General features: G+C 30.7%; 1 protein-coding gene across 2 annotated transcripts; it reads left to right on the forward strand.

The window, feature by feature from the left end:
* The first annotated feature begins 3,160 nt into the window (after window positions 1–3,160).
* LOC112277654 (uncharacterized) lies at window positions 3,161–6,424 on the forward strand. Of its 2 annotated transcripts, XM_090248040.1 has the most exons (12): window positions 3,161–3,177; window positions 3,266–3,510; window positions 3,619–3,796; window positions 3,969–4,036; window positions 4,163–4,233; window positions 4,423–4,614; window positions 4,890–5,044; window positions 5,144–5,199; window positions 5,357–5,409; window positions 5,622–5,778; window positions 5,898–5,995; window positions 6,222–6,424. In XM_090248040.1, the coding sequence occupies exons 2-12, from the start codon at window positions 3,345–3,347 to the stop codon at window positions 6,339–6,341; spliced, it is 1,314 nt and encodes a 437-aa protein (XP_090104166.1). In that variant the 5' UTR covers window positions 3,161–3,177; window positions 3,266–3,344; the 3' UTR covers window positions 6,342–6,424. The 2 variants fall into 2 exon arrangements, with proteins under 2 accessions (XP_090104166.1, XP_024365990.1); XM_024510222.3 differs by lacking the exon at window positions 3,161–3,177 and having other exon boundaries at window positions 3,183–3,393.
* The last annotated feature ends 46,813 nt before the right edge of the window (window positions 6,425–53,237 follow it).

Consider the following 53,237-nt stretch of genomic DNA (forward strand, 5'->3'; position numbering starts at 1 on the left):
CTGGGAAGGACGACGGAGGGCACCTTCGGTCCGAGCTTTTTCACAACTGACGATTCTGGCGATTGGCATTGGCTTGGTTTCAACAGAGACCTGAACAAATGGGTCACACTGCCGTCGCTGAACTTTGCGAGGAATCTATTGCCGTCGCTAGATCCCGACATCTTCAAAGACCACATGGTGGCAGCGGCAGACGGCCTCTTGTGCATAAACGTCGCGAATTCTCCGAGTCCACAGAAGCTGGTCATCTGCAACCCACTAACCCAGAAGGTAAAAGCACTTCCACCGATGAATTTCCCTAGACAGCCAGTACTCATGCACCTCCAATCAGTCGACAAAGTCCACTACAAAGTCGTGGTAGCCGGAAGCGCTGCAATTGGAACCGAGGAGCTCTCCCTCATAACAGAGGAGTACTCATCCCGAACCGGAACATGGACTCGTCCAAGCAACTCTGATCTCCGCTGCGCTCGTTTTGGCCTGAACGAATACCACAACGGCGCAACCTACAAAGCCGGGGACAAAGAGTATCTGTTGTGCGTGGCCATTCTGAGCTCGGGCATGAGAGGCATCCTGGTGTATGATCTTGAGCTGCACACATGGTTCCAAGACGCAAGCTCGCAATCCGAGATACCACTGGTGATGGTCGGCGACACTGAAACTGACGCAGCAGTGAATCTGGCCACCACCCAGCTTGTGGAATGTGCAGGTAAAGTGTATGTGTTTACTGAGCAAGAGGTGGGTCGAGACGTTTTCTTGTGCATTCATGAGTTTCAATGGACAGGGTCGATGGCGCTGTGGAGCGAGGTGATGAAGAGGAAGAGGCTGGCAGGGCGGGGATTGTCTTCATACCCGGAGAACACATGCGTGGCTCTGAGTGAGCATGAACTGTGTCTTTTCAACACAGTGGAGCACACAATGGAGCTTGTGGATGTGAGGAATTCTCCTGCTCGCCTGCTGCCCCTTAACGTCCCTTCTCCTTTATTTGCTTCACCCAGCTCCTCCTCCTCATTCTGCTTCCCCACTGGACGATGCCGCTTTCACACCCTCAACCCCATTAACTTCACTTTCCAGCCTACCTTTGGACGCCACGTGTGAATACTTTGCCTACGTGGAGCAATAAAAATTAAATGGGCACTGGAAAAATTAGAGCTTTATGCTTCTCAATTGTTCATACTTGAATTTTTTGTGAAACATAAGAGAGAGAGAGAGAGAGAGAGAGTGGTAATTCTTTGGGCTATTCATTTTTCTTTTAGTACTAGCATCGTGAGGGCCACTATCGGCATTTTGTTGTTGGATTTTAGTTGACAACTTGCCATCGTTTAGTAGTTTGAGGTTGTAGTTTGCTCATCATTAGCTTCAATTGATTATAAATTAATTTGTCTCTGGGTATATATATATATATATATATGTATATGGTTGGTGTTCTTTTAGTTAGCAATAGTTGACAAAATGTAAATATACTGTTTATTGGTAAAAAGTGTGAAGTTATATATAACAACTTCTGTTTTATTCTATTGATTGTGTATGTGTACATGTGCATACATATGTATATGACTTTGGTCTTGCATTGGTCTATCAAGTTGTTTATGTTTACTTATTATCATAAACGGAATTTATCTACAATATGGATAGAATAATTAAGCGACAAACTTTGGAAGCTCCATTACTTGCATTGGGTAGATTTACAAGAAAATAGTGATTATTATGAAGGGTGTAAGAATGTGATTAAAGTCTTTTAACATAGTCACTATTTTATCTTTGAGTACTTTCAAGTCTTTAGATAATAAAATATTGGATGTGTTTGATATAAAAAAGATGCATCTTTTTACTTTTCAGTTTAAAAATACGTATAATCATGTTTCAACAATTTAAACATTGTTTAATCTCACACAACTAATCTTTTAAAACTGTAATCACAAAAAATTTGATTGATGTAGAAATGCTATTCTAAATTAAAATTTATTTAAAAAAATTGAAAAACATTATATTTTAATATTGGAATTATACTAATATTTTCTTAATACAAAACATAATAAAAATTAGAAACGCACAAGGTGTTGCAAGGAAAGTTGAAATGACAACAAAAGTTACATCTTATGTATAAATAATAAAAGAATGAAATAATAGAGTTATTGTAACCCCAAAGGAAAATTGCACAAATAGTTATACTGTTTGTAAATATAAAAAACGATTCAATTTTCATAACTTCCAAGTTGCAGTCAAACAATTCACACCTTATTGGAATCCAACAAAAATGATTGTTGTTCACAAACTATTTACTTCACACGAATCGTTGTTAAATTCAACCCAATAATGCTGAAAACACTATTAAAACCACATTTTCATGTCTTTATATTTATAAAATAATGAAAACTCTTGAACGTATTCCTGTAACACATATTCGGCATGTAACACATTTATTGAGGAGACGGAATAATTTCTGGACGAGTCTACTTCTTTTTCAAGTGAGGAAATTCCTTCAACCACTCGTATTCATATGCGAATACTAGCAGTCTGTATTAAGTCGGTACCCTCGGGGACCGAATCTTAGTTCATTAACCTGATCCAAAAGAAATATGCTTAACCAGTTGTTGCATAAGTTACGTGGATATCCACGAGGGGCAGGGCTCAGGGTGATTCAGCTATTAAGCTACTAAGATTTGGCGGTGAAGCACTGTGTAGCCAACACGTCGTCGGATTCAAGCTTTTTCACTTAATGTGCCGCTACCGAGGAGCCCCATTATCTTAGTAAAACTGGAGTATCTCAGTTGACTTACCGATGATTCCACTGCAACTGTGGAGGGATTCTGAGACACTATTGAGAGAGAGAGAACCATGCTCATGCATATGCCCTGCACGTAAAACGAGGAAGTAAGTCTGGGGGAGTCGATGGCACTTGTGGTGCTTGGGGTGCGTGTTGGTACTTTGGCGAACAAACAGTAGCGTGAAAACCTCGCCAGCCACGATGAATACACATGTCTCACGTCAGAAGACACTAATGAAAAGTGGGTCACTCTCAAAAAAGGAATATTCAGTGAGGTTAAGCCGCAAGGATAGGGTGCTTTGGACCTTTATGTTTTGCTTGGCTCCACAAGGAAGGCGTGGAGTGCGAGCAAGCACAAGTTGAGATATGGGGAATGATAAAAATCCGTGAAGGGAAATCGCTTGCTTCTAAACAAGGCAATGCTCATCATGTTTTTGTTTTTGTTTTTTTTTTACGCTTGACCAGCACATCATGTTGATGCAGACTCGGGAACCGTATTTGCAGGAATAGCGGTTTCTGATCACAATTCATGTACAGTGAGTGCTCGGGTGTAGCGCAGACAGTGGCACGGTGAGCTCGTCTAATGGCTTTGCACGCTGCGACCGTACTCCTGTATCCAGTTTCCAGCACCAGTTGCGTTTCACATTCACCTCGTTTTAGGTTTGGTGTTTCTGATCACTTGTCAGTGTGTAACCGGCCACGACGGTGGCGTCTGTTTGTGACGTGCGCACAATCCTCCAAGATTCGAGGTGATCAGCCTTTCCCGATTGTTTCGTATGGATTGGCAACCTGACGTATTGCGAAACTTCCATGTGTTGGTTGACTGTGTGACTGTGCGATTGTCTTCCTTTTCACAGTTCAGTATGTGAATCTCGGTGCGCCTGGGACGACACCGAGTGGGGAAACCTTGGGGAGTCTTGATGACAACAATCGATTTCCCAGCGCATCGGTCAGAAACAAACGGGATGATAGAGAGAGGCAACGAATTGCGCTGGCAGACCATCTCCTTGTTCTCGTTCATGGCATCAATGCAGGGTTTGTGTTTCGAAATTCTTTCCGATGTGGGTGTAAATTTGAACATCACCAATTTGTCAGTATAATTCTTGTGTCGCCCATGACGGGCTAGGCACCGTTTCAAGAACTTCAAGCACATCCAATTCATACCTTGTAGTTCTTTTTTTTTTTTTTTTTTTTTTTTTTTTCGCAGGCCCAGGGATTGGGATGACGTGAAAGAAGTCTTGCAAAGTGAACTCGGGAGCAAATTTTTGATCCATGGTTGGTTCTTCTTCCGCTTCTTCTAGTCGTAGAGTTTCTAGTAGAGCATAGAGCTTTTGGACTGTGGTTGATTGGAAGCAGTTGTCACCGATCACTCTAACATGATTCTTTGCTTTAGCAATGCAGCAAGCAGCTCCAACCCTACATTTCAGACATTCGTTGGAGTAGATTTAGCTGGCAAGCGCTTGGCGGATGAGGTAAACTGCCACGGACTCGAGTTCTTTTAGAACCCTAAATCGATATGCACATTTGGATTCTTTGGAAACATTAAGTAGCACCGTAGATCGGTTACGCAGCAGTCTTATAAATGGATGGAAGTGGAACATTTACACCAGTAAGACTGTAAGACCTAATTAGTTTTTCTACATTGCTCGTTTGCTCTGCAGGTTCGGCAGATCGTATGGACGAATCCAGGATTGAAACGGATTTCCTTTGTGGCTCACTCGCTGGGAGGTCTATTCCAACGATATGCTATTGCGAATCTCTACAACGCTAGAGACTCAACAATCGCTGGTCTGGAGCCCGTGCAATTTGTAACAATCGCTACTCCGCACCTGGGTATGCGAGGGAGCAAGTCGGTACGTTGCTGTCTCTTATTTCCGCGTTAGTATCTAATTCAGAGCAGGAAGCCAAAAAATAATTGTTTCGCCAACCTGGGTGAAGTGTTTGATCGGATTGCACGCTCATGTTTAGTTCACTTCAAATGGTTGTCCTAAACCCTAAACCCTAAACCTGGCCGATGAGCCATATTAGGTTATTTGTGAGCACTTTAGGTTTCAGTAGTGAATGGCGCAATTTCCCCTCTTCAAACCCATTGTGTGCAGCGTGATTGTAACCCAGCAGACTGCCACAGCTACCGATGGCTTTTGGGGTGACTGTTCTCGAGGAGCTTGCAGCAATTTTCACTGTTGGTAGGACAGCGCGTCAGCTCTTTCTCTCGGACGGAGAGCTGAATGAGCCCCCGCTTTTATTACGGATGGCTACTGATTGCAGCGACGGTTGTTTCATGTAAGCCTCGTGATCATCTCATGTCGCCAACAGATGGCTATGGACGAATGGTACACACTCTTGATTGTCTGATTGTGCTCAAATCTATGCAAATTGCAGATCGGCACTTCGAGCTTTCAAAATGCGAGTGGCATATGCGAATGTCGATTACGATCGTATCCTTTTTCGTCTAACAAGATCTGGCGACTATTCCAGAGCGCTCTGCACTTTATTTGAAGAAATCAGTCTCCTTGTCACCTGATACTTATGATTTAAATTTTAAGTTTTGCAATTCAAACAAACTTTGGCCGTTTGCTTAACTGGTTTCTTCAGAGATGGTGGGTTGGCGGACATCGTCTATACGAAGAGAGACTGAGCTTACAACTGTAGATTTTTTACCCTCTGCTTCTGTGTTCAATGTTCTTGGGAAATTATTCTGCGACACAAAGTATTTGAATTTTCAAGTGTTGAATCGACAGAAACACACAGTGACCACTCATGACTAGTATCTTGATTCGTTCGCGATCTTTCTGTAAAAGTGAGCAAGGCAGATTGTATCCTAAACACGCCTATTTTTCTCCTTTGATTGATTATGCAGCCACCCAATAGATCGTTAGACGGCTACCAACACATCGTAAGTGAAACACTCTGCCCTGCAGTGGAGATCTCGAAAACAAGGTTGCAGTCGCACAATGTAAAGAAGGACGCCGTTCTTCAACTCTCACTGCCCCTCTCTTACCAGAAAACTGTTGAAGGTAAGTCAGTCACTCTCCTGTGTTGCACTCCTTTCGCTTCAAAACCAATGCAGTTTGTGGAGTTGTTCCCTCTTCATGTTGATTTCGCTGATAGAAGCAAGTTTGCTCTTCTGGAGCAGAGGAGATGATTCGAGGCCTGCAGCAAATGTCGTGGAAGAAGGTCGACATGAACTTCCACTCGGCCACAATTCCATTTCTCGCCCACAACCATTTCCATGTATGTCATTTCTCACCTTCCGTTGCAGGTTTCGTTTCCGTCTACAGACGATGTTGCGAAGCCTTCTCATAGATGGCAAATGAATACCTCTTCCTTCACAACAAATACAAGAGCAATCTGGTGGTCTGAAATTGTTGGTTTAGGCACTGCAACTCTGTTGGTGGCAGTCTACAGGTGAGAACTTGCAAGCATTAAGTGATGGTTTTGCTGTGGTTGTTGGTACCAGGTGAAGTATGTGTGGCCTGTGCAATTTGAGGGAGCTGGTTTGATTGCACATATCAAGGATTCGATCAAGCGACTTGATCTTGGACATGTTGTGGATATGGCCCTGGAGAATGGCATCTAGAAAATTGTACACTATATGGACCCACAAACTCATGTAACAATGGCTTTCTTCAATGAATCCTTTAGTTGGGTCTTTTAATGCTTCATGGCTTGTTTTCTGAGCCCTGAATGTATTTTAAGTGCTGGTATTGTGTGCTCTAGGTTTATGTGGAGTTAATGGAGTGTTCAATATTGTGGATAAGAAAGTAGAAAAAATAGGCCATTGATCTCATTAATTGTCAGTTTTAATATTTGTGTTTAACAAGGTGCTTGGTATAGTTTCTTTGGTGTAATATTTTACCTTTCTAGGTTTGTTTGATTTAATTGATTTTTTTAACCAATCCTGTTTTGTACATACTTGGGACATTCCAACCATCAAAGAGTGTTTTAGTTTTACATCAAACGGAAGCTAATTGAATATGTGGAAAACCTCAAATTCTGTTCACAAACATTGCAAGTATTAATATTAAGAATTTTGGGCAGATATCACACATGGCCCTGAACTTTCTCGAAATATCAAGAATACCCCTCAAGTTTTGATAATTGCAAAAATGCCCCTCGGAGTGATAACCTGTCTTCTTCCTGTTTATTTTTAGTCTGAACTGGGACCCGTCTGGGCCCCGCGCGAACAGGACGCCCCCTCCCGCGCTGCAGTCGCAGAGTTCTCCCAAACCACGTCCAACTACATTTGAAACAAATCCAAACACCAGAGTCCCCTGTCAGGCTTCCACACGATCAAGCAAGGCAGGCAAGAGTGGCGCCGCTGCTCTGAGCATATAAACTTGAGCGTAGAGATCAAATTTGTTCACAGCAAAAACAATCAGTGCTAGGATTAGCGCGAACGAGATGACGACGACACCCGCTGGTCCCTTTGCTCGAGTCTCCTCAGCTGCGATCTTGTGTCTGCATCCTGCTTACAACAAAGTCCAAAAATGGGTTATAATTAATGCGATTGTGCAACGCTTCACTTCGTGGGCACCCAATCGGAGCATATTGAATGAGTCTGGATCTCCGCCCACCCCCACGTATGCTCATTGGGACCCCCACGGTCATGAATAGCAAAGTATATTGTTACCACTCCTATCCTAAAATAGTAGGTAGGTCCCTGCATTGATCCAGAGTTGTGTTATTACTTCCACTACTTAGGACACAATTCCCATATGTAAACATTTGCCTACATGTGTCTATGATCTTGCCATACACCAAACCCAACACCCATGTCTTGCCGTACAACAACCCAACACACAAATGCTCTAGAATTGATTTATATTATTCTTGTTTTCCACATGAGCATATTCAAACTTAGAATTGTTTTCCGAGTCTCCAGAAGTATTCCTGAGCAAAAAAGAATATGCAATTCCGGGAACAGTGGTGTACAAAGAAATACCAGAATTGTCAATACCAGAATTTTATTATTCAAGATCAGGAATAATCTGGGCACAGATGGGCCTAAAAGGGCACGGTTCCATTGGCGATTCACTTCAACAATATGCTGCGTTTCAAGAGCCCTCTTCCTCGGTCTCTATCTCTGTCTCATGGCTCCTTTCTCTGGTTTGGGCTTCTCTCTGTTTGCTCCAATTAACTGCTCCATTGATTTATTGTACGCCACTACCATGAGAAGTGTAGAGTTTTCGCCTCGAGCCTTTTCTTGCGAATGGGACATCGACGGAGGCTTGGGAGATCCTCTGACCATTGGTCAGCCTATGGACATCCATCATATTCCAGATCAACAATGACGGAGTGATTTCTATTTACCTTGCTGGCGCTGCGATTATGAAAGTCTTGTTCCTGCTGTTCAACGGCTTCAACTCTGGTATCGAAAATCGTCTACTTATTGTAGTTGACCCGTTTGTAACAAATCCACCTGGCTAATCAATTTGCTCGTGCAAACACAGGTAGACTAGAACGCTGTTTAGTGTTACCGGTGATCCTGGCAGTGTGAGCATAGCCAGATTACGGTGTGTTGCATGACAGTAACTGTATTCCGAACTTTGCAAATAAACAAGCAGCGATTTACTCGAAGAAGAGTATTTGATGGCGACAGAGATTGTGTGTTGTTCTGAGCTCAATTATCATCAAAGTATGGTGCTAACTTTGTCCTTGTATCAGTTTCATGGTGGCATTTCACTGCCAGTGACGCCCCTTTTGTCTTCTGTAAGCATTGTTGATTACGTGTCTTTCCTCGCTCTGTGTAGCCCTTTAAGTTGAATGAAAATGAAGTTAGATTGTAAACAATACTACCATTGATATTCAATGAATTGGGTTAATGGCATAATTTCATGCAAGATCTTTTCACTTTAGTTTATCTTGGTCTTTGAATTTGAATAAATTGTTTGAGATTACTCTCCAAATTTTTAAGATAATTTTTTATGGACTTTTATCCCAAGGTGTTGAGGTATTTTGATGTAAGTAAATGCAAATTTTATTTTTCCAATTTTTTTAATTGATTATTACTTCTCCAAATAATTTGATAAAAAAAAAATGCTTTGATGTTGAAAAATAAATAAGCTGTCAAATAATAGATATATATATATATATATATATATACACACATACATACATAGATGATTAATTTTTTAAAAACTTTATGCTACTTTTATTGATTAAATGATAAAAATCATCTACCTTCACCAATATCTATAATTTTATAATTAAATAAATAAAAGTATAGAAAAGATGTGGTTAAGGAGAATGTATAGTAAAAAAATAAAAAATAAAAAATAAAAACATCTACACTAAAAAAACTTTAAAAAACATATGGTTTACCAATTAAATTATAAAGACCAAATTATATAAGAAACTTCACAATACAAAGAATCTTACATAAAACATTAAGGTATAGGATCCTTTATATCATAAATCTATCTTTTATTTATCTCAATTCTTTCTTTTTGTGATATAAGTTTTTGTATTGCACAGTATCTATATATCACAAGATACCATTTATATTGCATGTAATGCAAATGGTATCTATATAGAAAAATAATATCTTTTTGCAAATGATATCCAAATTTTTATTAAAGTGATCCATGCATTATCTAAATTTTGCACATAGATAGTACAAATCTTCTTCATTATTAAGACCATAATCTATATTTTAATAAAGAGAATCATCATTTTAGATATAGTTCTCAATGGTTTTTAAGAATTTTAAATGACTAGTAATAATGTCTTTCTATTGCTCTTCTTCTACTTGTCCTATAATTATATGTATATTTAATTTATTTCTTCAATTTATTTTAATATATACTCCTTTTTAGATTATGTATAGTAGATAAAAGAGAAGAAATTATATATTCTATAATTTTTTTGCATTTTTCAATAGAAAGTAAGGAATATATGTGTGCACCACTAGAAGGATATTTTGAAAGTATAGAAGAAATAAAACGTATTGTTGATAAATTTATGCACAATCAAGGCTATATTGTATACAAACAATGCTTTAAGAAGTGTATGGAGAAATTCAATCCATTTGTATAGATGTTGATAGGGATTTAGCATTAATACATGCCATTGAATTAATATTTTCTACTTCAAACATATTACTTTGCATTTGGCATATACAAAAAAATATATTAGCAAATTATAAAAACACTTTTCAAATAAAGTAGAATTAAGATGGTCTTCATTCCTTGTAGATTGGACCACTATGATTAGTGCATGTTTTGTAGAGCTTTTTGATTTGGAGTGAAATAATCTTTGCAAAAAGTACATTCTTATTGTTGCTCATGAAACTATTGAGTACTTAAAGAATACTTAGATACCACACAAGAAGAGATTTGTTAAAGCTTAAATAAAGAATCTACTTCACCTCCAAAGTATTATTACATCATAAGTAGAGGATCAACATTCAATATTAAAGTCCTATTTAAAAATTTCCACCAAAGATCTTAGATAAGTTCAAATTTCTATCTCTTACTTTTTTGAGAATACAACAAGAGAATTGAAGGCTCAAGAAAATTTTAAATAAATCCATATTGTTCATCAATATAATATTATTTTTTTTTACCAATTTTCTAAAATATGTATCTTTACATGCTCTTAATCTTATCTTTCAAAAATATAAAGAAGCAAGAACAAAAATTGATGAATACAATTTTTCTTGCACAAGGACAATGATAAATAAATTAGATCTACTACATAAGTATCAAATAAGAATTTTATTGAAAAGAAGAGATGTTTTGTCAATTAGTGATTTTTATCATCAATACTAACTAGTAAATAATCTTAAACAATTTATTTTATTACTACCTATAATTTCATTCTCTCTTAAAAGTTTATGTCTACTTTATATTGCTATTAGTCAAATTTTCAATGTTTTACATCTTTACTAATAAGAAAATATATGTAAAAAAATTGGTTGAGCTTTCAACAATAACTATGTAATTGAAAAATCCACAAGTGATTTGTCTAAAGAAAAGATCACAAGGAGCAAGAAATAAAATCAAAAGTGACATCTATGAAAAAACATCAATATAATGATTTACATTATAGTTCAAATCTATAGAAGCAAGAACAAGAAGGCACTTTTGTAGCAACTATAAGTGAATGGAATATATAAGCTTTAAGTCAATGTCTTGCTTCAACTTGGTCCTATTTCTATTGTAATACCTAATATTATATGAATTGCCTTACGTCTTCTATTTGCACATATCCTACAAGGATAATGTTTTCCTTGCAATTGTCTACAAATAATGTACAAACAAAGTAGAGTTTAATAGTATGCTAGCAAAATTATTTTGGAAAAGTATTACATATAGTCATTTAAAAAATTATAGATGATTATTACTTCAAGTGATATTAATTATCAATTTATTTGATACTAATAAAGTAAAAATGATATATCTAATTTTATTTTTTAATTAATATTTATTACCATTTTAAAACAATGTGTATATCCAAATTTTATTTAAGTGACACTCAAATTTTGTTTAAGAAAAAAATAAATATAAATGAATTTGGCTACACAGAAACAACATCCAATTTGGATTGCATTTGTAATGAATGTGAAAAAACGGCCTATTAAAAAGCACAATCTGATCTTTAATCAGCTTTGCAACATCATCTAATACATAATGCCTTTTGATGAACAAGACACAGACACACATGTTGACAGCAAAGCTAACTTCTGCGTCTGCAAAAAAAACCTCTATTGCTCTTCATCACATACCATCCAAAATCTCACATCTTAATATCCTCAACAATAGAAAGATCCCACCTCCATCCATGTATTTTCTACCCAGAAAATGCATGGATTCAAAACCTCAGATTTATAGCCTTAAAATCTGAGAACAAGGTCCTTTTTGTACCTTCGAATGAGCACATGGATTAATTTATAAACACATTCAAAATTAAACTTCCTTCTCTAAAAAAATAAATACCTATATATATATATATATATAATTTTACTTAAGATATATATATATATATATATATATATATATATTCAATTTTTGAACCAAAAATATACAAATAAAAGAATGCAATCAATGAATAAACAACATTGATGAAAGTTATGAAATAAGTCTTCTATTCTATGTAGGAGACGTAAGGCAATTCATAAAACATTAGGTATTGCAATAGAAATAGGATCAAGTTGAAGCAAGATATCCACTTAAAGCTATTGATTCTTTTTCAAAAGAAATATACTACAATTTGAAAATACCAAATATTATAATTACTTAACTCCAAAACCTTGGATTCAAATATATATATATATATATATGAAAAAAAGAGAAAAATCATGTTAAAGTTTTTGCTTCATAAGGATAACTGACTAAATGAATTCATTTTATATAAGGTTATGAAGTCCAAACTTCTCACATATATAGGATAAAAAAGCTATAAATTACATTCTTTTGTTTTGTAGATGCCATGAAACTAAAGGCAATGATGTTGAGAATGAACTCCAAGACCCGTAGTCCTAAGCTAAGACTCAACATATAATTGATATTCTTCTTCACAGCCTATAATATAAGGCTTGTTGAATAGGAGTACACATGGGAATACACATGTCTTTCTGGTGATACTGCCACTCTATTGGCAACATTATCCCTAGGCTCCATTACATTTGGAGATCTTAGATTCACTCCAATTTTTTTTGGCCGATGATCCAAATGTAATATGTATATTATTCAACATTAAAAAATAAAAAATAAAAAAATAATCCAACTCAAATTCCTATTCAAAATCTCCCAAAAAATACACAAGTTTTGACGTACTTAACACCAAACATCAAAATCCAAGCAACTATTCTATAAATCCACAAGAAAATCTCAAATCCAACACTACAAACTCTTAAATCTCAAGAAAATCTCTACATGGTATTGCTTTAGGACTTTTCCACTAGTCAACAAGCTTGAAATCTCTTCAATAAAAAATATCTCCTACAAATAAAATGCTCATAGAAATGCACATGATTCACATTGAAATGCTTGCAATGATGTTTTTAGTACCAAAGACTACAAACAAGCAAGCAAATATGGTAGAGAAAAAATGTGGACAGAAGAAGGTAGTAGAGAAGCAATGTAGAGAGAAGAGGGTCATAGGAAAGGGATGCAAAAAAAAGAGGGGGGGATGGTAGAAAATTCATGCGGAGTGAGGAGGGTAGAAACGAAGCAATGCAAAGATAAGAGAGTGGCATAGAAGCAATACAGAGAGAGGAGGATAGCAGGAAAGTGATGCAAAGAGAGGAGGATAGCAAAAAAGCAATGTAGAGAGATGAAGGTGATAGGGACGGAATATAGAGAGGTGAGGATAGCAAAGAAGCAATGTAGAGAAATGAGAGTGGTAGAGATATAATATGGAGAGAAGAGGGTGGCAAAGAAGTAATGCAAAGAAATGAAGGTAGTAGGGATGCAATGCGGAGAGAAGAAGGTGGCAAGGAAGGAAAGGCCAACCTAGCCCTTATCCCAATGGTGAGCGAGACAATGAAATAAATCTGTGGCAAATCTCTCCTTCTTTTAAACAAATAATTAGAATTCTATAATTAAAGACTACTGTAGCTATCATTATGGATATCGACAATGAAGATTAGATTATCATGATAATCTAATCTTCATTTCTCAACCATATTTTCTTACTTGTTTATCGACAATGAAGATTAGATTATCGACAATGAATATTAGATTATCATGATTGTAGATGAATGTGCTTTCTTTTTATTGGTTGTAGATCTAGTAGTAGAAAAATGAATCTAGGAGTAATTGTTTTTTTCATGATTGTGATGATGGACAGACGCTTTAGTAAAAATTTGGAGTACTTTATTATTTTCCTATACATAACATGATATTTTATGTATTGATGTATTTTTAAAATAATTGTGTAATTTATTTTATATTAATTTTAAAGTTTACTTGAATAAAGATTTATTTGAACTAAGCTTGTCAAAAAGTAAGCTCATAAGTCCAACAATTTTTTTAAAATTCTTTTAGCCATTGAAATGTTTAAGCAAATAAAAAAAGGTATAAAATTCATATATTAGATGTTGAATTATAATAAATTATTAAATGTGTATAAATTTTTTTTAAATAATTTTAAAAATATATTTTAGATTTTTATACAAATTTAATAAAAGATTTTTGTTTTATCATGAAATATGTATATTTTATTATTACAAAAATAGATTTTATAAAAAATAAAATAATTAATAATTATTTTAAGATATAAATTTAATATTATAAAATCAATATGTATTATATGTAATATTATAAAAACTCAAGATTAATCCTTATTTAAAAATAAATTTATTTTTGCAAAATATATGAATAATAAGACATTTAAAATCTTTCTTATTATTTTTAATCTGTATTATTATTCATGTAATTAAGCCCCAATTTAAACTTTGATAATTTTATATTAGCAATAAATTAAAACTTAACTATTTATAAGTTCTTTTTTAATAAAAATTTATAGTATTTTTTTAATCATTTATTTTATCTAATAATAATTAAAATAGTTTTTTCTACACTATGTTATATATATATATATATATATATATATATGTATGTATGTATATATGTATTTATCTAAAAATATATATATTAATTTTAATTTATTTATATATCTAGAAAACAAAAAATTACAAAATAAAATAATGCAATAATAAGTGGTTTGTATACATTGTGATTTATATGTTGTAATTACTTGGATCTAAAAAAAATAAATTCTTATATCTCTTTTTTCTAAAATTAATAACTAATTTTTAATTGGATATAAAAGACCTAATTCTAAATTCTTGAAATTAAGTTATGCATCAAAACAAAAATTAAATCAAATTTTGTAGGTATAGAATATAAATATAATTAATATCAATATATATATATATATATATATATATATATATATATATACTTTCAATGCACTTTTTGCAAAAGCTTTGTGCCAAATAAACCATATAATTGATATTTTAATTATATAATACAAAATCAAATTATAAGTTATTTCATTTGATTTAATTAATATTACATGGTTTTGTTTTTTTTTCATGATAGTAATATCTAATTCTTTTAATTATATTTTTATCTTTTACTTATTTTTTATATTTGTTTGGTTGTACAAAACCATTCTTTTCAATATTTTATTCATATTCTCATAGATTAAATGTTAATAAATTATTTATTAAATATTTTTATTATTGTTTGAAATAGTTTAAAAAATTAATTAGTATCCTCTTTGTTATTGATTAATAGTATCATTCTTACTATTTGTATATAATAAAAAATATTTTATATTTTATATTTTATATATATTTTTAAATTTTGAATTTTAACATAAGTTATATATTTTTTGAAAAACTTTCTTTTTCTAATACAAGACACATGTTTAATTTCTTAGTTAATACATATGTAAATTCATCTACTAAAAAAGAATAAAAGTAAAGTATTTAATAAATAAATAATTAACCAAATGTAAGGATAAAATCCACCCCAAAATTATAAGATGGCCTCAATTTAAAGTTGCTTGTAATTGGTAGTGTAAAGTAAAACAAACAATCAACAAGAACAAAAGAAGAACAAATAAAAAACAAGTGAAAGGAATGTATTCAAAGAAATATATACTCAAAAACTTAGTTACAATTTATTCAATATATTTTTATCTAATAAAAAATAAAAATAAAAAATAATTTATATTTTTAGATATTTACTTTTATTATCTTTTCAATAACTTAGAATTCATTTTATTATGAGTAAATTATGAAGGTTTAAAGATATCAAATAAATAATTAAAAAATTAAGTGGGAATATTTTTTTAATTTGTATTCCCACTTAGATTAAGGATCACCCCAGCATATGAGTACAAACGAGCTTCCTCGATCCACGCATGTGATCCCTTCTACGTTGCAAAATCCAGACTCATTCAATATGCTCCGATTGGGTGCCCACGAAGTGAAGCGTTGCACAATCGCATTAATTATAACCCATTTTTGGACTTTGTTGTAAGCAGGATGCAGACACAAGATCGCAGCTGAGGAGACTCGAGCAAAGGGACCAGCGGGTGTCGTCGTCATCTCGTTCGCGCTAATCCTAGCACTGATTGTTTTTGCTGTGAACAAATTTGATCTCTACGCTCAAGTTTATATGCTCAGAGCAGCGGCGCCACTCTTGCCTGCCTTGCTTGATCGTGTGGAAGCCTGACAGGGGACTCTGGTGTTTGGATTTGTTTCAAATGTAGTTGGACGTGGTTTGGGAGAACTCTGCGACTGCAGCGCGGGAGGGGGCGTCCTGTTCGCGCGGGGCCCAGACGGGTCCCAGTTCAGACTAAAAATAAACAGGAAGAAGACAGGTTATCACTCCGAGGGGCATTTTTGCAATTATCAAAACTTGAGGGGTATTCTTGATATTTCGAGAAAGTTCAGGGCCATGTGTGATATCTGCCCCAGAATTTTATACACACAAAATCAGTATTTGATGTAAATATAATTCATTTTTCAAAATCTCTCTCTCTCTCTCTCTCTCTCTCTCTATATATATATATATATATATATACATATATGAACTTTTAGAACATCTATTCCAGAGCGCTCTCCTTTTCATTTGTGGCATTCTAATATTTAACTACCAATACAAGAAATTCACATTTATTACAAGAAAATTATAATATTCAAAGGCGAATGTCATTAAAAAATGGATAATATACGTTTTGACTCCAAATTTTTAGTGTATAGACCTAAACTATGATAAAAATTTTCCTCTGGGTATATTTATATAATTATAAAAGCACATTTTTCTGGTTTTTCTTTTATTTCTTTTTTCTCCTTTATTTCTATTTTGCCCCAGATAGAAAAGGAATAAAAGAAAAACTATACAAGAAAAGCTATTCAAAAGTCACAAGCTTGCTTTCTTTTTGTCCTTTCTTTTAAACCACAAATTTCCTTACAACTTGTATAAAGGACTAGAAACATGCATTAGTAATACTCCTTGTGACTTTTACTTATGACAACTTTAAATACTTATTATTTCTTATTTATCATTGAATTTATCCAACTAGTTGAATATATATATATATATATATATATATATGTATATATATATACACTATTCAATCATAATATATGTTATTCAACCAATTCCTTTATGTCTTGTATATGTTATGGACATTTCAAGGTTGTATACCTATATTCTTATTGGGTATCTTACATGACTTGGGCTTAAACTTCTACTTTTGTTCTAACTTATGCTACAACACCACTCCATTAAAACGACATATCCACATTCAAACTACTTTATCCACTCAAGGTTGAGAACACTATACCAATCTGTGTTACTTTGTAATTTATAAGAATCAACTAATTTACCTTTGTTCAAGATCATCAAATAAATTCACATATTAGTGAGAGATTGTGCAATTCAGCTTTAAGGTTTGTTGGCTCCATAACATGTAGGTATACAAGGATTGAAGGTGCAACAAAAATGATGACATGATTTCTATATTTCAGTTTAAAATTAAGTATTTGATACTTCATAAGCAATGAATAAAACAAAAAGAGATTGATAAAACTATTCCTTTTAGTTTTATCTAACCTTTACTGTATTTTATTACATTTCATCCATAACATAGCTTTTTCAACTGAAAATATTTGAAAATACAATTAGGTTACTCTAATGTGATGGATTTGGATGGATTGATTTAGTTTGAGACTTATGATTGTCATGTGATCACACATTCAAGCTTCAAATAATTTTATTCCAACTTAGCTATGAGTGTTAAGTGATTTTGAAGATTTTATAGTTTATTTTTATTTTTATTTTTATTTATTTATTTATTTTTGATTATAGTTTTAAACACATAAATTAGATAATAAAAAGAAGGATAATAAAAAGAAGGTTTATATAAATTTTCTTTTAGATGAATTTTTTGTCATGATAATTTGTGAATGTATTCTTTTTTTATAAAGTATATATCTTTCATTAGTTGGTTTTTGATGTGTTTTGATGAAAAGTTTGAAGTTTTTGCTCACAGATCTCAGAAATATGTGCTATGAAATTTAACAATACATGTGAATCTATAATCAAGTGCAAGTATAAAAATTAATTTTTCCTGTATGTAATGCCTCAGACGATTTGGCAGGAAATGTACATTTTAATAACCATAAATACTAACTAAGGTATTAATTTATTTAAATAATTTTAAAATTTGAAAACCTAATTTTTTACATTGTTGTGTGAATGTAATATTAGAAAATTTATATTGAATAAATATAATATTTATTTGATTTTATTTGTACTATAAGAATTTGTATAATTTTTAATTAACACTCAGTCTTGAATAATCATAATAATAATAAAAAAAGATTAACAAGTTGTCAACATTTAAAAGTAGAAGGTAACAATCTAAATGAATATGTAAATAATCAAATATTTCAAATAGAAATATAAATTATTTTACTGAAATATTTAGGTATATTGAAATTTCTCATGTGTAGGTATATAAAATCATACAATAGAAATCTTTGACTCAGAAAGAAAGAAATATAATATATGTAAGAGAGTTGTTAAAGCTTCATTTTGCTAAAGCTTCATGTTGTTAATGCAACATTCCATTTAAGTTCTCATGATTAGTTTATATGGTTGTTATATTAGATCTAGCTGTGCCACAAAAATATTATGATTAATTTGTATGGTAGATAATGTTTATTTCAAAAAGTTAATAGTCATGAATGCACTCTTTTTACAAAAATTCTATATCCTAGGCTGCATTATAGCAATATCAATGTTATGTTGCAATTTTCTATTCTATAGCATTAGTTTTAATATTCTTTATTATTATTGTGAGAGTTGAAGTTTTTATACAATCACTTTCATAAGCTTTTGTGCTTGAGGTTGGACAAATCATATAAGAAATTAACTAACTTGTAGTATTGCATTAAAGTATTCTTGCTTGAATTCTATCACACCATAAAGCAAACAATGGTCATACAATATATATTGGTTGATGTCATCCTCTGTAAGCTTGTACCTTTAAGAACAACTATAATAATATGCAGTTGTAAATGTTAAAGTTATAAAAATTTACAAAGTTGTTTATCATAGAAAATATTATAATTACATATTTTTAACATGTATTAACAATGTTTATTTATTGATATTTGGATTTGGTCAAAGTAGTAGATACAAAATGGACTATGATGTTATAGTAATCTTGACGTAATATCTTTCTTTGTCGCTTTGTATATAAATCTTTGTATTATACATTGAATTGAGTTTCAAAGTTTAATATACATTTTAATGATGCAAAGACATGACTAACTCATGATTTCAACTAATTAGATATAGTTTATAATACTATGATTAATCTTTGTGCAAAGTACTAGAAATAAAAAGTTGTACTTGATCTAATTATTGATAGTAATATCATTTGACAAAAAAATTATTGGCGAGCCAATGATTCCAAGCTTGTGTCATGGATATATATATTTAATCTACTAATTATCTATATGATTAGATAGAAGTAGATAAAAATAGATAAAAATAGATTAATTTTATAATATCTTTGAGAAAAACTTCCTAGAAGCTTTAAAGATATAATTTTGGCTTTATAAATATTTATAGTTGACTTTTAGATTAGAAATTTGATCAATAAGTTAGCCATATATTATACATGTAGAAAGCTTATAGATAAGATAACTTTAGTTTTCTTGTCTTGTAGTAAAATCCATTCAATTTTTTTTTAATATATCTATTTCTTTACTTCTATTTTATCATATTTCTTTGAAAAAAATCTTACTTGGTTATTTGCTTTCATTGACTTTTTGTCCTTGATAGATTAATAAGAATATACTTACAATATCAAAGCTTTGTCTTTTTTTTTTTTTTTTATTAAGAGTGGATTATTTTATTATTTTTATAAGACATAAGTGTATTAAAAGTTTTAGATTATATTCTTTTAAGTTAATATTATTTTTAGTATTTTCTTTATTTTCAAGTCCCTTCTTTTATTTTTTTTGAATAATATTATATATATATATATATATATATATATATATATATATATATTTTTAAGTATTATCATAGGACAGCTTTTTGAAATGAAGAAGGCAATGGCACAAATATAAGAGCAATTGAAAGAATTAAGGCTTGGAAAGTATCAATTCAATTTACCACCACAAGTAGCAATAAGAATAAGAGAGAGCAAAGATATGGAGATGATTGGAGTTACTTCAACATCTTTATCAAATCATGTCTATTCTTCTATGGTGGAATAACTTTCTAGTGTTATAAAATTAAGAATTGTACTCCCAAGAAGTTTGATAGCATAAGATCCAACTTTTGAAGATTTATCAATCAAGTACAACTTATGATTGAACTTCAACTCTAAAGCTATCTTACTCCAAGATCACAAGTTAGATTTATTGATACACTTCTTTCAAATTCACCATTATTATGATTTTTTTTATCTTTTCTTAAACAACAAGATCCAATATTAGATAATTTAGAATTTTTTTTGGTAAATTTTTAATCTATGTATGAAGGATATAATGCAACTTACAACTCATATTATGTGAGATAATGCTACACTTATTAGCCAATTTCTCTACAAATTATAATATGAGGTAAAAAAATTGATACTCAACTTATCTGATTTTCAAATATTGAGCCAAGTAATTTACTTTGTTGTGAAGTGTGGCAATCAACTTTTTAAATTTCAATCTAAGAATTACCTCAATGCTATTATAATTCAATGGCAATATCAACATCTCTTCAACACTTACATTTGGAAGTAGAGGATATGGAAATTGATGTAGTATATTTCAAACCTCTTACTAAGTAACAAAAAACTTATCATTATTAAGAAGAATTGTACTTGTATTGTAGAGAACCTAAGCACAATTGTAAATAGGTTGTATTATCATATATACAAGTTTGATAATAATAATAAAAAAATACTTGAAATCGATTGAGTCATACACAATACTATGTGAATTAATATAATATTGTATAATGCTATACATAAAGTACATGACTACACTCAGATGTTGCTATAGGAGTCATGTGCTCATTTTTTTTCACATCACTTACAACATCAACTCTATTGTATACCACATGTATGTTAGACATTGTGCCAGATGTTGTTTTCATTTTTTCTAAATTGACATTCCATGTATTTTAAAGATTTTATTATCATTATTTCTAATAATATAGATGTACTCTCTTAGATCAAATATAAAATATTACTTGAAGTCATTAAGATTAATATTATAATATTCTTTTGTATTACCTTTTTATTCAGTATGAATCTCAATATGAGTCTTAAAGACTATAGTATCACCAATAGTAGAAATATTACAACTAGTTATACTAATGGTCTATCAAAAAGAATTTATTACTTCTTGGTTCTTATCTTGTGCTTCTTGATTTTCAACATTGTTTAAAAAAGCGATGCAACCAAAAAATGAAAAATACGACTATCAAAAAAGATATTATATTAAAAAATAAATTCAACTAGCTATAATAGGAGCCATGTGGTGTCATGGACATATGCATTTAAGCTAATAATTACCTGTATAAATAGGTAGAAATAAGTAGAAGTAGGTAAAAATAAGTTAATTCTATAATATCTTCTATAAAAGCTTCCTAGAAGCTTTGTAGACGTTGCTTTGACTTTACAAGTATCTTTAATTGATTTTTTGGATTAGAAACGTGGTCAACAAGTCGGCCATGTGCCATACATGTTGTTAGCTTAAAGACCAAGCTAATTATGTGGCCCACACATAGAAAAACTTGCTTTGTAAGTCAAGGCATGTATCCTACAAAGTCAACACTTATTGGAGGTCCTATGGAATATCGCCATGTAGTCCCTAGTTAGATAGTATATGTAGAGATAAGAATGAAGCCATCTTCAGTCTTATCAATTCCTTTCTTCCTTCTAGTCTAATTTCAAAAGTCTCAAGTTTTTTTGTCTTTTGGCAATAAGCCTATCCAGTTTCTTTTAATATATGTACTTCTTTATTTCTATTTTTTCACTCTTTCTTTTACATGGATTTCATTGTTTATGCATCATCTTTTAGTTCATGTCCTTGGCAGATTGACAAGAGTACACTTACAATATCAGAGCTTTGTCTTGTCTTAATTAAGAGTGGATTATTATTTTTTCATGATAAGACATAAGTATGTTAGAAGTTGTGGATTACCCTCTTCTTAATTGATATTTTTCTTAATATTTTCTTTAACTTCAAGTCATTTTTTTTACTTATCTTCAGTGATATTAGATATTTTTTTTGAGTGTTATTATGATAGAGCTTATTGAAATGAAGAGTGCAATGACACAAATACTAGAACAATTGAGGGAATTGATGCTTGCGATACATCAACTTAGCTTACCACCACAAGAATCAACAAGAATAGCAAGAAGTGAGGATATAGAGATGATTAGAGCTGCTTCAATATCTACACCAAATCATGTTCTTCCACCTATGGTGGATCATCCTTCAAGTGTTTGAATACCAATAGTTGCTTTGTTTGAGAAGTTTGATGGTACAAGATCCAAATTTCAAGGATTTATCAATTAAGTACAACTTGTGATTGAACTTCAACCTCAAAGCTATCCAACTCCAAGATCACAAGTTAGATTCATTGGTACACTTCTTTCAGGTTCAGTACTATTGTGATTTTTATCTTTTCTTGAAAGACGAGATCAAATATTGAATAATTTGGAGGCATTTTTGGCAAAATTCTACTCCATGTATGGAGAGCATGATGCAAATTATGTTGCAACTAACAAGATCCGTATTTTGTCATAAGACAATCAATTTGTAATATTATATGTCGCATAATTTTGACAACTTGCAACTAATATCAAGTGGAATGATGCTGTACTTATTAGCCAATTTCTCTATGGATTACAATATGAAGTAAAGAAATTGATGCTCAACTTATCTGATTCTCAAACATTGAATCAAGCAATTGACTTTGTTGTAAAATACGACAATCAATTTTTTGAATTTTGATATAAAAGTCATACAAATGGGCCTCAACGTTACTATAATTCAATGGCAATACCAACATCTCCTCTACACATATATTCAGAAGTAGAGGATATGCAAATTGATGTAATACATTTTAACCCTCTTATCGAGCAAGAAAAGACTCGTCACCATCAAAAAAGATTGTGCTTATATTCTTGAGAACCTAAACACACTACTCAACATTGTCTAAAGAAGTGATGGAATCACAAAATGAGGAGCACATTTGTCAAAGAAGATAATGTGTCAGAAAATAAATTTATCCAACTATAATAAGAATCGTGTGGCTAGAATCTTATACAATTTCTAATGAAGGTCCTATCGTCTCCTCAAAACTCTCTTCTTATTTTATAATAGATGAGCGTTTAGGACCTAATAATTATAAAACCTCTGCCTTGAAAGATTCAAGAGCCTTAGCTTGTTTTTTAGATGTAGAATTTGTTAAAAGTCATAAAATATTGTTACTACAAAAAATCAAACCTATTCATATAGAAGTCATAGATGGTCATCTGTTCTCTTCTGGAGATGTTATTCATGAAACACTTCCTATAAATGTAGCAATAAATGGTCATAGCACTTCTGTAATCTTTAATATAATTAGATCTCTCTCTAATGTAGTCATTTTAGGTTTATCATGGTTAAAAAAGTATAATAATTTCATAGATTGGATTTCTCATACCCTTGATTTCTCTAAAAGCATAATTAAGAGAGAGATTAATCCAGTAAAAAGTCATAAGTTTAATACAATCAAACCTATATTTGTAGGTGCAAGCACTTTCTTATATGCTACAAAAGGAGGATCACCTTGTGTCATTTACGCCACACCTGTTTCTAATGATGCGAAGACTTCAAGTGGCATTCCCAGCCAATATCAAAAATTTTAAGATATATTTGAGAAGAAGAATGTAGATACTCTTCTAGAACATCGTCCCTATGATTGTTCAATTGACCTTCAAGAAGGAACACAATTGCCATTTGGACCAATCTATAGTTTATCACAAAATGAATTGGCTAAATTCAAGGAATATATTGAAGAAAATCTAGTCAAGAATTTCATATGCCATTCCAAAACACCAGCAAGAGTTCTAATCTTATTTATGAAGAAGAAAGATAGGTCATTACAAATGTATGTTGATTATCAAGGATTCAACAAGATCACCATCAAGAATAGGTATCCTCTACCTTTGATATCCAGACTTCTTGATCAACTGAATCAAGCTAAGATCTACACAAAAATAGACCTATGGAGAGCATACAATCTAGTACATATTAAAAAAAGAGATGAATGGAAGACTGCATTTTGAACTAGGTATGAACATTTTGAATACAACGTCATGCCTTTTGGACTTATAAATATACCAACAGCTTTCCAAAATCTAATGAATGATGTTTTTTGAGAGTTTTTAGATGATATTGTTGTCTGTTATTTAGATGACATCTTGATCTATTCTAAGAACTCAAATGAATATGAATTTCATTTTTATCGTGTGTTACAAAAATTAAGAGATGCAGGACTCTATGCCAAGATAGAAAAGTGTATATTGCATACTACTCAAGTCAACTTCTTAAGATACATCATGTCAAATGATAGACTTATGATGGATCCTAAGAAAGTTCAAATAATTATGGATTAGAAGATTCCAAAAATGTTAAGAGATGTCCAATGCTTTTTGGGCTTTGTCAATTATTATCAAATCTTCATCAAAGAATTTGTCAAGTTGCAGCTCTACTTACATATTTGAGTTGCAAAGACAAACTTGAGTGGAGTAAAGAAGCTAAAGCATCTTTTGAAACTTTGAAATCAGCCTTTATTTTTTCACCAATCTTGTATCGTGTCAATTTTTTTAAGGCATTTTTTATGGAAACAGATACATCAAACTTTGCTTTGGGTGCTGTATTATCTTAAATGGGAGTAGATGATAAACTTCACCTAGTAGCTTTTTATTCCAGAAAATTTTTAGCAACTGAGATTAACTATGAAATCCACAACAAAGAGCTTCTTGCAATCGTGGATTCATTTCAAGAATGGCATCATCATCTAGAAGGTGTTTCTAATCCAATCACTATATATATATAGATCATAAGAATTTCAAGTATTTTATGTCAATACGTGTTTTAAATTGTAGCCAAGTCCATTGGAGCATGTCCTTATTAAGATTTGATTTCAAGATCATATATCGAACCAAAAAACAACAAGGTTTGTTAGACAATCTTTTTAGATGTTCTTATCTTGTATCAAAAGAAGGAGATGCATCTTTTAATCAGCAAAGAACAATTCTCTTCAAGCTAGAGCATTTTTATCTTCAAATAATGAAATCAATGTTGACTGTTGATTTGACCCTTGTAAAACAAATCCAATCAAGTATATTTTCTAATCTTCTTGTTCACAATATCAAAAATCCTTCTTCTAAGTTCCAAGATACTTCTAAGTTTGAGTTCAAAAACAACATGTTCTATTTCGAAGGTCGATTATATATTCCAAAAAGAGAAGCACGATTACGTATTCTTCAAGCACGTCACGACTTTCCAATAGTAGGAAATTTTGGATACAATAAGACTTTGGAGCTTATATCTAGAGATTTTTAGTAGCCACAAATGTAAAAAGGTGTAAAAGACTTTGTTCAGTCATGCGACGTTTGTTTAAGATCAAAAACTCCTCGTCATTGACCTTACAGACTTCTTCAACCATTACCTATTCCAGAACAACCATGGTCTTCTATTTCTATGGATTTCATCACAGATCTTTCAATCTCAGGTGCTTATAATTCTATATTTGTGATAGTAGATCATTTTACAAAGGTGGCGTATTTTATACTTTGTACAAAATCTATCACATGTGAAGAAATAGCTAAGCTCTTTCTTAACAGCATCTATCGCTATCATAGATTATCCAAAGATATTATATCAAATAGAAGAACTTAGTTTGTATTAAGATTTTAGTGGACTCTTTTCAAGATTCTAAAAGTAGATATAAAACTATCTTCGACATTCCATCGTCAAACTGATGGACAAACAGAGCATGTTAATCAAGTTTTGGAGTAGTATTTAAGATGTACCATCAACTACCAACAAGATGATTGGACAACTCTATTGCCATTGGCAGAGTTTGCTTATAATAATACAGTACATTCTTCTACAAAACAAACACCTTTTTTTGCCAATTATGGTTATCATCTACGACTTGATACTTTTGACTTTTCAAAAGCTGATAATCATGCGATGGAAGATTTGGCAAATCATTTATCAGAGCTACATGCAACAATGTAAGTGCAGTTAAAAGAAGCTCAAGAACAACAAAAGATCAATGCAGATGTCTATTAAAAGGAACAACCACCATTCCATGCAGGTGACAAGGTATGGTTACTTCATCGTAATATCAAGACTACTCGTCCTTGTGACAAGTTGGACTATTGTAGACTTGAACCATTTCCTATTTCTGCACAAATCAATCTAGTTGCATATCGTTTATACCTATCGGAGTCAATGAAAATCCATTTAGTATTCCACATATCTCTTCTTGAACCATACAAGATAGTAGACATACCAAGAAGAAGACAAGTTCCACCTCCTCCTATAGAAGTGGACAATAATAAAGAATTTGAAGTAGAAGAAGTCCTAGATTCAAGACGACGCCAAAATAAATTGGAATATCTTGTCCATTGGTGTGGATATGTTATTAGTGAATGTTGTCATGATGTAACATGGCTAACAAGTGAAAGGGTGAAGAAAATATCATGTTTTGAGGATCTCACTTCAAAAATATTGTAGCAAATTATCAAATGGCTAGATCGATACATATGAAGGTTTTTGTGGGCTAAGGTCTTGGGATTTAGGGTTTTAAGGACTAGTAAGGTTTTCTTAGATATCTAGCAATTTGCTAGTTGGATTGGAGAGATTTTTGGTTTTCTCAATAGAAGACTTGATTTCCTATATGCAAGTAAAATTTGGAAGCAATTGAATGGTGGAAAAGGGAGATATCAACACTGGAAGTTGGCATCAAGTTTGGAAAAGGAGAGACCAGCCGACATCCAAGCGGAATTTTGAGGTCATCGACTAATTGGTAAGTGCGATTTTCTTCAAAATTTGTGTGCTGGTTTCTAACTTAAATTCCAAGAAGTGTGTAAATTTTTAATTAGAATCAACGGTTCAATATTTACTTATTTAATTTTCAAATCTATGATTAGGGATTGATTTGGGTTAGGATTTGATTAAGATTTAGGATTAGGATTTGGTTAGGATTTGGTTTAGGATTTAGGATTTTTTAGGATTAGGATATGGTTTAGGATTTGATTTAGGATTTAGGGTTTAGGGTTTGGTTTAGGATTTAGTTAGGAATTGGTTTATGGTTTAAGATTTGATTAAGATTTGATTAGGATTTGGTTTAGGATTTAGGATTTGTCTAGGATTTGATTAAGGTCGGATTAGAATTAGGGTTTGATTAGAATTTAAGGTTGTATTAGATTTTTGTTAGGGTTTGACTAAGTTTTTTTTAATATTCTTTTATATTTTTTTAGGATTTCTTTATATTTTTTTTATAACTTCAATAAAATTTAATTGAACTTGTTTAATGTTTGATTATGATTGTTAACGTTTAATTATAAATTTTATATAATTCTATTGGATTGTTAGGACCTTTTTTTTGTAATTTTCTTTTACCTTCCACAACCAGGTACTCGGTGCATTCTCAAGCAAGACTTCACGTAATTTGACATATTTGGTGAACTCGACGTGAAAAACTTAAGGTGGGAGGTATTTGGAGTTTCTTTGATCTATTTGGATTATGGAGAAGGAAGGCAAGAGAATGGAAGGATGAGATTTTGGTGGTGCTTCAAGTGGAGTTGGAAGTGGAGCTTCAATTGAAAGACACTGTATGTATTTTGATCCCAACTCTGCAAGCATGTTTGAAGCATTGGCCTTACTCATGCAATAACAATAGGTTAAGGATCGCAAAGAGGGCATGGCAGACAAAGCATTATAAGCTATTATAGATAAGATTGATGAATTTGAAGTGAAGAATATTACAAAATATTTAAGGTGTTACGTAAAAGAAATAGAATTGAAGCGTGTTTCAGAGAAGGAGATGGTTCAGCTATTTGAATTGGCTACTGCACCAGAAATAAGAAATCATGTGAAGTCCATTATAGGACATTCTAGAGGTTCATGGGAAAAATTATCACAAACATTAAAGGATGAGTATTTTTTAGAAGATAGTGACAAAGTTACAAAGAAGTCATTTTTTGAATAAATTGAAAGGCCTAAGAAGGATCTACTAGCAATGAAGTTACTAAGGGAGTTTGAAAAGCAATATTCTTGTTTATCAAAGAAAGAGAGGCAATTATTAGATCCAAGTAAAGTGGAGCTTTTTCTTCAAGCGACTAATAGAGAGTTGTAAGAGAAGTTGGAAGTTTTGCTGGAAGATAAAAAAGAAGTTGAAAGATTGACAACAAATTGGGAGAAAGTAGAAGAGGCGATTGGGGTGCTTGCAAAAAGAAAAAGGAGAAAAGATAGGATGGAAATTCAAAGACCATTACAAGCATCTAAAGGAAAAATACTTGCTATCTATCTTACATCTACGATTCAACCTTCAATGGCTACATCAAAGAGAGAAGAAATGGGCATTGATGAAATCATATGAGGGATAAGAGATTTGCAAATAAAATTTGTAAAACTTGAAGAGATAGGTCAATCATCAAGAATATCAACAAGATAAAATTTAAGACCAATAGAAGATATGGTGCATAGGTGCATGTGGTGTGATAGCATAGATCATTCAAGAAGGGAGTGTGAGGATTTTTTAGAGGCGCTTTGCAAAGGAGTTGTTTTTTTTAAAGATGGTATGATACACTTAAAAGAGAGTGGAGAAAAAGTAGAGACAAATTTTGGTAAAAAGAGAATGAAGGTGTTTGTAAGAGATGCTTTCAAGGTGCATACAACTTCAAGCAATGAAGTATCAACATTTTGGATGGGAACAAATCCAAGTAAATGCTTAAGTATAAATCTTGAGTATCCAAGAGAATCTAATTCTTTATGGTCAAATGCAATGAATTATGCTGAAAAGGGAAATTTTACTGGAGATGATCTAAAATATGTTGGCAATAACATTTGGTAAATTACTGGGTGGGATGATCTAGTAGATAGATTATCAGTTCATGCTCATATTGCAAGGAGTCAACATAAAGCATTAATAGAAGAAAAATAAAGGAGAGATGAAAATCATGAAGGGCTATCAAAAAGAATTAGAAGGGGAGATAAAACTCGACAATAGAAGAATCCTATGCATGAAGAGACAATAGAAAATATTTCTACAAAGGAGAGGGAGATTGTGAAAGAAAAAGCAAAGGTTCTTGTTTATAAATTACAATCAAATATTGAAGCTGCTACAGATTTGAAGAAAGTATTGGAGGAGCGGATTTTAAGTGAAAAGGTTGAATTTACAATTGATAAAATTTTAGGGATTGTAAAACAAGAATTTCATGAAGTTATTATTGATGCAATAAAAAAAAAACGGCAATCTATTGGTGATACTATGACATCAAATGCACAAGGTACAAAGGCAATAGGAAGCAATGAAGATGAAGAAATTGAAATGTAAATTGTTGGAGATGTTTCACGAGTCAAATTTACAGGAAAAGAAGATATGATTCAAGCTTTTAGTCATTATTCTCGGAGTCATTGGGCAAGGGCTACTACGGAAACTTTAGTAAAATTGGGAGATTTAGAAGAACCAATTGTAGCATTGATTGATCATGGTTCTGAAATAAATTTAATGTCAACAGAATTATATAAAAGGGAAAATTGGCCTATTGATATTGAGCATGGGTAGATGATAAGAGTAGCAAATAATTCAAAGGGGGATTTGTATGGAGCTTGTCCAAATATCAAGGTGACAATAGGAGATGTTATTCATGAACAAAATTTCTTTGTGCAAGATATATCTACATATCCTATTATATTAGGACAACCATATATTACTGCCACACGAATGGAGACAAAGGTTATGGATGATAGATCAGCTTATACAAGGATAAGAAGTCAAGACGGAAAGAGGGTGGTGCAATTTTTAACAGTTTGTGTAAATCATGGAAGAAATAGGGATAGTTTGACGGAACATCCTTTATCAAAGATACATAAAGAATTTAAAGATCTTAAAGATTCAAAGGATTTTTACTTGACGCCATTGTAAAATAGGATTGCAATGGTAAAAAAAGTGAAGGCTTCCCGCCTAATAGAAAGGATGAAGATATTGTAGGATTATCGCGAGACGGATATATTTTATTTAAAAATATAAATAATTTTAGTAGGATAGATAAGAAAAATGTTAAGAATGTAGAACATGGATTAAAGAAATGTGGAATGATTGATGAAGATGGATACATATCAGGGATGTTTCAAGAATCTTGTTTTGGTGATACTATGAATGATTTACAAATATTATTGAATGGAGATTTTGAAAGAGGTGATAAAGTAATAAATATCCATTCCAAGAAATTTTATGATAAAATAAAAGAATGTATAGATAGATATGAAGTGAAGGTGAACACAAAATACAAGACTGTTATAAGGAAGGTTAAACCAATGGCATTGCCACTACCATCAGATTTTGAAGAAAGGATTAAAGGGGCTTCTATGCAACCTAACTTAAGAGATCCAAGGAAAATAGATCATGAATTCAAGGATAATTTGACGTTAGATGGTTTAAAAATTGGATGTGATAAATTTTTGATAAGAGATGAGGAGAGATGTTTTAAGAAATGCTTTCACGACATGGTAAAGCATTTGTATTTGAATCACATGAAATAGAGTGTATTGATCTGAGTATTGTAGCATCTATGGTTATTTTTACAATTCCGCATGAACCATGGAATTTGAGGCCAATTCCAGTCCGAAAGGTCCATTTACCAAAGCTAATTGAATTACTCAATGAAAAAATTAAGATGGGAATTTTAGAACCATCTATTGCACCATATTCCAATCGGTGGTTCACAGTACCTAAGAAAAATGGAACATTGAGGTTTATTCAAGATATGCAACTGATAAATAAAATAACTATTAGAAATATAGGCTCGAGTCCAATTGTGGATGAGTTTGCAGAGACATTTGCAGGGAAATCAATTTATTCTACGGGAGATCTTTACTCAGGATACGATCAATTTCAATTGGCAATGCAAAGTAGAGATTTGACAACTATGAAGACACCATTGGGATTGGTCAGAATGTGTACATTAGCACAAGAGGCTACAAATTCTATAGCACATATGATGAATGGAATGCATAAGGTACTAAGAGAATTTATTCCAAGAATAACAATACCTTTTCTAAATGATGTGCCAATTAAGGGATGTGAAGAAGAAAGAAAGGATGAGACATTGGATTCAAAGGGATGTAAGAAGTTTGTGGCAGATCATATTGATGATTGTGAGAAGATTTTAACAAGGCTAGAAGAAGTTCATTTAATCTTATCGGGGACAAAATCAATATTTGGAGTAAAAAAAGTTTTGGTAGTAGGACATATGTGTGGTTCATATGGATGCAAACAAAGTAGGAAAAAAGTTGATATTATAAAAAAAATGAAAGAGTGTGCAAATACGACGGAAGTCAGGAGGTTTTTAGGAGCATGTATTTTCTATCATATATGGATACCCCATTTTGCACATATAGCAGATCCATTAAATGAGTTGTTATGAAAGAATAAAAAATTTCAATGGAAAGAAGAACAAAGAAAAACTATGGAAAAGTTAAATGAATTTCTTTCTTCACCTCCAACTTTGAAGAAAGTAAATTATGAATGTGGAAGGCCATTAATATTAACAGTTGATGTAAGTCCAATTAGAATAGGTTGGGCAGTTGGACAAGATGATGAACAAGGGAATAGATATGTAGTAAGGTTTGGAACAAAGGTTTTGAATGCTAGACAAAGGATATATGCACAAATCAAAAGAGAATTATGGGGTGTAGTAATAGCTATGAAAAATGAAAGGAAGTATTTGATTAGTGCATCAGTAGTTATAGAAATAAATTATCTATCTTTATTGGGTATGATTACAAGTTGTTCAACTCCTAATATTGCTATGTTAAGGTGGATGACATATATCAAATCTATAAATCCGGAATTTAAATATATTACAAGAAAAAAAAAATTCAGTCGCAGATATGTTATCAAGAGCAAGGTATTACGATGAAGAAGATATGATAGATTTAGAAGATGATGTGGATACAAATTTTTTATACTAATGCATTATCAAAGGAAGAAAGTATATGTTTGAATATACCATTAGAAATATTTTCAAAAGATCTATTTGAAGAAGAATGGAAAGACATTGGAGAGTATTTAAGCACATTAAAGCGACAAGATGGTTGGACAGATCAAGAATTTAAGAAAATCCGAAAGAAAGCCTATGGATATTTTTTACGTGATAGATATTTATGGAAGCATCCAAAGAAGAGAAGAGAAGTACCACAACGAGTGATATGTGGTTTAGAAGCTCAACAAAAGATTATTAAGGAATTTCATGAAAGTTTATGGGCAGGGCATCTAGGTATTTGGACAACATTTATTAAGTTGAAAGAAAAATATTGGTGGAAGGGCATGTATAGGGATGTGGCAGATTTTGTAGGATCTTGTGAAACTTGCCAAACATATTCAAATATTCGTCATTAAGATGGTTTGCATCGTACATACCTATTATTAATTCATTATAAATGGGTGGTTGATTTAGTTGTCATGTCAATGGGATTTGGTCACAGAAAATATTTGGTACTTGCTCGGAAAGATTTGACAAATCAAGTAGAGGGAAGAGTACTTTCAACAAAGACCACGGAAGGAGTATGTCGGTTTATATTAGAGGAAATTATTTGCTGATATGGATGTATTAGAAAAATCACTGCAGATAGAGGAGAATTGGATGCAAATGAAGTACGAAAGTTCTTTGAAAGGATGGATATTAAACTTCTATTGACAACAACATATAATCCGAAAGAGAATGGCAAGAGTGAACGTGGACATTCTCTGATTATTAAAGCATTGGTTAAAGCATGCAAAGGCAAGATAAGTGATTGGCCTAAATTATTACCATTTGTATTATGGGCGGATTGCACAACTCATAGTACAGTTACAAGATACATGCCAGCAAAATTGATATATGGTCAAAAATCGGTAATGCCGATAGAGGAGGTTGTATCAACATGGGCTATATTAACTTAGAAAGATGATTTAACAAGAGAAGAGTTATTGGCATTACAAATTCGACAACTTGAAAGAAGGCCTGAGGACATTGAAATAGTTGTGAGAAAGTTGAAAGAAGCAAGAGAAAAAAACAAGGAGAGGTTTGACAAAAAGCATCGATTGCATCCAAAACCAATTCAAAATGGTGATTGGGTGTTGGTTTATGATAGTAGTTTGGACAACCAACATAGTTTGGCAAAGAAATTTGCAAGGAGATGGTTTGGACCTTATGTTGTCAAACAAGTGCACGAGAATGGAAGATACTTGTTACGAGAACTGAATGGTAGAGATTTAAAGATACCAATAGTATGTAAGCGAATCAAATTGTTTAATCAAAGAGGTGAAGACATTTGTTTTGATGAAGAATAAAATCTAATAGGAGATATTGAGATGGAAGAAAAAGAGCGAAATGAAGATCAAGAATTTGACCAAGATAAAGAACATTCCATATCAATATAATGAAGGAACTTGGTGCATACCAAAGGATGCATTGGTTCAAGGGGGGTGGATGTCATGATGTAACATGGCTAACAAGTGAAAGGGTGAAGAAAATATCATGTTTTGAGGATCTCACTTCAAAAATATTGTAGCAAATTATCTTGGAAAAATAGATATTAGTCAAAGAGTAGAAAAATTAAAGGTGCTAATGCTGCCTTTTTACAAATTATGCTTCTATTTACTTTGTAAGGCCATAAATAAGACAAAACAAGGTAGATTAGAAAAATAAAGGACATAGGCATATGTAGTGAGGAGTTAGGAGTGCAAATTAGTAAAAATTACCTCAAGAAGATGAAAGTTGATACCGGAAGAGGACCGGTTATGAACCTGGGTCGAAATCAGACCCCAAGGCACAAAACTGCACTCTGACGGCAACTCAAGTGTTCTTTGGGAGATCGAAGAGCCGAATTGGAGAGAAGACTTGTGGAGGGATTTTTGAGAGGTAATTTCGTATCGTTTGGATCAGTATTGGATTTTTGAGGGATTTTCAAAGTGAATGATGTTCTCTATGAATTCAGATCTTTGAGAAATATAACCGGTTTACAAATGTTTGGATTTCGTGTCTTTTGTAGCATTTTTACGGGTGAAAATTAAAAAACTTATTGGTATGCTTGTTGTGAATGTGTATAAGAGATTTGAGTTCAATCAAATGGCTAGATCGATACATATGAAGGTTTTTGTGGGCTAAGGTCTTGGGATTTAGGGTTTTAAGGACTAGTAAGGTTTTCTTAGATATCTAGCAATTTGCTAGTTGGATTGGAGAGATTTTTGGTTTTCTCAATAGAAGACTTGATTTCCTATATGCAAGTAAAATTTGGAAGCAATTGAATGGTGGAAAAGGGAGATATCAACACTGGAAGTTGGCATCAAGTTTGGAAAAGGAGAGACCAGCCGACATCCAAGCGGAATTTTGAGGTCATCGACTAATTGGTAAGTGCGATTTTCTTCAAAATTTGTGTGCTGGTTTCTAACTTAAATTCCAAGAAGTGTGTAAATTTTTAATTAGAATCAACGGTTCAATATTTACTTATTTAATTTTCAAATCTATGATTAGGGATTGATTTGGGTTAGGATTTGATTAAGATTTAGGATTAGGATTTGGTTAGGATTTGGTTTAGGATTTAGGATTTTTTAGGATTAGGATATGGTTTAGGATTTGATTTAGGATTTAGGGTTTAGGGTTTGGTTTAGGATTTAGTTAGGAATTGGTTTATGGTTTAAGATTTGATTAAGATTTGATTAGGATTTGGTTTAGGATTTAGGATTTGTCTAGGATTTGATTAAGGTCGGATTAGAATTAGGGTTTGATTAGAATTTAAGGTTGTATTAGATTTTTGTTAGGGTTTGACTAAGTTTTTTTTAATATTCTTTTATATTTTTTTAGGATTTCTTTATATTTTTTTTATAACTTCAATAAAATTTAATTGAACTTGTTTAATGTTTGATTATGATTGTTAACGTTTAATTATAAATTTTATATAATTCTATTGGATTGTTAGGACCTTTTTTTTGTAATTTTCTTTTACCTTCCACAACCAGGTACTCGGTGCATTCTCAAGCAAGACTTCACATAATACAACAATGCCCATTGAAGCCAATAAATAATCTTACAGATGCAGCAAAGGCGGTGGAGGCTTTTCATTGACGAGATCCATCTAAATCAAGATGAAAATCTTTCTTTTAAAAAAAACAAGATCTAGAAAAGATAACATTCTACTTTCAATCCTTCTTTGTAGCTTCTTTGTAGTTGTGACGTTAAAGAGATGGAGAACCAATAACTAGCAAATTTGACTTTGAATGGTCATTATATATTGAGAAAATCTATGATGCAACAAATTATATTTGCCACATACTCAGATCTTTGTTTTCTTTGAAGATGGTTGATAGGACCTCTCAACCATTGATAGTGTCTCATACCAGGGCGAGAAGACCACCCTGTTATCTGATCGTTGTTGAGGCCTTCATAACTTCCTTCAAATAAAATATTGGAACACTATAAGGAGTTGTTCCTACCTCTAATAAAATTACCAAACATCGGAAGTCTCTTCCAAGGTCGTGATACCAAATGCATTATTATTAACTTAAAGACCAAGCTAACTATTTGGTCCACACAAGAAAAACTTGCCTTGTAAATCAAGGCATGTGTCCTACAAAGTCAACATACATTGGAGGTTCTATAGAACATCGTCGTGTAGCCCTTAGTTAGATAGTATATATAAAGATAAGAGTGAAGCCCTCTTCACTCTTGTTAATTCTTTTCTTGCTTCTAGTCTAATTTCAAGAGTCTCAAGTTTTCTTGTCTTTTGGCAATAAGTCTTTCTAGTTTCTTTTAATATATGTATTTTTTTTATTTCTATTTTGTTACTCTTTCTTTGACATGGATTTAATTGTTTATGCATCATCTTTTAGTTCATGTCCTTGACATGTAGTTGAAAACTTATACAACATCTAGTGAAGGTCCTATTTTTTTCATAAAATCTTCTCTTTATTTTATAATGAATATTATTTTAGAACCTAAACACCACAAATCCTGTGTCTTGTTAGATTCAAGAGCCTTGGCATGTTTCTTAGATAAAGAATTTGCTATAAGATATAGCATATCCCTAGTAAAGAAAACTAAAAATATTCATATAGAAGTCATAGATAATCATCCATTTTTCTCAAGAGATGTTATGTATAAAATCTTTCTTATAGAAGTAACAAATAATGGTCATAGTAGTTGTGTAATATTTAATATTATTAGATCCTCATCTAATTCAATTATTTTAGGTTTATCATGGTAACAAAAATATAATCCTAAAATAGATTGGATTTCTTATATTCTTAACTTTTTGAAAGTATAATTAAGAGTGTAGTTAATCAAGTAAAAAGTTATAAGTCTAATACAACTAAACATATATTTGTAGATGCAAGAACTTTCTTGTATGCTACAAAAGAAGGATTATCTTGTAATATTTATGCCACACATATTTTTAATAGTAGAAAGACTTCAAGTAGCATTATAAGCCAATATCAAGATTTTTAAGATGTATTTGAGAAGAAGTATCTAGATACTCTTTTAAAACATCGTCCATATGACTGTTTAATTGACCTTCAAGAAGAAGCTCAACTGCCATTTGGATCAATCTATAATTTATTACAAAATAAATTAACTAAATTTAAAGAGTATGTTGAAGAAAATCTAGCCAAGAACTTCATATATCATTTCAAATCTCTAGTAGGAGCTTTAATTTTATTAGTGAAGAAAAAGATGGATCATTATAGATGTGTGTTGATTATTGAAGATTCAACAAAATCACCATGAAGAATAGGTATCCACTACCTTTGATATTTGGATTTTTTGATCAATTGAATCAAGCTAAGATTTACACAAAAATAAATCTACAAGGAGCATATAATCTGGTATGCATCAAAGAAGTAGATGAATAGAAGATTGCATTTCAAACTAAGTATGGACATTTTGAATATAACATCATGCTTTTTGGACTTACAAATATACTAATAGCTTTGCAACATCTATTGAATGATGTCTTTTGAATATTTTTAGATGACTCTATTATTTAGTATCTAAATGATATTTGAATCTATTCTAAGAATATAGAAGAACATGAACTTCATGTTGTGTATTACAAAAATTAAGAGATGTAAGATTCTATGCCAAGTTAGAAAAGTGTATATTTCATACTACTCAAGTCAACTTCTTAAAATATATTATTTTAAATAATAAAATTATAATAGATCTTAAAAAGTTTAAATTATTATAAATTAGAAAATCTCAAAAATGATAAGATATGTCTAATGCTTTTTGAAATTTACCAACTACTATCAAATCTTCATGAAGGACTTCTTTCAAATTGTAGCTCTACTTACACATTTGGCTTATAAAGACAAACTTCAATGGAATCAAGAAGCAAAAGAAACATTTGAAGTTTTGAAGTTAGCTTTTATTTTTGTACTAATCTTGTATTGTCTCAACTTTTTTAAGCCATTGTTTATAGAAACACATGTATTAAACTTTGCTTTGGGTGCCATATTATTAAAAATGGAAATAAATAATAAACTTTACTTGGTAGATTTTTATTTAAGAAAATTTTCAGTAGCCAAGATCAGTTAAAAGATTCATGACAAAGAACTTCTTGCAATTATGAATTTTTTTTAAGAATGATGCTATTATTTAAAAGACACTTTTAATCTAGTCATTGTTTATATGGACTACAAGAATCTTAAATATTTTATGTCAACATGTATTTTGAATTGTTATCATACTTATTGGAGGATGCCTTTGTCAAGATTTGATTTCAAGATCACTTATCGATCTAAAAAATAATAAAATTTATCAAACACTTTTTTTTAGATATTCTTATCTTGCACTAAAAAAAATAACGTATCTTTTGATCATTAAAGAATAATTTTCTTAAAGCCAAGGCATTTTCATCTTCAAGCCATAAAATCAATATTGACTATTGATTCAATCTTTATCAAATAAATTCAATCAAGTATATTCTTTATTCTTCTTATTTATGATATCAAAAATTCTTCTTTTAAGTCTCATGATGCTTCTAAGTTCAAATTCAAAAACAACCTATTCTATTTCAAAAGATGCCTATATATTCTAGAAGGAGAAGTATGTTTATGTATTTTTTAAGCATATTATAACTTTCTAATAGTTAGATATTTTGGATACAATAAGACTTTGAAGCTTATATCAAAAGACTATTTGTGGCCACAAATGTGAAAAGAACTGAAAGACTTTGTCCAACCATGTGATATTTATTCAAGGTCAAAAATTCCTTGTCATTAATCCTATGTACTTCTCCAACCATTATCCATACTCAAACAACTATGATCTTTTATTTCTATGGATTTTATCATGGATCTTTCAATCTTAGGTTTATATGATTCTATATTTGTAATAGTAGATCATTTTACCAAAATAGCATATTTTGTACTATGTACAAAATCTATCATAAGTAAAAAAATAGCTAAGTTTTTTCTTTAAAATATCTATTGCTATCATGAATTATCCAAGGATATTATATCGGATAGGGAGACTCAATTTGTATCAAGATTTTAGAGAATTTTTTTTTATGATTTCAAAGATAGATTTAAAATTATCTTTGGCTTTTATCCTCAAACTGATAGACAAATGGAGCATGTTAATCAATTTTTGGAGCAATATTTGAGGTATATCATCAACTATCAACATGGATAATAGGGTATGGTTACTTTATCATAATATCAAGACTACTCACCTTTGTGACAAGTTTGACTATTGTAAGCTTAGACCTTTTCTTATTTGTAAATAAATCAATTCAATTGCTTATCAATTATAACTATCGAAGTTAATGAGGATCCATCCTATAGTTTGCATCTTTTTTCTTAAACCATACAAAAAAATGAACATACTAAAAAGAAAATAGGTGCCACCTTCTCTTATAGAAGTAGAAAATAATACAAAATTTGAGGTGGAAGAAGTCTTCGATTCAAATCAGCATTAAAATTGGTTGAAATATCTTATTTATTTACGTGGTATCATATTGTAATTTTTTATAGTATGTAAAAATTAATTAAAATATATAATATATTTGTAAGTATTGATGTATATTAAAGTAGTTAGTAGGATAATTTAAAGAGAGTAGATGTAAGAAAATTTATTTCAAAATTTATATCTTTTTATTATAGTATTTAAAACCTCTCCATTGTCTACTTGATAATGCTGAAAGAATAAAAGAAGTTCACCTAGGGCTTTATACTAGCCTACTTAACGATGCAATAACTTGCACTTTTCTTGATTTCTCTACTCTCATAGGTATAATAAAATAAAAAATTAACTAGATAATTTTATATATATATATATATGTTAATGCAAAATAAAATCAAACATCTATAAGTGAATTAAATAAGAAGGATTATTTAAAACGTACCTTCACAAAGATCAAAGACCACCATTTATTCCACTTCAATGCATCTTGGCAATACCAAAAATGCAACACAAGACCTCCAATGGAACTACAATAAGAACAACTAAAAAAACCACAAAAACTAATGTATATCACTTACAATAAGTCAAAACCAATGACCATCTACTTAAGAAAAATTTATACATAAAAATCAATCAACATCAAAAAAAATAAGGCAAAAACAAACCCTAACACAATTGCCACCTCTTGAAAAATGCACCAAAATGTGAGCCCTAAATTCACTACTCATTAAATTGACGCTGTCGTGTTGTAATATGACTATATGATAAAAGATGATAATATGGATCTTATTATAGAAGAGCCAAGTTAAAAGAAAAGATAGAAAAATATGGATAAAAGATAAGGAGGCAGTAAAACTTTTAGTAGTAATGATACTCTTTTAGAAAAAATAGCTTCTACTTACTTTGTATGGCCAAAAATAAGCCAAAATAAGGTAGATTGGAAAAATAAATGATATAGACATCTTTAGGAAGAAGTTAAGAGTAAATTCTAGTAAAAATTACTAAAAAAACTACTTGTTGATATCCGGAGAGGGCTGGTTATGAACCAAGATCAAAATCAGACCCTAAGGCACAAAACTGAGTCTCGACAATGACTCTGGGACTCTTAGGCAAATCAAAGAGTGGGTTTTGATAGAAGATTGGATAGGGTTTCTATGGGCAATAATTTTGGATGATTTGGAGTTGATATGACTTTGTAAGAGCTTTGCAAAGTCAAGGTTTGTTTCGGATGACTTGGGTTTTATGAAATAAAATAGGGTTTATGTTTTGGGTGATTTCAAAACTTTTATAATAGATTTGTAAGTGAAATTTTGTGAATTTATGTTTACAGTTGTGTTCAATATGTGTTGTGAATTTGAGCTCGATCTAACAGGTGAAATGAAGGATATTAATGTTTAAGTGGGTCAAGGTCTCAAAAAGTAGAATTTTAGGTCTAGTGAGGGTTTTTAAGATTTCTTGCAATCTACTACTTGGATTGGAGTAAAACTTATGTGAGAGAATATTAGACTTATTTTTCTATGTTCATAAGAACTTTGAGATCAATCAAATAGTGCAAAAGAGAGATATCAGCACTGGAAGATTGGCATCAAGATTGGAGAAGGAGGCCTACTAATATCCGAGCACATTTTTGAAGTTATCATCAATTTGGTAACTCTGATCCTTTTCAATTTTTTTATACTTATTTTCAACTTAATTTTTAAGAAGTGTGCAAAATTTGAGTTAAGATTAACGGTTTATTCATTAGTTAATGAGGTTTAAATCTGTTGTCGGAATTACTAGGATTTGGTTTAGGGTTTGGTTAGAGTTTGGTTTACGGTTTGGTTTAGGATTTGGTTGGGGTTTGGTTTAAGGTTTGTTTAGGGTTTGATTTATGGTTTGGTTTAGCGTTTGGTTTAGGATTTGGTTAGGATTTCATTTAGGGTTTGGATTAGGGTTTTGTTAGGGTTTAGGGTTTGGATTAGGATTTGGTTAGGATTAGGGTTTTGTTAGGGTTTAGGATTTGGATTAGGATTTGGTTAGGATTTGGTTTAGGGTTTAGGGTTTAGATTAGGGTTTGATTAGGGTTTAATTTAAGATTTGGTTAGGGTTTAATTTAGGGTTTGGTTAGAGTTTGGTTTAGGGTTTAGAGTTTGGATTAGGGTTTGGATTAGGATTTGGTTAGGGTTTAGGATTTGGTTAGGATTTGGTTTAGGATTTGGTTTAGGGTTTAGGGTTTGGATTAGGATTTGGATTAGGGTTTGGATTAGGGTTTGGATTAGGGTTTGGATTAGGATTTAGGATTTGATTAAGGTTTGATTAGAATTTGATTAGGATTTGATTTAAAGTTTGTTTAGGGTTTGATTTAGGGTTTAAGATTTTATTAGGATTTAAGATTCAATTAGTTTTGGCCTAAAGTTTGAATGAAGTTCAATAGGATTTTAACTAGAATTAAATTAAGATTGAATTGAGATGTATTTGAGTGATATTTGTGATCCTTCTAATATTTCTTTAAGAATTTCTATTATTTTTTTGAAATTTCTTTGAAGATTTTTTTGAATTTGATTAAGCTTGCTTAGCATTATTATGGTCTAATTAGAGCATTGTTAGTATTCTATTAGAATTAGGATTTTGTTATTGCAATTTCTATTCTTCTTTCCACAGCTAGATACCCGGAGCATTCTCAAGCAAGACTTCACGTATTACGACAATGCCACACAACACGTTTAGGAGATGGAATGGAAGGACTCTCAATTGTAAAATTGTTGAGTTAATTTAAATGTCGATGTTTGTAGTTCAATTCAAATTAATGCCTTCTAAGCAATTATTACTGATATTAAATTAAAATGTTAAATGAAATTTATTATGCAAACATAGTAAAAATAATTAAATAAGTTATTACTATTAATTGACCATAAGAAAAAAAAAATTTGAATTAAAAATTATGTTAAAAGTTAAAGTTAAAAAGTTAAAGATAAAAATTAAAAGTTAAAAAGTTAAAAGTTAAAAAGTTAAATTTAAAAACTTAAGTTAAAAGTTATAATTAAAAGATTAAATTAAAAGGTTAAATTAAAAAGTTAAAATCAAAAATTAAGTTTAAGAGTTAAAATTAAAAGTTAAGTTTAAAAGTTAAAGTTACAAGTTAAAATTAAAAGTTAAGTTTAAAAGTTAAAGTTACAAGTTAAAATTAAAAGATAAATTAAGAATATTAAAGGTTAAAAGTTAAACTTAAAATTTATTAGCCAAAAGGTGAAATGTAGAGATTACAAGTCAATCTGAAGATGATAGTAAAAATAAAGTAAAAAAGGTAGAAGTGAAGGTACCTTGACAACACGCAAGGATTGAAGGCAGCGACCCCCTTCTACTCCAAAATTCGCCAAATTTTTTAATCAGCTTTGATTTGAATGATTCTTAGCTTGTTGCAAGGCTAACTTAAAGATGCTCCTAATACAACAATTTTCGTTGCAATCTAATAATCCAATCGTGAGAACTACTCCTTTGAAGTTGAGTGACCCAAACTGCCATGGCGACCAACTCTCTTCACTTAGAAATTCACTAAAAATTCAGATTGTCTTCAAATCCAACAAAACTTATGCTTCTTAGAAATTAGCTTATAAATCTTGATGCTGCCACAATTTCAAATAAATTAAATAATCAAGAACTGAGAAATGCTTTTCCGAATTCGATTGATTCAAACTGCAAAGGCAGTCGACTCCCTCACATCCAAAAATTTACCAAAAATTCTTTCTTACTCCAAATCAAGCGAATCTTATCTTTTCAGAAAGCTAACAACAAAAGCTACAACTATTTGGAATTTCACATTGAAATAAAAGAAACTAAGTGACTGATTGAGGAAAATCCGAGGCCCTTGAAATCCTTGAGGTATTTGGAAGGCCGAGAAGCTATCTACCTCAATGAAGCATATTTTAAAACTTAATGACCATCCTTCACAATTCAAAATCCATACACACACAATCATAAGGTTTAAAATGAGATTTAAAATCTAAATAAAATTAAGATTAGGATTTTCGCCAAATTTTGGCATGGCTTTGCCTTTTATCCAAAAGAAGAGAGAGAGAAGGCTTGGAAAACCAAGCCTATCTTATACAATTGAGTGGAGGCTCGTAGAAGGGTGGCTACATATCCACCCTTGATTTGTAAGATCCCTAATCTAGATCTATGGCCTTTATTCATCCAAGAGCCAATCTCATTATGAAGGCTGATGGCTCTTATAAGTGGTTAAGAAAGCATTTTTTGATAAATCTAACTTCATCATTGTATTCAAAACACTTTTCTAAGCTAAGATCAACTACTCTCATGTCTCAATCCATGCTCAATTATAATTTTCATGGAAGTTTTTTTCTTATAAGGATCTTGGCAATTTTTTGTAAAATTCTTCAAAATGAGAATTTCATTGCTTCACTTGTATTTTGAAGGAGAGGATGCTGATCTTTTTTTCTTTACTCCATGGGGTAAATTTGGTGCCACCATTGCATGAAAAAGACTCCCATTAATTAGAAGAACCACCATGCTACTTGAATTTATGAAATTTGGAAGAAAATTCAAAATTATTATTGCTAACTTCCCTAAATCTTTTAGAGAATTATAATTCCAACTCCTAAAACATGTAAATGATTATAGGTGCATTCATAGGCTTTTAGTCAACTCTCATGGTAATGACTAACATTCTCTAAATTATTAAATTAATTAAGTTACTATTCTAATTTTTTAACTCTTATCTCTTTAGTCCTAATTAATCTAATTCAAGGAATTAGGCTATAATTTATACCATCGAGGGTTATAATCCTAAAAATTCTATAAAACTAAATTCTACTTATATAAATCCTAATCTAATATGTTCAATTATCATAAAATAGGAAAATAACAAAAATTTAGATCTAAAGTATAATTGAGAGCTTACAGTTGTTTTGGAATAGGTAACGGTTGAAGCAGTCCATAAGATTGATGGCGACCAGTTTTGGAACTTGAACAAGTATCGCATGATTGTACAAAGTCTTTGACTACCTTTCATATTTGAGGCCATCAAAAATCTCTTGATGTTAGCTCCAAAGTCTTATTATATCCAAAATGTAAAATTGCTAGAAAATCATGATGAGCTTGAAAGACACGTAATTGTGCCTTGTCTTCTAGAATATATAGGCAATCTTCAAAATATAGTTGGTTGTTCTTGAACTCAAACTTTGAAGTATCATAGGACTTAGAAAAAGTATTCTTGATATCATGAACAAGAGGATCAGAGGACATACTTGATTGAATTTGCTTGATAAAGGTTGAATCAACAGTCACTGTTGATTTTATTGCTTGAAGATGAAAATGGTCGGGCTTCAAGAGAATCATTCTTTATTGATCAAAAGATACATCTTTATCTTTTGGTGAAAGATAAGAATATCTAGAAAGGACATCTAATAGACCTTGTTATTTTCCAAAGTCAATAAGTAATCTTGAAATTGAATCTGTATAAAGATATGCTCTAACAAGCTTGACGACAATTCAAAATATGTATTGATATGAAGTACTCAAGGTTCTTATAATTCGTATACATGGTGGCTGGACTTGAGGTGCCTTCTAAATAATGACACCATTTTTTAAATGAATCCACAATTATAAGGAGTTTTTTGTTATGGATCTTATAATTAATCTTGGCTATTGAAAATTTCTTGGAATGGAAAGCTATTGGATGGAATTTGTCATTTATTTCCATTTGTGACAACACAACATCTATAGTAAACTCTGATGTGTTTGTTTCCACAAAAAATACCTTGGAAAAGTCGATACAATATAAAATTGATATAAAAGTAAATTCCTTCTTTAAAGCATCAAATGATGCTTTTATTTCTTTATTCCACTTGAATTTGTCTTTACAAGTCAAACATATAAGTGGAGCTGTAACTTGAATAAAGTTCTTGATGAAGATTTGGTAGTAATTAGCAAAGCTTAAAAAGTATTATACATCTCCTATTGTTCTTAGAATCTTTCAATCTATGATAGTTTAGACCTTCTTGGAATCTATCATAAGACCTTCGTTGGAAATGATGTATCCTAAAAAGTCAACTTGAGTAGTATGGAATACACACTTTTTCAACTTGGCATATAATCTTGCATCTCTAAATTTTTCTAATACAAGACAAACATGAAGTTCATATTCTTCTATGTTCTTAGAGTAGATTAAAATGTCATTTAAATAGTAAATAAAAAAATCATCTAGAAACTTACAAAAAATATCATTCATAAGATGTTGAAAAGCAATCGGTGCCTTCATGAGTCCAAAAGACATGACATTATAATCAAAATGTCTATATATAATTCAAAAAGCAGTCTTCCATTCATCTCCTTTTTTCATACAAACTAAGTTGTATGCTCCTCGTAGATCTATTTTGATGTAGATCTTTGCTTGATTGAGTTGATCAAAAAGTCTCAAAATCAAAGTCAAAGGATACCTATTTTTGATGGTGATCTTATTGAGTCCTTGATAATCCACACACATTTGTAGAGATCCATCTTTCTTCTGCACAAATAAGATGGGAGCCCTAGCTAGAGATTTAGAATGGTGTATGAAGATCTTTGCTAAGTTCTCATCAATATACTCCTTTAATGGAGCCAATTCATTTTGGGATAAGTTATAGATTGGTCCAAATGGTGGTTGAGCTCCTTCTTGCAGATCAATTGAACAATCATAAGTTCGATGCTCTGGAAGAATATCTGTATTTTTCTTTTCAAAAACGTCTTGAAATTCTCGATATTGGTTAGGAATATCACTTGAATTTTTTCCATCATTAAAAATGGGCGTAGCATATATAGCAAAAGATGATCCTTCTTTTGTAGCATCGATGAAAGCTCTTGCACCTACCAGTAAAGGTTTGGATATACTAAACTTATGTACTTCTACTTCATTAATCCGATCTTAGATTATACTACCAAAAAAGTTAAGGTTACGAGAAATCCAATCTATTTGAGGGTTATATTTTTTTAGCCACGATAATCCTAAAATAACCAGATTAGAAAGAGATCTTATTATATTAAATACTACTATGCTATTATGATCCTTAATTGTTATATCGAAAAGAATAGTCTCATAGATAAAACACGCTAAGGCTCTTGAATCTAATAAGGCAAAGACTTTGTGACTTTTAGGTCCTAAACACACATCTATTATAAAACAACATGAGGGATCTGAAGAGAGAATAGGACCTTGACTAGGTATTGCACATGATTCCATCCGCACGGTCCCTATGGTAGCTGGAAAAACTTGTTTTTTGACACATTATCTTCTTTGATAATTGTGCTCCTCATTTTATAATTATGTTTCTTCTTTAAATAATATTGAGCAATGTGCTTAGCTTCTCCTTAATATAAATACAAACCCTCTTTATGACATCGAGTCTTTTCTTGCTTTGTGAGAGGTTTAAAACATATCATATCAATTTGCATTGGTTCCGGCCTTGATGAATATATTTCAAAAAACTTAGGAGCTATCACCATTACTTAATTTGTTTCTCTCCAACCAAGTCTTTGTTCATGATGCCTTTTAAATAATCAATTGTAGCATGCAATGGCTTGAGTAATAAATTATTTCAAAGATTCTACTTTGGTATTCTTAATAACAAATCTTTGACGCTATCTTTTAATCTATATCAAAATTGATTGATAAGTGCTTTGTCATTCCAATCCAAGTTGTAACCAAGATTTTGGAATTCAACAACATATGTCGTGGCTAATCATGATACTTATTGTAAAGATAAGAGTTTAATCTTTGCTACTCATTCTTGATCACTTTTTCTAAATGTAGCCATAAATTTTTTTAAGAATGAATTTAAATCATAAAAAATTTATAAATCCTTTTCCATCAAAAGTGCAAATCAAGAAATAGCACTTTCAGATAGAAGTGCACCTATGAAGCTAACTTGACTAAATCCACCCGCATATTGGAAAGGGTATAATCTTAAGTAGAGCTTAATTTTTTGCAAAAACCCTCAAAATTTTGATCATGTTCTATCATACTTCTCGAACATATTAATTCTTCCTTCTCTTGAGCTTAAAGATGCAAGACCCCTTGAATTTGGTTGTGAGGTTGATCAATTTGTTTCCCTCAATTTTACAACTTCTTAACGTAGACTCTGGACTTCTTCCATAGGTACACAAGTAGTGCTTCCATAGTTGATATTAGTAATGCATGAAATTTTTTCCCTAAGAGTATTGAGAAGCTCATGAAGATCCATAATAGTTGCAAATCTATTATTGCTTCTATTAAGAGTAGCATCCATAATCTTTCCTTCCATACACAACTCAAACAAATCCAAAAAGTTAAATTAGAGGAGGGTAATCTGCAACCTCTAATAAAAATTTCCACAAAGAGGGAAAATCCACTCTCTTTGAAGAAAAGATTGGTGTTATAAAAAAAAAGTTTTCTTGTTTAAAGGTGGGTAGTCCGCAACCTTAAAAATACAACAATAGAAGTGGGATAATCCACTCATTTCTAAAACAAGACAAAAATAATATGTTAGTACTCTTATCAAATTGTCAAGGACATGAATCTCAAAGAAAGAAAATCTTCAATGTATTCTCGTGTCACTGAAAAGAATTAGAAAGTCACTCAAAAGGTGATGTAATATTAAATTAGAATAGCTATTGCCAAAAATAAGAAGACTAAAAAGACTTGAAATAAGATTAAGGACTAAAAAGGCATTAACAAGAATGAAGAAGGCTTCACTTTTGCCTCCATATATACTCTTAGTTAAGAGCTATGTGGTAATGTCCTATAGGACCTCCAAAATGTGTTGACTTTGCTAGCCACATATCTTAACTTGTAAAGTAAGTTATTTATGTATGTACCACATAGTTAGCTTATTTCACAAGCTATTACATGGAGTTATTTTGTTGACCAAGTTTCTATCTTATAAATACATCTAAAGTCAAAACTGCATTATAAAGCTTCTAAAAAGCTTTCTTAGAAGATTATATGAAATTAATCTATATTTATCTACTTCTACCTAATTATATAAATAATTATTGGAATAAATATATATATATATCTATGAAAACAGGTTTAGTTTTCCTCACTAAAGATATGCTAATTCTTTTAGCACATTCTTCATCTAAAAAATATACTGAGGCTCATGAATCTAACGTGGCAAAGACTTTGTAATGTTTAGGTCCTAAAATAATATTTAATATAAAATAAGGAGAATATTTTGAAGAGAGAATATAATCTTTATTAAGTATTATATAAGATTTCAGCTATACGATCTTTATTACAGCTGAACTAATTTATTTTTTGAAATATTGGCGTCTTTGATATTTGTAATTCTTATTTTATAATTGCGTTGCATCTTTGGATAATGTTGAGCAGTGTGTTTAGGTTCTCTATAATATAAGCACAATCTTCTTTAACAGTAATGAGTCTTTTTTTTGTTCAATAAGAGGTTTAATACGTATCACATTAATTTGCATATCCTCTACTTTTAAATGTATGTGTTGACAAGGCATTGGTACTGCCATTGAATTATAGTAATGTTGAGGCCTACTTGTTCGGTTCTTAGATCGAAATTCAAAAAGTCAATTGTCATACTTCACAACAAAGTCAATCACTTGGCTCAATGTTTTAGGATTAGGTAAGTTTAGCATCAATTTCTTTACTTCATATTGTAATCCATAGAAAAATTAGCTAATAAGTGTAGTATCATCCCATTTGATGTAAATTACAAGTTGTCAAAATTGTAAAACATATAATATTATGGATCAATTGTCTTATTGTAAAATATGGATCTTATTGGTTGCAATATAAGTTGCATCATGTTTTTTATACATAGATCAAAACTTCACCAAAAAAGCCTTCAAATTATCTAGTATTGTATCTTATCAATCAAAAAAAGATGAAAACCATGATAATGCTGAACTTGAAAGAAATATACCAATGAATTTAACTTGTGATCCTACAGTTGGATAGCTTTGGGATTGAAATTCAATCACAAGTTGTACTTGATTGATAAATCCTCAATACTTTGATCTTGTACTATCAAACTTTTTAGATATAGGAACTCTTAGTTCTCTAGTACCAAAATGATGCCCTACTATAGGAGAAGGGACATGATTTGGTACAGATGTTGAAGTGGCTTCAATCATGTTTGCATCTTTACTTCTTGCTATTTTTGTTGCTTCTTATAGTGATAAATTGAATTGATACATGGCAAGCATCAAGTCTCTCGATTTCTTTTATATTTGTGCTATTGTACTTTTCATTTCAAGAAGCTCTACTATGATGATACTTTAAAAAAAAAAAAATCTAATATCGCTCAAGACAAGGAAAAGGGAGAACTTGAGAATAAAGAAAATATCAAGAACAATATTAATTTAGAAGAGGGTAATCTGCAACTTCTAATACGCTTATGTCTTATCAAGAGAAAAGGATAATCTACTCTTAATTAAAAAAAAGACAAAGTTCTAATATTATAATTGTACTCTTTTCAATCTGTCAAGGACATGAACTAGAAGAAGATGCATAAATCTAAGAAACCTTGTATCAAAAGAAAAATGAAAAAATAGAAATAAAATAGTATGTATATTAAAAAAAAATTGAAATAACTATTACCAAAAGACAAAGAAACTAGAGACTCTTGAATCTAGATTAGAAGCAAGAAAGGAATTGACAAGAATGAAGAGGGCTTTATTCTTGCCTCTACATATACTATCTAACTAAGAGCTATGTGGTGATATTCTATAAAACCTCTAATATATATTGACTTTGCTGGATACATGCCTTAACTTACAAGACAAGTTTTCTATGTATGTGGCACATAGTTAGCTTATTCTTTAAGCTACCAACATGTGTGGCACATGGCTAATTTTTTGACCATCTTTTTAATTTAAAAAGTCAATTAAAGACACGTATGAAGTCAAAGCAGCATCTATGAAGCTTCTATAGAAGATATTATGAAATTAACCTACTTCTACTTACTCTTATCTAATCATGTAGGTAATTATTGGTTTATATGTGTATGTTCGTGACACCAACCTCTATCTCTTTCTCTCCTCATCTTCCTTCTCTCCCTTCTTATCTTAAGTTCTGAATTTTTTGAAAAAATAAAATGATAAATCAATTATAGAATATATCATAAAGATTATTATTCATTAAAAATAATTATAATAAAAAATAAGATAATAGAATTAATAATAGTAATAATAATATTTATTTTATTGAAAAAATCAAATATGTCTTTATTTTTTTTTTGAAATCTATTTTTTATAATTTAATAAAAAAATTAAATAAAATTTTAAAATATTATTTATAATTTATTTTCATTATTTTTTTAAAAAATTATTGAAGCAACTTTTAAAAAAATAAGTAATTTTTTTAAAAAAATAAAAATAAACTAAATTAGATTATTTATATTTATTTATAATTTAATATTATAAATAAAATTTTAATATTTAAACTAAAAAAATTGTGATTTGATTATAGGGATGTATGTATGAATAATCTTTTTGGTATATTATACAATTCATTCATTATTTTATTTATTCAAAAAACTCAAAACTTAAGACAAAGAAGGAAGAAAAAAAAATGTTGGGTTGGAACAGAGAAGAGGACATGGTGGAGATAATAAGGAATTTGAGCTGCAAATAGGATTAAGAACGAGGAATAGATACAAAATGAATCATGAGGTAGTAAGGAAGGATAAGGTATTAATAAAATTGAGATGTGGCTTTAACAACTTCTTATATATATATATATATATATATATATATATATACAAAATATGTTAACATGGACAAAAAAAAATCTAAAATAAAACTAAAGGTATCAAAATAAATACTCTACTACAAGGTCATGGCTTTTGTCTTTAAAGCCTCATGGATTTTAATAATGATCTTATATTGCATGATACAAAGTTTAAGAATAAGTTTGGTGTTTGTGAAATTGGAAAAATTCTATGTCATCATCAAATCTTTGGAATTCAAAATCTTGATGATCTTTGTATATTTGTTGTGCTAAAATAATAAAAATTATCCTTAAAAAATTATAGTTTATTTTCTTTATCTTGATATCAAATATCTTAATAACTTGATGGTTTCAAGGAGAGCATTCATTACTCATTTTTTACTTTTTAATTTAATTTGGTCCAAAAAATAGATTTAGTCAAATATTATATTATAGGTATTAGAAATTATTTTCATTATTTGTGAAACAATGGAATAGATAATCTTAGGGATCTAAGTTGAAAATCTAGATTTAATTAGAGATTGTAGTAGAGTGCATAAGTTTCAAAAGCAAAATTTCTTCTTTTTCAATAAGATATTTTAGAGATGCATAGACTATAGATAACTTAAGGGTCTAGGAACTAAGAGTTGGACAATCATCTTTGGTCAAATATAGGTTTTTATATATTAAAAGATCTACTTACATATATTAATAAGTCAAATAAAGCAAGTACAAAAAAATATTTATCAATATTGCCCTTGTTATTTAATACCTACTGTATAACTTGAATTTTATTTTGAACAATAGGACTCTTAAGTTAAACTTTAAAATTTATTTTTAGATAATATATAGGAATTTTTAATGTATATGCTTTTAATAAAAATACATGAGAAAAATCAATTGTAGCTTGGCCTTATAAAAAATTTATCTTTAAATATCTTACTTATGCTGTAGAGAAATTAGAATATGCTCAAAAAGCCAAAAAAAACAAAAATCCATCATTTAAAAAATTATTATTTAGAAAAAAATTTAAAAAAAATTAAATTTATTTAAATTTGAATTTTTTATTTTATTCTTTTAAATATAGAAGATTATTAAAGTACTTTTAAAACAATAAAAGACATAATATTCATATTTTAACAAAGCTTGATAGATTTTATGTATATAATAATATTTTTCAAAAAATAAAATATAAGACTATAAAATTAGTAATTGTATTCCATCCAATCATCTTTTAATAGAATTTTTCTTTCAATTAAAAAAAAACCAAGCTAAAAATATTAAGACTAAACTTATATAATAATTTTCTTAATAATTCCAAAGTTCTTCAATATGTGTAAGAAATATAATCTAATTATTATTATTGAGAGTCTTTTATTTCTAAAATTAAAATTTTCAATCAGTTTTACAAGTTTTTTGCAAAAAAGTTGTAAATCTACAAATAAAAAGGCATACAAAATGTTTGGAGACTTCTTTAAGTTACAAGCATATTCCTAAGATACAAAAGCATGTTAAGAGAGCTTAATATTTCTTAATTCAATATGAAGACTAGAAACTACAAGGACAAAAAATTAGGTGAAGAATTTGTTAGAAGAAGTTTATAAATAGTAATTCAAAAGAATTTTTTAATACATTCAAAAGTAGATATTATAGATCAATTATCACAAATTTAATAAACTTTTAAGGTATGATTCAAAGAGATTCCTAAAATTTGGAAATAATTTACTTTGAATTCTATTCTAACTTATACAATAAACAAATAGAAACACCAAAATCTATGATAGCTTCCAAAGTACTATTGGATTTAGTATCTTTGAAAATTAGTAATATTATCAATGACAAGCTTACTAGTTCCATCACTTTTGTAAATTAGAAGAGATCACAAAAGATATGATTAAGAAAAAAACCCTTTTTCATGATAGAAAAGCCATTGAATTTTTTTAAACATTGTGGCATATTATAAGAGACAATTATGTATCTTTTATTAAAAAATTTCTTAAGTTAAAACAATTTTTCCAATGCATTGTAAAAAACCATATCAAACTACTCTATAAAGGTGAATTATAAATTTTAGGCTTCATAATTGGCATTTGATCACATTAATAAATATAATTTACAAAATTTATGCCAAAACCAGCTAAAAAAGACTACAATTTTTACTCACAAAAATCATACACTTGGACCAAATATTTTTATTTTTATTTTTATTTTTGCGGGATATTTTTTAAAAATATTTTAATAATTCATAAAACAATGATTGGACTAAAAATCCAAATTAATTTCTCTTCATACTCAAAATTAATTTTTCTAAAGCCTATAATAAAGTTCTATAGACTTTCTTATTTCAATAAATAAAGACACTAAGATTTAATAATCAATTTTTTTTACATGATAAGAATTCTATTCTATGGAACAAATACTTGTATGAGAATCAATGGATTTCTTACAAAATACTTTTCTATTGAGATGGAGGTAAGACAAGATAGCCTATTAGCTTCATATATTTTTACAATTGTAGGAAAAATACTAAACCTTATGATTTAATATAATTTTAAAGACCAAAGA

The sequence above is a fragment of the Physcomitrium patens genome, chromosome 26 (assembly GCF_059467195.1).
Source record: "Physcomitrium patens ecotype Gransden chromosome 26, ASM5946719v1, whole genome shotgun sequence".
NCBI lineage: Eukaryota > Viridiplantae > Streptophyta > Bryopsida > Funariales > Funariaceae > Physcomitrium > Physcomitrium patens.

Coding starts and splice junctions, on each gene's coding strand:
- LOC112277654 (XM_090248040.1), top strand. CDS start 3,345: ATGGCTTTGCACGCTGCGACCGTACTCCTGTATCCAGTTTCCAGCACC. Junction 5,779..5,897: donor TTACCAGAAAACTGTTGAAG/GTAAGTCAGTCA, acceptor CTTCTGGAGCAG/AGGAGATGATTCGAGGCCTG. Junction 5,996..6,221: donor TCGCCCACAACCATTTCCAT/GTATGTCATTTC, acceptor TGTTGGTACCAG/GTGAAGTATGTGTGGCCTGT.